This window comes from Gossypium arboreum, chromosome 1 (genome assembly GCF_025698485.1).
Source record: "Gossypium arboreum isolate Shixiya-1 chromosome 1, ASM2569848v2, whole genome shotgun sequence".
Lineage (NCBI taxonomy): Eukaryota > Viridiplantae > Streptophyta > Magnoliopsida > Malvales > Malvaceae > Gossypium > Gossypium arboreum.
Window position 1 is genome coordinate 4573291 of NC_069070.1, and position 55994 is coordinate 4629284.

General features: G+C 30.3%; 4 protein-coding genes and 2 long non-coding RNA genes across 6 annotated transcripts; 2 read left to right on the plus strand and 4 right to left on the minus strand.

The window, feature by feature from the left end:
* Positions 1–2295: 2295 nt before the first annotated feature.
* On the plus strand, positions 2296–3215 carry LOC128290277 (uncharacterized). Its single transcript, XR_008279971.1, has 3 exons — positions 2296–2401; positions 2506–2661; positions 3054–3215. It is a non-coding gene; the product is annotated as an uncharacterized LOC128290277 (long non-coding RNA).
* Positions 3216–8494: 5279 nt separating this feature from the next.
* LOC108482868 (exocyst complex component EXO70B1-like) lies at positions 8495–10673 on the minus strand. Its single transcript, XM_017785956.2, has one exon. The coding sequence runs from the start codon at positions 10671–10673 to the stop codon at positions 8751–8753; it is 1923 nt and encodes a 640-aa protein (XP_017641445.1). The 3' UTR covers positions 8495–8750.
* Positions 10674–11740: 1067 nt separating this feature from the next.
* On the minus strand, positions 11741–15894 carry LOC108482869 (sorting nexin 2A-like). The gene is made up of 5 exons (XM_017785957.2): positions 14430–15894; positions 14117–14326; positions 13543–13803; positions 12288–12374; positions 11741–11951 (listed from the first exon to the last, which is right to left on the minus strand). The coding sequence occupies exons 1-5, from the start codon at positions 15507–15509 to the stop codon at positions 11871–11873; spliced, it is 1719 nt and encodes a 572-aa protein (XP_017641446.1). The 5' UTR covers positions 15510–15894; the 3' UTR covers positions 11741–11870.
* A 13815-nt stretch (positions 15895–29709) lies between these two features.
* Positions 29710–32074, plus strand: LOC108482275 (laccase-13). Its single transcript, XM_017785401.2, has 6 exons — positions 29710–29841; positions 29937–30088; positions 30164–30408; positions 30497–30625; positions 30691–31644; positions 31739–32074. The coding sequence occupies exons 1-6, from the start codon at positions 29722–29724 to the stop codon at positions 31867–31869; spliced, it is 1731 nt and encodes a 576-aa protein (XP_017640890.1). The 5' UTR covers positions 29710–29721; the 3' UTR covers positions 31870–32074.
* A 770-nt stretch (positions 32075–32844) lies between these two features.
* LOC108480608 (SWR1 complex subunit 6) lies at positions 32845–36506 on the minus strand. Its single transcript, XM_017783658.2, has 5 exons — positions 36353–36506; positions 36165–36271; positions 35942–36044; positions 33259–33365; positions 32845–33181 (listed from the first exon to the last, which is right to left on the minus strand). The coding sequence occupies exons 2-5, from the start codon at positions 36267–36269 to the stop codon at positions 32978–32980; spliced, it is 519 nt and encodes a 172-aa protein (XP_017639147.1). The 5' UTR covers positions 36270–36271; positions 36353–36506; the 3' UTR covers positions 32845–32977.
* A 3280-nt stretch (positions 36507–39786) lies between these two features.
* Positions 39787–41304, minus strand: LOC128290295 (uncharacterized). The gene is made up of 2 exons (XR_008280017.1): positions 40322–41304; positions 39787–40078 (listed from the first exon to the last, which is right to left on the minus strand). It is a non-coding gene; the product is annotated as an uncharacterized LOC128290295 (long non-coding RNA).
* Positions 41305–55994: the final 14690 nt, after the last annotated feature.

Sequence of the window (55994 nt, forward strand, 5' to 3'; positions counted from 1 at the left end):
ATTAATTGCTTAAAATTATTTAAAATTTATATTTCATATATTAAAATAGGAATAAATCTCAAAATTATACATCAACTTTGATTTAACATGCAATTGTATACATGAATTTTAATTTGGTGCAATTATACACATGAAACTCTAATTATGATTCAAATGTATACTTGAAACTTTAATTTTGGTTTAATCATGCACATTTAAAGAAATAAATACATCAATTTATTTTTATATTGGATAAATATAATTATTTATGGATGCAATATATAAACATAAATGATGTTATATCAATAATTGTGTTAATAATTTACAAGAATTGGATCAAATCAAAATTTTATGTATAAAATTACAAAAATCAAAATTCATGATACAATTGCACATTAAACCATAGTTCATGTATAGTTTTGGTATTTATCCTGTTAAAATATTAACAAAAATTATAATAAAATATTTTTATATTCTTACTAAAATATTATAATATGAACTAATTTGAACATTTTTTAAATGCATATTTGTTATTTTATAACATTGTGTCTTAAATAGATATTTTATTTTTCAAAAGCATTTTTAACAAGAAAACTTAACACTTAAATCTTAAACCAAAATTTTCAAAAATACTTTTCAAAATTAATTTTCACAACACTTCTCAAAAGCAATACTAAACTAACCTTAAGTATTGACACTTAGCTGATAAGTATAGATACCCGTTAAATAATGTCTAACGTTACTTTCTAGATGAGTATGGTATTGATACCCAACAAAAACATATTAATATTTAAAAACCAAGTATAGAGACCCAGTATTAATATCCAACCTATAAAGTACCGGTACATGGCAAATTAGTAATCACAACACTATCTAAAAGAGTGTGATATCGATACTTACCTTGAAGGTATCAATAACTATGGCATTTCTACGACTATTTTCCTTTTAAGTTATTGTAGTATAAAAATAAATTGAGTTTGAGAGTGCTCATATTTTCATTTTATTTTTTATTTTCTCGACACAAAACAAATTGACCCAAATTTTAATGGCAGTTTTGTTTTATAAAATTTTCATCCCACAATGATCCAAAATAAACAGCCCAACCCAAATTAATCAAATCCCTCTACCTTCTTTTTCTTTGATTTCAGTACTACATAAATTTCTGGAACCCAAAAAAAGCTTAAAATTCTTTCTCTTTCATCCTGAGGTTGCTTTTTTTATTTTTTATTTATCGAGATCATGGAAAGTGCTAAAAATATAAAATTAAAAGCTTTAATATTCAATATTTTTCTCCAGATGGTTTAATCTATCAATAACTTTGCAATTTTTGATAAGTCTCAAAGCAAGTAAACATTAGGAATGAGTACTAAAATAAAATTGATTTGCATGTATCTTCTTCTGCACTCTGATTTCATTAATCTCAATAAATCATAGATTGTTTTATTCCTTGTATGTGTTTGTGTCACGGAATTAAAACTTTTATCTCACAATTCATACAATTTTAGGTGATTCCTTCGCTTTAAATATACTTAAGTCAACCTAACTATTGTAAAAGTGAGTAAATATAGCGAAAGCAATCTCAGGATAAAAAAATGAAATTAGAAGAACAGCAAATGCCAGAAGAAAGCAAGAAAGCAATGCACACAAAGTGTTTGAATAAATATTACTCTCAATATATTATACAAATGAAGGGGGAGACCTCTATTTATAGTTAAGTTCTCTCAAAATCAATGGTACAGATTAAGTTATATCGACAGTCAAGATTAGAGCTTATCTACAATTGAGAGTCTTAATGGAATTAAACTCTATACAATCTTATCCCTTTAGGATTTGTCTTATTTATCCCGGTAACTTTAGTTTGACTCGAGTGTTTCACCAGGGCTTTAAGTAGATGAGTTTTTTCATGGGTTTCATGAATCGAACTAGTTCATATAAGTCAAATAAGCCCCATTTAATAAGTTAACTTTAATAGAACTTTTTGTGCACAATCTACTTGAAAAAATCCATCTATTTAAAACCTTGGTGACACTTGTCACTATAAAAAAACATTATCTCAAGTAAATGTGTTAGTGATGGTGTATATTATGTATTTTACTAGATTGAGGATCTAGTTTATTGCTCACCAATGTAATATCTTATAGGCTGGGATTTGAAATATCTGAGTTCATGATTTCTAATATAATATGACCTTAGCCAAGGAGGGAGCTCAAAATCTCTGCCTTCACATGATGCACAAGATAAGCAATCTGAAGGTCAAACCTTGGTAAATGCTTTCACGGGAAGATAAAGATCTGGTCCACATCCAACCAGCTCCTTGATCCAACAGTTTTGCCATATTACTTTTTTAACTCTACGTCATTTTTAATCACTTTCTGTTTTAGTTCATTAAGAACATAGCAGAAGTCAATAGTCATGCTTAGTGGTAGGTCTCATATAATTACATTCATGTTTAAGTATCCACCATTCTATTCAATAACTATATCTGTTTTGATAATCAAACTTATGCAATTACTTGCACATCTTTAGGACAGGAAGCACCAGACATGTCTGTGTTTATTCGAGCAAGGGCTGCCGCCTATCCCATATTTGAAAGAATTCATCATGGTGCTTCTCTTCCCTAAGGCTCAACGTCCAGCCCCCTATTATAAGGTTAAAATTTTTTGGAACGATCATGCAAAGGAGGTAACATCAATTCAATATCCATTCCAAGGCGTAAAATATAATATCTTAGGATCATATTGAATCATACTGAAACCACAAGAATCCCCACTGTCATTTCTTCTTTTTAATTATTTTGTCCAGTCAAATTATTGTGGCATGCATCAACCCAATACACTTAAAAATAGCATCATTTCTTAGGATATTTTCATTTCTTGGAAACATAATATCTTTCCTGCTTTCATGCTACAATGGTTGACTGGTTGCAGTATGATCCAAAATGGTCAATAAATGAGATATTTAGTTATTCAGACCTCTGTTTTATTAATGCTAAATTGGAATTACTGCCGCTTCTGTGATGGTTTTTTTTTTTTGTCATATATAATGGAGATTTTAACAATTAAATTTAGATGCAGGCTTCAGATGCATCAAATTCACATGGGATGGTTCGGACAAATAAGTAAAAAGACAAGATTTTCGTGAAGATTATATGCGCTTCAGAATGTTCAACACTGTGTTAGTTTAATGGTTAGAATGTTTATTACTCAATGTAATTTGGGTTGCATTAGTCTTATAAATGTGAATATTACGATATCCGGATATTATGGTATTTTTTTATAATTTAATATTTTTTTTGTTTTGGAAAAAAACAATTAATAATGAACATATAACTTCTGCTAGTAATTATAAATGCCTCCAAAATGTAAATTAACATTTAAATTTAAATCTATTACAACTTTTGTTGACACTTTAAAATGACTTGATAGTGGAAGATAAAAGTGTCCGGAACCATTTGTGCTAGCATGTGTTTGCACTTTACTGGTATTTGTGTTCAGCCCGTCGAGAACTTTTTATAGCCACCCGCTTAGCTGGTGGTTGAAGAACTGTCGGGAAAGTAATCGCTTGTATTTTTTTTTTTTACTTTTATCTGTTCTTATAAATGCTAGTAAAAGTGAATTATTTTGTAGTGATTGAAGGTTGATTTTTGAGAAATTTAACACCAAAAGAATGCCAAGTTATTTACTTGGTCTACTAAATCGAGATAGGAGCAACGATTTTCACAAATCCTGAGACAGTCCTGAGACATTTCACTTGTGGCATTTCTCTCAACTATCTAAGACGAAATTGCACAATTTAATTATCTTTAATATCAAAAGTAAGTAAATTAAATTTAATAAAATACATAGATATTATAAGAAAATTCAATAAATTAATAAAAATAAGTTCGATATGGTTTTTCAACCAAATTATATATATTCATAGCAAAAATATTTTAAAAACAGTTAAAAATCAAAATTCTTATATTCTAAAATTATAGATTTTATCAAATTCGATTACCAAAAGCATTAGTTTCAAAAGTCAAAATATAAGAATTTAGGGTTAAATATAAAATTGATACTTAAATTTGTCCACTTCTCCTAGATTAGTACTTATAATTTTTTTTCCTAGATTGGTACCTAAAATTTTTTCCTGTCAACAAAATTGGTACCTACCTAAGTCTAATGCCATTAAATGCAAGACAAGTGGAAAAATAAAACTGTGACACGTGGTGTAAATGAGGTCATGATCTAAACAAATTTTAAAAAAAAAACTTTTTTTTTCTTTTTTACTTCTCTCCCCCAATTTTTTTGTCAAGTTTCTTCTTCTCCTTCATCTTAATTTCTTCTTCTTCCTTCAACCCAAGCCACTATCTTTGTTGTCGCCACCTGTTGGCTTCCTTTTCCGCCTGAAATGGCACTGGAGTATAGCTCTCTGTTCACTCACCATCAATGATTTCGCTTTCGAGAAAACCAATCTTAGTTTAATGAATGCTTGTTTATAATTAGTTTAATGAATGCTTTTGATTCGCGTTTTGTGTCTACTACGTATCTATATAGTTTATGGTGATGGATCACATAATTGAGTATTTATTCATTTGAAATTGTCCCTAGGTTTGTTATTTCTTTAATTTAGTGAACTAGTTATATTTACTTTAGGAGTACTTAAGTTAGCTAAACATCAATCTTGAGTTGCATGCAAGAAATGTCTTGTAAAAATTTAATATTCGATTCCTATGCTTATTATTAGTTAACATATTCCAAGGCTCATCTTATTGCTATGCTTCTTATTGATCTACCGTAATTTGATACGTCAAATTAGGCTTTCTAATACACTCGAGGAGCTTATTCTCAAGCAATTTAAGTATCTTTAATATATTTTTGTCGATTTTTAGTGCAAGCTTTAATAAATGTTTTTGCTTAGTTTTTTTCCCATTAGAGACCCAAATTGGTCAAACGGTGTCATAGGGAACATAACAATGTGATTGAGTTGGTGTAGGGAGAAGATAATGTTCCAACTTCGAGAGAAACATCACTCAGAGTGGGTGTTGCTACACCGACGCCATAAAAGTTGCAACAATTAGACCTTTCACCTTGAGGATGCAAAACTTCAACATGAAATTATCTTGGAGAATATTGTTGTGGAAGTCGCGATATTGAAGGATGGATGTCGTGAAAACAAACCATCATTGCGATATCGAGCCCCCGAAGTTGTGATATCCCCAAAGGTGTTGATATGGAAAAATTGAATTCAACTCCAATAATGTTGCGACAACGAGGAGTGAGTGTCGCGATACCGAGACCCCCAAGATACACAAGTTAGCTACTGTTTTGGGTGTCGAGACACTAAAACTTGGGTTTCATGACACCGCTATCTAACGGGTGAAAAACTACAGGGGTAATTTTGTGTCCAAATAAGTCTCTCTTTTTTTTATTTAAGGGTACAATGGTCAATGCTAGGTTAAACGTTAGTGGATTATAAGTACTATTTTATAAGTTTTTGAAGATAGATTTTGTTGGTTGAGCATTTGTTTTTTACTTTTCATATTTCTTAGTTTAGGTTTTCATTTTTTCCTTTCTTTTTCTTTACTTTTGTTTTTGTTGTAGTGTCTTTGTTTCTTCATTTATGCTGGAAACATTATGGATAGAGATGTATTAAACGCTTGTGTTTTATTGGATGTTTATCTATTAAAGAGTATTTTCTCAACCCTTATCTTATACACATATTTTTATAAAAATATTTCACCGACATCGAAAATATGATATAATATAATATATTTTGCTTTCATAAATAAATTTAATTATATTTTTAATGAAGATTATTCAAAACATTACATTAATATTAATTAGGTAGTTAACGTTTTGGTCAAGGCATTTATAGTTGTTATTACTGCATACGAGTAAATTAGTTTAACATCGTTTTCTTCGGATGTTGGACGTGTGTTTTTCTTTCTTTTTGTACATTGTATGATATGGATGGATATCCAGGCGTGTAATTAGGTGCCAGCAGGACCACGACTCTCTTAAAATAATTTTTTTATTTTATATTTTTAAAAATTTTAAAAGTAAAATTGTATTTTGATTTCCTAAAAATAATAAAATTTGATTTAATTATTTAAAATTATAAAATATAAATTATTAAAATGATAAAATTATATTTCTATTATCGTAAAAATAATAATTTAATTTCAACCCTTAAGAAAATTTAAATGGCGTGAATTCAAATATTTATCGATGTTTATTTTTCTTTTCGCGACTTATAAATTGATAAATTTGTAAATATTATTCTTTGAATATATATTATACTATTATTAAATTCACTTTATTTTTGTAAAAATGGATTCCTCCTATTCAGATAATGTATATTCATGAGCAAAGAAATTTTGTTAAATGGTCAAAATAAAATTATAATATTTTATGGGGAAAAGCTAAAACTTTTGTGATAAAAATGTTTATATTAAATTATTTATTTCTAGAGGGACCAAAATATAATTTTTCATTAATTAAGAGTGATTTAACGAACAAGTAGTTGAAAGGTGTGAGAGTGGACTTCTTTCCAAGTATTTGAATTAAGAATGTTGAAAAGGTTTTTCTTAATATCATCCTAGTTAAAACAAGATTAATCTCAGATCATAAAACGGACGAAGACACTTGTGATTATACGAAGATAAAACTTAATTAAATATTTTAGTTTTTTGGAGGGCCTAAGCAAAGAATTTTACCATTTTGCCAAGGTGCCAAGGCTCGCACCCTGGCTACGACCTTGTAAAGGTGCTCGTGAGCCCGTCTGCTTTCGAAAATTTTAAATATATAAAAACAATTTTATATTAATATTTTTATATTTTTATAATTACACTTAATAAGAAATATTATTATTTTTAAATAGTGAAACAAATCATTTTGACGGTTAGATCAAACCCATATCTAGGAAGTTTTTCTGAACCGAGCTTAAGCTTTAACTAGGTTATGAACATCTCTACACCCTTTTTATATTTAAATCCATTTCCGTTTTGGATAAAAAATTTATTCCAATCTACATTACATTTCATATTTTTTTTATTAAAAATATTTTGAAATGTATATATTTAATAAATTCAGATATTCAACAAATAATTTAATTAATTTTAGATTTCATTTCTAAAATTACAGAAAATTATAAATATTTGACCATCTGCTAGTACTATAGCTTTAGAAGTGAGAAAAATGGTTATAGCAGGGCCGCCTCCGATGGAGATGCATTCCGGTTCTAATCGCGGCACTTAAGCCGCCCTTCGATGGAACATGTTTGGAGGACGAGAACAATAATGCTCGGTCTTACAATGAAAAGCTTGTGAATTTGTTACGTTGGCTGCAAAGGTCGCTTCGGGGACCAAAATCTCATATGCTGACGTATATACACCATTAATGGACATGATCACTAGTCCCAAAAAATACGGTAAAACAATATACGTACATATGTATGTGCCTAATTTGACGAACTTGAACTCCATCGATTTTACAGGAAAAGAAAGTTGAGGGAAGATTTATGTGCAGGTTTCAGCAACACCATTAGAGAATGCTGTGGTAGTGGATTACTTAAAGCTTCATTTTGGTGGAACACCTTCAGAGTAGTTGTTTTGGAACAGTATTCATCCAACTGAGGCTGCTTATAAATCCCTGTCTGATTTTTTGATAAACCCGATCCTTCAAACATTTAACCTTTTGAATTTTCGTCCACACGTTAATTAGATTGGACTAGGTCAGGTAATGTTGAGACCATTGATTCTCTAAGGTCATATGTGCTTTTATGCTTTTCTTTTTCTATATTTTAATAATAAAATTCAGATTCCCATACTCTTTTTTAATTTTTTCAATTAAAAGAGATATATTGGATTGGACCCACCATACACATTTTATCAATATTTTGACTCAAGGAAACCATCCCATTCCTTCCCCGAAGGTTTTTTCAGCTTTTTCTTTTTGCCACATGGACCTGGACCAAATTTTCCGCAACTGAAAAATATAAGAATAATTAAAGTCACCCCCTTTCCACCTAATTTGATTGGAGAAGAGAACGGTTCGATTTATTAATTAAAAAGATCCAAAGATATTTTCTTTTAAATGGCACAAGATCCTCTTTTGGATCCCTAAACAATACCCAAATTTTCAGATTCATCCTTAAAACTTCTTTTTATGACCATCAATTTTGTCTCAGAAAACAATATCAACCAATCCAAATGTGTCACATGACCCCTTATTATTCAATGCAGTATACTTTTTGGATGAAATGAGATAAAATTGACCACTTATAATAAGAACAGAGGTATCAATTTTATCTTAATTTACCAAAAAAATATGGAACAAAAAATTAAAATTGAGAAGCAGAAATGAGATTGAGGTATAGTTTAGTGTTGAATGCAAAAAAGCTGTCTAATGCCGTATAGAATGGCATCTTCATTTTATGGATTAGCTTGAAGAGTATTATCCATCCAATTAACCAAGAAGTGAAACCAGGAGTTGATTAATACACACTACCATAAGAGAAAATGGCTAGACAAGGATTCTTCATGATATTAAATATCTCATGTATATGATTAGAATTTGCTATATATACAAAAAAACAAGAAAATAACGCCATTATATGATTAGAAAACAGGCAAGCTAACCATGGCTTTTTTTTTTCAATTCACAAATAGAAAGCAGGAAAAAGATTGTGCAACATGCATATAACAACACCTAATGTTGTACCATACTGCAAATCATTTTACATTTACCCATTCATATTCCAACACCAAAAAGAATACCTGAAATCTGCATCTACTTCCTGACACCAGATGATCCATTGTTCCCTTCAAACAACTCGTTAATCCTCGCCTCGATATCCTCCGGGTTGTACCGTATAAGCCTATCAGTGTTCCTCCCGATTTCAGGCATACATTGGAGCCTCCCTATGAAGTTTCTATAAGCTGGTAACAAAAGCCTAGACACTGATATCCTCATCTCTTCTCTAAGCTGCTCATCGAATACAATCCATGATGACTGAGTTTTACATACGTCCTCGAATTGGGTATTGAATGATTTGATCTTTTCTTTCATGGACTTGGCAATCGCATTCGATGCTAACGAGGAATTGTCGAGCTTTAATGTTCCAATAATCTTGTTCCATGAACTTCTTTGATAGTTGGTGCAGTATTGCCGGACTTTGGCATTGTGTTTTCGGATCCAGTCATCACCAAGAAGTGACTCTAACTCGCTATCCTTCACTTTTTGTACAATATATCTTCCATTGTTCATCATGAAAACAGAGCACAATGCAGAGTCTCTGTAAATCTTGGATTTCATCTCCAAATTACTCTCCAAAAGCTCCATAATCCATGCCATCTGAACCGACATCGAAGACGAAGATGCCCGTCGATCATCTAGCTTATTAGATGGAACAACCGCATTACTTTCATCGAAAACTTGTTCCAATGTCTGTCGTGATCGACACGCCGCGCGGAGATAGTTCATTACGTAACGTGTGATCGGATGAAGTCCGCCACCGGGAACAGCTGCTTTAGCTGGGTCACGCCGAATTAGATTCTCTAACTCCATGAATATCCCTCTAATCGCTTCTCCTAATCTCCTCCAAATGGTAACCGCTTCGTTTCGAAGAACCAAACAGTATTGATCAGAGAAAACGGAATCGAATTCAGGCATCAAGTCTCTCAAAGTCTCGAACACATCAAGAACTTTGAAAAGCCTCTCTGGCGATCGGCTACCGATAGCAACGGCGTCAGCGAAATTAAGTAACTGAATGGTGGAGCCACGGCAGACTTCCATGAAGGAGAGATCAGCGGCGGAAGAGAATCCAAAAAAGACGCGATCGCATAACCTGCGTTCGCTCGGGAAGAGGATACGAAGGGCGACGTTAGCGGCTTTGATCCAGCGTTCAATCTCGTCTTCGAGCTCTTGCCACGGCATTTTCTGGACTTCATCGATGCTCAGCTTCTGCAATCCGAGCCTCGAGATGCTCTCTTCGAGGAACTCTCTTCGGCAGGTGCTGTAAACGTGAGAGCACTCTTTAACGAACCCTGCGGCCACCATACGCTTGGCGATCTCGTGAAGGTCGCTTACGGTTCCGGAGGGAAGCGCGTCGATCACGATGTCGTAGTCCGTTACCGGTTGAGCTACCGGGATCTGATGATCGAGATCCGCACCGTTGTGAAGAAGTCCATCTTCGTTTTCTTCATTGTCATCGTCAGAATCAAACGATAAGTTCCCGGTTGACTCGTGGTTGCTTCGATTCAGTTCAAAGGACTCAGCACCTCGGTCCATAAGAGACCTGAACTCATCCCCGACTCGGAACATGGCCTGGTGCATCAGGTCATCAGCGCGTACAAGACAAGCGCTGACGGATTTCTCGGCGGCCATGGGTTCCCAATCCCTCATGGTACGAATCAAGTCGTCAATAGCGTCAAGGAAAGCAGAAGAATCAGCGGTGTGAGCCCAGATGGGATGATCAAGCGCCACGTACTGGGAGATCTGACGGTCCAAGGAATTAACGGCTCGCTCGAGGACGGCACAGCCACGAGGGTTGTTGTCGTCAACCATTTTCTCGGACAACTTCTCGCGAGAAAACCTCCCGTCGAAGTTGGAAAAGATCTGCAAAATATCGTCGGCCATGGTGTCGTTTTGACCCAGCGTCTTGGCTATATGCCTGGCCACCGCAAGCAGCTTCTCTTCACCGTTCTCGGCCATAGCTAAAAAAACAGCAAGTAAAATAGAAATATCCCTTGATTCTCTTCTTATCTCAAACTAAGCTTCTACTGCCTTAGAACCCACCAAAAGAAGAAGAAGCAGCGACTACCGGGTATTTGGTTTTAGGGTTAGAGAGGGAATAAAGGGGAGAGTGAAAGTGATATATGAAGGAAACGGCCAGACCTGGGGAAACGCGGTTTGAGAGAAAAAGCAAAGCAGATATGAAAAAGCTAAGGTTGAATGGGAAATAAATAAATAGTGAAAAAAGGAGATTGGTAGTTACGGATACCTGCAAATTTCGTTTCATTTGGTTTAACCTTAAGTAAACCTACAATATATGTGTGACAAGTGAAGATGTGTTTGTGTTTTTGGAGTTTAGTTGAGATTTGGGCAATCAATACCACTCTTCTTCTCCTCCTCCTCCTCTTCACACAGTAACTCTTGTTTTACTCTCATTTCGGGTTTCCTTTAATTACACTACACATTTCCCCAAGGTTAATACACCTTTTTGTATTTATACTTTATCTTCAGTAATTACCACTTGCATTAATAATTAATCTTTGAATTTAATCATTGTTAAACATAATTTTCGATATAATTTTAAATTATATAATGATATTTTATGAGATTTAACAGTAGACTTTGACTGATAAACATAATTAATTAACCCTTCAATATTCTATATAGTTTATAAATTTGTCATTATGTATATAAAGCTACCTGTTCCTTTCTATCTAGACGGATCTAGGTAATTAGAAGATATGCATGTATTGTCTTACACTTGATAGTTGGATTTTATTTTAGAAAAGCTTGACCTTGCATCATACCTTACATTAAAACACAGATAGAAACAAACAAGGTGATCCTTCCATTCTTTTCACCTGCAACGCAGGCAATTTTATATATATATGTATATTTAAAGATTACTTGGAAAGACAATATGTATCAAACACTTTATAACATCCAATCAAGTGCAGGTTTGGCACTCGTTCAACAAAGCCTTTCTCACACATACACTAAAAAAGGTATACTCTAATCTAAAACAGTCAAAATAACAATATAATAAATTAACCCAAGTTCTTCCTCCGTTTTCTTCATTTTTATTATTCTTATTAAAACTGTCACCTAACAAGGACAATAATCATTAAAAAGTATAAAGGACCAAAAAAACAAGGAAGTGAATATACATTCAAACATTTAACAGCTATCTTTTGCATATCCACTCGTCTCCTCTGCCACCTTTGCCCACACATCTGAAATTTTCTCGGCATATCCCACCTGTTTACATTTTCACTATTACATGTCAGCTGCCATTCAACTAAAATTGTTCACATTGCGGTTTCACTATGAAATCAAACACAAAGCATTAAGAGATATCTAAAAGCAAATCAACTACACGGGATTAACAATGCTCCAACTTGAATGAGTGATAAAGCTTTCAACATGGATGACACAAGTTTTACCAAATAAACTTTAGGTAAAAAATAAGGCAATTTCAATTAAATAAGCTCAATGGATGAACTCTGACATGGTATCCTCGAACAAAGTTCATTACAGTTTCTTTCAAACAATAAGATCATCAACACGGACTGGAAACTGAGAAACCAAAATTACCTGATTTACAACAAACCCCTTCAACATGTTCAAGAAGTCAACGCGTCTTTCCTTGTCAAGCCTTTCAAGTTCACACTTGTTATTTTCCTGCAATTACATCATCATGAAACAAACTTAGAAAATGAAGGTAACCATGGAAATTCAGACCATGTACTAGCAAATGCGAACATAAACCATATAAGTACCCAAAAAATCCACAACAGAAGGACCCAATATTGTACATTTGAGTGATAGAACAGAGATCAACATGAGAATCTTCGTAAAGCACAGGAATGAGGCTCATTGATGCACCCATCTTTTCTTTCAATTTATCACATGAAGGAAAGTGAAAGAGAACTGGGAGTGAGGGATGATGCATAGCTAGACAACAAGGCCTCAAACCCTTTAGGGCAAGGTACATATGACCAGGTGCAAACCTGGTGTACCTAGACTAGAAATCCGGCCTCATTGACCAACAAAAAAAGAACTGCATATTTTGTGGATAAATCAGATCACTGTTTAGAGTAATTATACATATCAAGCTTATTTTATATATAGAAAATCACAAACATATACATACTGCACTTCACTACACTCGGATGAGCACTTTTCTACTGCCTAGAGTATGCATTGCGCCCTTGACAACATTTTCTATCACATCTTCAGTTGCTCTTTCACATCCTGCTTTAGTAGCTTCACTTAAGATTTAATAAAGGCAGCAACCTAAGAGCTGTAATATTACTAATATTAACATTATAATTATAGAAATATTTATATATATCTCTTATTTATCTAGATATTAAATATCATCCCCCATTTGGCTCCTAAAGAGTGCAAGGATGATAACTTTGCTAAGTTCATTTAAAAAGTAGACATGCTTATTGCCATAGCATCGTACTAGTACAACCAGAAGGAAATATCAATGAGTCAACTTACCAAAATAGTTCAAACAGTGGAAAAACCCCATACGGTATGAACAAACAAGAGCTATGGTCTAATAATAGCTAAAGGCTAGAATAGATATTCCTCATTCTATCTGGTTATAAGACTGTTCATATAGGCAAAACTCAACAAATTAGGAATGAACCATCTTTACCACAGGCAACTTCATGGATATCTAGCATTAAGCCAATCATTTATGTAATTCAAACATGCAATATATTAAGGATATATTAATGATCATAGCATGACCCAAGAAAATAATTAACACATCAACAACAAAGGGGAAAAAGTTATCCTCAGATCAAGATTAAAAGAATATTATAAAAAATTTTACCTTGATCCTCTCATATTCTCTTATGGCAACATTTTTTGCGTCTTCAGTAACCCTTATAGTTTCTTTCAGTTCCTCTATCTTGTGAATCCTAGATTTGTCGCCGCCAAATATTTTCGATGATGCAGCTTCAAGTTTTTCAGCTCTTGCATGAAGTGTAGATAGTTCTGATAGGAGAGTTTGAACTGTCAATAAAGCACTTGATCGATCCGAAAATGCACCATGCACAGCTAACATAAGCCCAAGATATTCGTGAAGTGTATCCTGAAATGTAAAAAAAAAAACAAAAAAAAAAAAAGTATATATAAATGACTGAAACTCAGTTCAATTTCAACGGATATTGAAATTAAAAGTAACAACAGTAATTATCTTCTCAGGCAACCAACAAGCCTTCCATTCAATATAGCTTTTTAAAGTTGACAAAATGCCAAACTTACTGATTACTAGAGATTTAGCATAATGCAAACTCAATTTCTTGTTCAAATTAAATTATTCCAGAAAATGAATACTTGCAGATATCTCAATCCCATGTTTTAAGTTCAAACCATAAAATGGGGAATAGTTTTTAGCACATCACCAAATGCTTGACAGTCTGCGCATTCAATTCTCGATAAAATCTGCTAGCTTTAACTGCTGCAGTTGCCAAACATTTCATGTCAGCAGCCCGCACTCTCTGAGAATTGTACATAGCCTCCTCATTCTCAAACTTAGTCAGCTTAATAAACGCCAATCCTAGTTCTCCCATTGTCTCTCCCATATCTTGCTGTGCTTTAACAAGAGACTCAGCCTAAAAGAAAATTTAACAAGATCCACGAAAAAACCATCATCAAAAATTCATCCCACAAGATTCAAACGTACATCTCGAAATCCCAAAAGAACAATAACATTACCTGCTGAGAAGCATTGCTTATTTGCTGCTCAAGATCATGAATCCACTCTTTCTTCTCCAAAAATACCTTATCCTCCTCCACTACAGGTGGTTTAGAACCACCCCAATCGTTTGCAACAGACTGTCTCAATTCCTTAAACAAACGCAACAAATCCCTCCCACCTTTCGCGGGCTGCACCACCTCGTGTGGCGCCATCACTGCAGTACTTTCCCCAAATAACTGCTTGGGCAATTTCACGGCTCCATCGAGCATCCGAGAAGCCACATCAGTGCTCATCGATAAAGTAAGTCTCCCTTCCACCTGCAAAAACACCTTCAATTCGTCACTTTGTCTAATGACAGGATGCTCCACCAGCCTCCTCAAATATTTCTCCAATGCAACCCTTCTTTGCTCCACAAATTCTTGCTTCTGCATCACCTGAGATTCAACCACATTTTTGTCCGGCCTTGGCGGAATAAAATATCCACGGTAAGATTCCGCTAACCGATCCGACAAGGTGACTACATCCCTAAACCTTCTCCTGACACTAAATTCGGATGACCCAAAATCCACAATATTGGTTCTCGTGGTAATTAGGTAAGTGTAGTAAGTGTTACCTCCGGGCACAAGTGAATTGGTGGTCTCTTGCTCCTTCTTAGGGTTGGAAACCGTGATCTTGATGTAATCAGAGGTGGACGACGAGGATCTGGAGAGCGTCAAAGACGAATCCAGATCGTGAGAAGTGGAATCGACGCGGTTGATCTCGTTGGCGGAGTTGTCATCGAAAGGGCTGAAGATAACGTCAGCGTAAGAAGGGGGCTCGATGTAGGAGTTGTTATCAGATGCATTAGGGTTTCGAAATACGGGAGGGGAGAGCAATGGATCGGATTCGGCCGGAGTGGAGAGTACCGGCGGGGAAAGCGGGTGGCGCGTGGCGGCGTCGGAGATCGATGAGTTGGCGCTCCGGAAACTAGAGTAGGAGTTGTTGTTGGTGGTGGCGGTGGTGGTGGTGAGCGGGTCGTCGAGAACGAGGTTTTCCATTTCTTCACGGGAAGCGGAAAGGTGAGATTCTTCGAAGCCAGGGTTCTCAGAGCCCATCATCGTGTGTAATATAATTCGTTTTTTCTTAGAAGCGGGATTATCAAAAAAAGGAGCTTGAGTGAGCTAGGGTTATGTTCATGCGGGTGAGTCAACTCCAACAGGGTGGAGCTATGTAGGACACGAAGAAGCCGTAGATGGGAGGGATATGGAGCAGCGCGTGGGGCACCTGCAACGGAGCATGGAAATTTGTGAACAAAAAAGCTGTGGATTAACTTTAAACTGAAACAGAAACCGATCTTTTGTTTTTTGTAATTTTCTCGTGTTCAATTGAATTGGAATCAAGATGATGTGTTCTTGCTGGGCCTCTCTTGGGCTTATGCTTTCATGGATTTGGGTTAACCAAGCTGTACTTCACCTACTGTCATTATACTACAAGCACCAGCTTACCTTGAATTCAAAGCCAAGTTCAATGGCGGAACACACTTTTTCTATTTTTCACCTATAGAAATTCAGGTTTAATTGTTAATTTTATTAATTTTTTATGAAATTTATTGGTATAATATTTTGAAATTTATGAATAAAAAAGATAATAATTATTATTAGATATCATTATTATATACTATTATTTTATAATTATCAATTTATTTAAAAAAGTATTTTTATTTTAATTTCAATGCTAACGCAACTTATAATAATCCTTTATTCTATCTGGTGACGATAAAGTTTGAGATATCCTAGAGATTTGATATCAAATATCCTTTCTACAAATGGAAAAAAGAGGATAATAATCATTATTAGATATCATTATTATATATTATTGCTGTATAATTATCAATTTATTTTAAATTTTTTTTATTCTTCAAGTCTGTTTTACTATTAATGTTCGGGATTTGTGGTTACCCTTCTCAACAACGTCGTCTCCAAAGTTTGAACCTATGCCTCCCTTTGAGAATACAATATGCCTTACCATTACCCCCAACACTTATTTGTAAAAAATATTTTTTTTTTAATTTCAACATTAGTACAACTTACAGTAACCCTTTATCGTATCTAGTTATGGTAAAATTTAAAATATCCTAAAGATTTTATGTCAAATATCCTTGCTACAGATGAAAAAAAGGATAATAATCTTCATTAGATATTATTATCATATATTATTTTATATAATTAGCAATTTATTTAAAAAAAGTTATCTTCTTATGTAATCTCTCCTCAAAGAAGTTAATAGATGGTAATAAGTTGGATTTTTTTTATTTTAGAAAATGGAGAATTTTTTATTATTTTCTTGAAAAATGAAAAATTAGTTTGATTGAACTTTTTAAAATATTTTTAGAAAATAATAATGAAAATATGTGAACATTATAAAACAATATAAATTTATTTTCATTGTTTTCACTAAAAATATTTTGTAAAATTAAAAGTTGAAAACAATAGTTGTTAAGATTAAGGCAAAAATATTTTTCAACATTTTTAAAATATAAACATCTTTTTACCCTTATTTGAACCTAATATTCATTCTCTTTTTAATGAGTTTAAGATTATCAACTTCCTTTAACGAGTTCTATTGAAATGGATAGTTGCTAATTGCTGAAAAATAGAGCACTTAAATGAAAGTGATGGATGTAGTGGCCACTAAAGGTGGCACTGAAATAAGAACGGAAAAAACAAGAACACAACGAATTTTTTTCACAATTCGGTTTCCTAATGTTTATGAAGTCTAGCTTAGTGAATAAATTCACAATCTTTAATCGCAATACAATTGATTCAAATCCGATCATACATCGGTATAGCAACCTTACTTTTGTATCTAAAGATTTATATTACTCTCCTCTAAGTCCTCCTCTTGAGAACTTAGGCAATAAACACAACTTGTTTGTGCTCTAAAACGCAATCTCAAAATACGTTCCACTGTGAACAAATAAGTACTCTTAATACTCAGTACAAAATCCATACAAATCTCTCAAATATATAAGAGTTTTGATATTTGCTAACATATTAAAAATCAATTACAAACCAATCTCCTATAAAACAACTTGAATAGCAAGTTACAATATAAAGTTAAGGACCAAAGTAAAGTGGATCCAATTGCATTATCCAATATGATTCAATCTTCAAGATAAGTTGCTTCAAATGGATGGATCTTCATAGATGGGCTTGCATACATCCACAATACCAACATCAGTCAAAGCTCAAATATTTTGTTTAAAAAATTGTTAACTTCAAATATAAAAAGTAACAGAATCTATCACAGTGTTAGTTGAAGTGGCCACTACCATTGGCCACTACCATTGGCACTTCGACAACCACTTCAAAACACTTGCCTTAACAATCTCCCTATTTGGTAATTTTTTTAACAAAACCAAACAAGTTAAGAAGTTTATTGATAGGGAATAGCGAACCAAGTTTATATTCAAGTTGTTAAACTTGAAAAATATTTGAATCTAACTTGAAAAGAAGAAACCAAACAGATTTAGAAAATAAAGGAAACAAAAACAACTAAAAGAATAAATTCAAGAACAATAATAAAGATTCAAAACAATAAATAGATAAAAAAATGTAAATTAAAATGTCTGATTGAACCCTTCAATGAAGGAAAATTAAAAGGCCAGAATGAACCGTTGGATATGGATTGAAGGATAAATATTTGATTGAACCCTTCAAGGGAGATTTCTTGACAATCTCAACTAATGGCTCTATCCAAACCCCCTAAGGTCAAACCCTAGTAAATTGGAGGATGAAGAGTTCTCCCATGGCTTCAAAGAGAAAACCAATAAGAAAATATACTTCTAAAATAAACAAAAGAGATCTCACAAAGAGAAATAACACAAAGAGTTGAAATTTATTAATCAACGTGTTGTTTAATGAATAATGAAGAGCCTTTATATAGTCTAGTAGAGCTAAACTTATCTCATCCAAAAAGTTGTTGCAAGTCTACTGATTTTTCAAACTTGAAAATTGCCAGTTTCGATGAGTTGAATTTAATAAATTTCACACAATCCGTGCATATATCAATCCCCTTTCCTCGAAAAGTTTTGTCCTTGAATCTTGTCTTTGGTCAAAAAAGAAAGAATTTTTATCATAAGTGGAATAGTTTAATTGAGCTCCTCTCAGAGGATCAACAAATTCCTAAAAAAATGAAACAAGTCTACTAGACAAATTAAAGTTAGGGTTAGTGAAAACATAACCATTCCTGTCATTTGTGTAGGTTCTTTCTATCTTCTCTTTTTCAATTTGAATTGAACTCTCAAATTTTACTGTATATAGATTTTCACTCACTAAAGTTAGACCATCAAATTGATTTTTATCGCTCAAGGTCTTTTTTCTTTTAATCTTTTTACATGAATCATTCTTACTTCCCTTTGACCTCTCACAAAAAATTTGAACATTGTTCATCATCATAATTTTCTTTAAATCTCAACAATAAGCATAGGATTACATAGAATTTCTTCACAAACAAAGTCGACAGAACTTTTTGTTGACACATATCATCATCTTCAATGGTAGCAATAGAAGAAGATACCTCAATAGGCTCCATGTCATACTTATGTTCCTCAACGTGCAAGGATCGTATGACTACTAGCATTGAATCAATTTGAGAGAGCATGGGTGAGAATTTCAAGGATGTTTCTTTAAATGAATATATTTGACATTTAGAGTGTTAGATCTGATGCCCTAAGCGTAATATATTCGTTTTGTATACTTATTTTTTTTAACAAATTGATTTAATAATAATATTTATTAATTACATTAATATCCTTTATATATAGTCCTAAAGATTTTTGCACGCAAAGCAAAATGGAAGCAATCAATAGATAAATTTAAACATGCCATTATTTTATTTTTTGTCACAAGTCAAAATCTCACCATGCTATTGGTCATTAACGCTACGTCAAAATATTTTAATAGCGTTAATCAATAACCTAAAAAAAGTATCAAGTTGACTTACAAATGTCAAATTTAAATATCAATTAAATTTAAAAAAATTACATATTATGTAAGTATAAATTACCAAATTCAGATAAATTTATTTATATTATCCCTTTAACAAATACGTAAGGGGTTGAATCAGCTTAAATGTAGGCGAGAGGAGGGGTTGGGAATAAACGACTTCTTCCGTCAATGCCATGACGTCAGCCCGTTACAAACAAATACAAAGGTTTTTGTACGGAACAAATTAGTCTATGGCACTGGAACCGCAGGTTTTGCATATTCATAATCATTAACTTTATTATTATAAAATTTTAGATATAAATATTAAAATTATATATAAATTTTAATTTAATGTGTAATAATATAAATAAATTTTAATTTGGTATAATTATATACGTGAAATTATAATTTTGGTTTGAATGTATATTTAAAATTTTTATTTTAATTTAATCATACACATTTAAATAAACAAATATATCAATTTATTTTTATATTAAATAAATATAATTATTTATATATGCAATATTTAAATATAAAATGATGTTATATTAATATTTGTATCAATAATTTACAAGAATTAAATCAAATCAAAATTTTATGTATAATATTATGCAAAATCAAAATTTATGTATATAATTGTATATTAAAATTTTATTATTGACGAAGAAAATAATATTTAAGAGTTTTATCCTTTGTTAAGAAAGTTTTATTCGATTCCAGAAATTAATATATTTTAAATATAATTGAAATTTAATATAATTATCAAATATTAAAATAATTAAAATAAAAAAAAGAATTATTGTAGTACTTTGTATATTAATCTGAAGTCAGTTGGCAGGCTACCTAATTCATCGAGTCCCAAGCTTTAGGTAACTAGATTTGATGTTCACATGCCCTTTCAAAACCTGCTTCATTTCAATATTCTTTTGTTTGTTGCGTCAGTTTCTTGATTGATGTTTACATGGCCCTAAATTTTATGCTAAAATACTAACCCAATTAAAATGTCTTCAGCTTTAATTATTGGATAAACTATCAAAATAGTCACTATTATGTTTCTCATGTTATATTTTAGTCATTTATCTTATCGTGTTATAATATTTTAGTTACTAAGCATTATCGTTTACGGTGTAACGGTAAACTGATGTGGCATATTAAATCATCATATCAAATGAAAATTTTAGGGTAAATTATATAATTGGTCTATTTTTTTTGAGCAAATTAATTTTTTCTTATACGTTAAAAGAGATGGAAGAGGGATGTAAATAGAGGGAGAAGCAAAAACGAATGGAAAAACAAAAAAATAAAGTTAAAATAACATAAAAGAAAAAAATTACTCAAAACGAAAAAATATGGGGACCAATTGTATAATTTAACCTAAATTTTTTGTTTGAAATGATGATTTAATGTGTAACGTTAGCTAACCGTTATACCGTTAACTGTAATTAATGGCACAATGACTAAAACATAATATTTCAAATATAAATGACTTAAATATAATATAAGAAAAATAAAAGTGACTTTTTTGATAGTTTACTCTTAATTATTTCTTCATCATATTTAGAGTTGCATTTTGTCTAATTCAAAGTGCCTGCCGCTAATCATGGGTAGATTTTTCCATTAAAAGACTCTAAAGAAAAGAAATTAATTTATAATTTTAATTATTTTTGAAATAATTAAATCGAATTTTTTATTTTTAAGATAAAATATAATCCGATCATTTATAAGAGAATTGGATTGCAATTTTTTTTACTGCAAGTGTAATCGATTTCATGGAATCTTTATTAAATATAAGGTCAAATCGGATCATACTCTTAATCTTGTTTTCTCCATCTACAAAACTTGAATTTCATGCTTGTTCAAAATACCCAAACTTTTTACCATTACCCAATGATGATAAACTGAAGTTATCCCTAAAAACCTTAGAATTAAGACTTTCATGTGTTTGGTTTTGTTTAAGCACAAAAAAATGTCAAAGGTGAATGAAAAAGTGAGATATGATCTTAAATGATTATAAGAAACTGTTGCTTCAATCGAAGCAAAATTGTCAATTTTTTCAGGTGCTCCTTTGATAATAATAAAGAATTTCACATTGGGAACTTTCTTTGCTATTAATTTATTAGGGGATTTTATCAGTTGGACCTTTCTGAGCATGTACTAACTTTAAGTCCATGACTTTGTACTAAGAAGCTTTTAGGCATTCTTTGATGAAAAATAGTCAACTAAACCCCCAAGATTCTGAATTTTAGGTGGAGTTTAGATGGGCGATTGGGTGCAGTGTAGTGCGTTTAATTTACATTTTATCTCATGCTACAGTATTGCAAGTATCTAATCTCACCGCTACCGTTGTTTTTACACTAACAGCCTATCCAAACTAAGCCTTAGTCCTTATACTATGCTCAAATTTGAGATTTTGTTCATATACTTTAATTTGATATAATTTGATTTCTGTAATTTTGTATTGTTATTAATTAGCCCAAATAGTTAATATGTTATCTCTTCTAACTCTGTTCAAGAATCAAATTACCAACAAAAATATTAGGCTTGAAAAATGTGTTTGGACAAAAAAAATTAAGTTCGATTATAATATGGTCCAAGCTCAAGATCCAATATTCAAAGCCCGAACTTGACTGAACCTATGTTATTTTATATAAAGTTATGTCATATGAAAATTAAACATACAATTCTATAATATGGAAGGGTCTAAGCAAATTTAATTTAACCATTTACAAATATGAGCAAATTAGATAAAATTAGAGGTTCATATTTCAAGTTGAAGTGAGCTTAAGCAATTATGTGTATTGATATAATACATATATCCGATTTAGCTCATGAACAACTCTAAACATAATGCTAACATGATTTCTTTCCGTGCCTTGGAAGAAGTGCTATTTTTTTAAAACTAATTAATAATATTATAATATATATATATCAAACTAAAAGTAGTGATTAAAATTTTAATTTAACCAAAGTAGAGGGATTAAAACCATAATTTGAGCATCCTCTACCAAATCCAAACAAAAATTCAACCTCATTCTAGCTGTCCTATGCCACCCTACTAATCAAAACCTATATTTAAAAAGGAGGAATAATAAAGAAAAAAGAAAAAAAAAACACAAAGAGATACATAGCTGATGAAAGTAAGTGAAATAGATAGTGATTGGAGAGTTGGAAAATTTTGGTAGGTCCAAACCACATGGCAGAATCACAAATTGTTGAGCTAACAACCAATCTTTTACTTTATTAACTAACCAATTCAGTATTAAAATATGGAATGCAGTTTCTATTTGCATCCCAAAACTTAAAGTTGGAAACTTAAATTGGCTTTGGATGAATAGTACGATTATTTATGTTTAGCGTAAAACAGTGATAAAAATAAGATTAGATATTATAATAATACTATAATATGTGATAAAAAGTAACTAAACGCACTGTAGCGCAACCCATCACCCATCCAAACCTATTATTAGTCTCATCCTTTAAAATTTTATTAATCATTGAATTTGCATCTATAACTGAAAAGGGTTAATTTCATCAAAACTCCTTCTATTACAAATTAAAGTTTAAATTAGTTACAAACTTTTAAATCATTTTAATTAAGTTATCAAATTATCAATATTACATGAATAGTGTCCTTTCATTATTTTTACTATTAGTTTGCGTTAAATGTCAACTCAAATCTGTAAAATTTTCTTTCTTAAATATGTCTGACATCAATAACGGTGCTTGCTTCATTTGAATGGTAGGCATTATGAAGCTATTAGTTTTGGTAATCCTTCTTTTGAGTTTGGTTTTTAATTAAAAACCATTGGTAAATATTAACTCATGTGTTGGCCTAATGGTTAAGGTGTTTATCGTCGTAGTTGTGACTTGGGTTTAAGTCACGCTAGTCTTATTGCTATTAGGGTTTTGCTCTCCTCTTGTAATTCACCAAAAAAGAAAAAAGAAAACAGAAAAATTTCAAAAATCATTTTATATAAAATATCAAAAATTAAATAATAAATGCTAAACAGAGTAATAATTTTTAAAAGAATTACGAAACTTAAAGAATAGATATTATATAAAAATTTCATAAATATGGAGCACCACATCAATGTCTTTAATGGCCATGTTAACGTTGTAACGGTCAATGTTAATCAAAGGGCCTATTTGGTAAATTTTGCTAGTTCAGGGGTTCAATTAGGTGTAAAAAAATCTCAAGGCTGAATTAATTTTTCTAAAAATTAGAGGGCCTTTTAAACCATTAAACCTTTCATAATTGGTACATATATTTTCATATAATAATAAAAACATGAGAATAAAATAATAATTTATTACTATTATATTGATTTGAACTAAAGTACCTGATTTAATATTTAGAACCCGTTAAAAAGAAAAAATATTTTTACGTTTATATAGGTTTGAACTAAGGCTAATTAATTTATTGTTAAAAACTATTATTTTCAACTTTTTCGAAGTATTTTTAGTAAAAATGATGAAAACTTTTTTTCATTCTCATCTTCAAAAACCCAATTTTAGATTTTGTTTTTCAAGAAACAAGGATTTCATTTTCATTTTATTGGAAAGGGAAAATGCTAAAGTGTGTATTTGGACACTACAAAATAATTAGATAAGAGTGTAATTATTATTGTAATAATTATATCCTCTTATAATTTCAAAAATTTAATGTTCTATACATATTTGATTGATAGCGTGTAACTATATTGTAATTTTTACGTCATGTTTGATAATATAAATTATAAATACATAACTACATAATTTTAAATTCTTAAAATATGAATTATTATAAATTATCAATAATATTAAAGCAAAATTCTAAACAAGTAACAAAACTTAAAAATCAAACCATCTTGTATAATACGTAAGTCCAAGAAGTATTCATCAACATGATTACTAATAAATTAGCAACAAAATCCTATGCAATTTTACGTAATTACTCGACATTTCATATTCGTTGAGTTATTCTCTCTCCAGCATCCAACATATACTATTTGTTATCATGGATTGGTCTTTGACCAAGTATAATAATAATAAATATTATGTAACTTAGCTAATTATTTAGTAGGTGAAAGTGTATATGAACTTATATAAATTTTTAAATCAATAAAATCACGTATAATTATATTTAATATGTATACTAAATTTAAAATACTATTATTTTTGTATAAAATAACTTTTAAAACTTAAATAATATATGGGCATATTTTGAAAGTCGAAGGATAATTAGATTTAAGTATAATTGTTTGTAACTACTCAAGTAATTACTCCAATTCACTCTCCCTCTAAAGGACTGGAGAGTGTCAGGGTGGTCTAATTACACTCAATCTAGTTAGACTTACTAATTACAATGGTTGCACAAACATGCCAACGATATGTAATTACAAACAAGTATACCAAAATTCAATTACTAAGTGATTTCCCACACACATCTTAAGGAAAACGTGTTTTATTGAGAATTTTGAAAACGATTTTTGAAAAAAAAAGAAAATGAAAATATGAAAAGAAAAACAGAGAGAAAGTTATGCAAAATTAGAAAATAATAAAATGTTATTTTCGTTGTTTTCATTAAAATTATTTTGTAAAATGAAAATGTTAAAATTTAATTAATTAATTAATTGGTCCTCATTCAAAGGTAACAATTTTATTTTTTAACAATTTTTTAAAAATAATTATTTTCCCTTATTCAAATCTATGTAAATGTAATAATTGTTTATTTTAAAAATAAAATTGTATCTTTCATATTTTTATTATAAAATAATTTTTTATTTTATTTACCAAATATATATTTTAATATTTAAAGAACAGAAAATATTTCAGAAATCAAATTGAGTCTTTCTTTCTTAACTAAGGTTCACATATACCACTCAAAAGTATTTAATTTATATCTTTAATTAGAAGACATCAGTCATGATTCTTGAAAAAGATATGATTTGTAGAATTGAATTGATGATTGAATTGATTAAATCATCGGTTTGTTAATTGGATCGATTCGATTAAAAATTTATTAAAATTTTATAAAAATAATATATATTAAAAAATCGGTTTAACTATTAGTTTAACCGATTTTTTTGTTGATTCAATTGGTCTATATCAATTTGCGATTCAATCGATCGGATACTATTTTTCGGATCGATACCCCAATCAATTTTTATCTAATTGACTTGATCAATTGATCCAATCTGATTTAAACATCATTAATGAAAGACTTTACGGTGTTATTAATTTTATTAATGTTTCTTTGAGTTTGATCTTCATTTATGAATGCAAGATGAATTTATTTGTCATAAAGAAGTATTAATGTTATAAGCTTTTTGATGAAAAATCGTCGTGGTTGTGGATAAAAAACGTCATGGAAGTTCTTGTACTAGGAGTTAGATTGTATTTCGTCTCATTTACTCAAAAAAATGAGTAAATTATTCTATATATGTTAGATCAAAGAGAAAACTGATCCATTTTATTAAAAATTTTGTCCATTTCTACTATTATAAACTCGCGCGACTAATAGAATAACTAGACAATTACATGTGATATGCCATGTGTATCTCATGCTAACATACATGTATCAATTTTTAATAGTAGAAATGGATGAATTTTGTAACAAAATGACCAATTTTCTCTTTAATCTAATGTATAAAGACTAATTTGCCTATTTTATGAGTAGAAGGGGCAAAATGCAATCCAACTCCTAATACAAGGACCTTTATGGTATTTTTACTTATGATTGTGCTATAGACAAGCTCTATATTAGGTCCTTATGCTCAATAATTATTAAAATATAAACCATTTAAAATGAGTTGTTAAGAATATAAAAGTACAAATACACATAAAAAATAATTTTATTGATGATTTGGTCCTTGAATTATATCACTTTCTCATTTTGATATCTAAAACTTTAGTACTTAAAGTAAATTTGGTCTATCAATTTAGTCATTGGAATTAACAATGTTAGGGAGGAAAATCTTTCAACTTTCAACTTTTAATTTTCAATTATATGTTAAATAAAAATAAAAATTTTATCTAATGATCGTATCTCTCCTCTTCATCTTCTTAATCAACACAAAAATTATGGGTTAATATACTATTTGATACTTATATTTGAGTTCGATATTCAATTTGGTATTTGAGATTATTTTATCCAAATTTGGTACTTGAGTTTTTCTTTGTCTCATAGAAATACCAAAGTTTGATTTTAATGTTCAATTCGATACCTAAGTTAAGTTTTTATTTTGTCCCAATTAAGTACATATCTTTTTTTACTAGAGCATACATGTCAAATATTTATTGGGCCACATAATGTTGTTTTAGTTTGAGTACCACATTGAACATTGAAACCCAATTTAGATACCAAATTGGAACAAAAAAGCCTCAAATATCAATTTAACATTGAAGCCAAATATAAGTATCAAATGGTATATTAATCCAATCTATATCATACTCGCCATCACAATACACCAAATGATATCAATTTACGCCATATCAATTTATGCCAAAACATTATTTAAAATGTTGTAGGTATTGTTCAGTTCATCCTCATAATGAAAGAGAATCCTATAAAGAAGGTAAGAACATATTGAAATTTGAAAGTGACCCAAAGGTGGGAAGTACTTAGATTTGATGTTGAAATTTTGAAATTGATTTGTAGATCTAGGAAAATCTAGTCTTCTTTTGAGAAAATGAAAAGAGAAAATCGAAAATAAGGAGATAATGAAATTTGGACTCAAACAATCGTGGATAAGTGACAGTTGATGGTAGAGTGTGACACAATGATTGACGTTGAAATCTATTTTTTATAGCTTTGGTTTAAAGCATTAAATGGAGAAGTGATATAGTTTAGGGGTCAAATCGTTAAGATTAAAATTATATTAAGCTTTTAGTTAAATTTACATGTTATTTTATTTATAATGTTTGTTTCACGTAAAAATAATTTAAGGGTATTTAATATCGTTTAATTATTTTTAACAAAATCCAAGATGTTGAGGCAAGTTTTGGAAAGTGGCTGATAGAAGAGTTCACTTCAGTCAATCACTGTGTTAGATATGAAACTTGTCTTATTTTTTGACATGTTTGATTAAAATATTCTGATGATTTGCTTGTCTCCTTTTAAGAATTTTGTATAGCCAATTTCATGTTTATCATCAGAGAAGAGATTGAATCTAGCAAGATTACTTTTCAAGGATTCTTAGGTGATCTAATTACTTTGCATGCTGAGATATACTATCCAGGAAGATATGTGTTGATTTTATGATTTTTAGTGGCCTTATATTAAGGATAATCAATTTGATGCGAGTTGGGCAAATCAAGATGAATTGAAGTTTAACTTGTGAAAATGGATGCGTGCTCTTAATATGGAAACCTAGACCAACCTTAATAGAGGTTTGACTGTTGAAGTAGGTTGTGATAAATGAGCTGAGTGGCACTCGATAGTGTCCACTACAAACGACCACTGAGGCAATGATATTACTTGTCATAATTGAGTTGGCAATTTAATGAAGCAGAATCTTTGAACTAGTTAATGTGTTGATATGTTGAAGATACTATGGTCCATCTATAGAAAACAATTCGTGGCTATTGAAAATTGGATTGGATTCGAGTGAATCAATTCAACCCATGTTATGTGAAGATTTGATAGAGATTGTGCTGCTATTTTTAAGAGACCATATCTTCATCAAATTATGCTTTTATTAGTATATTATAGAATTGCTTTCTAAGGGGTTGTTTTGTATTCATTTAATTTCTATGTTAGCAAGTCAAAACCTATATTTGGTTTGAGGCTTGTCTAAGTTTAAAAGAGAGCTTCATTGAGAGCACTTTGTTTTGTTCATTGTGAAACTGTGTTGAGAGTGTGCAATGGAATTGAAAACCATTAGAGTTTAAGCCTAAGTTTTCAGTGGAAGAATTTAGGGGTGAGTGTTCTAGTTTTTATGTTGAAAAGTGAGATTTCTATACTTGGAGAGTGATAGAGTACGATTCACTTGTTGTATTGTGGATTAAAGATAACGGAATTACTCACTGAGTTAGACTTAGTAGACATAGAAAAGTTGAACTTCGTAAACAAACCTTTCTGTTCTTTGTTATTGTATTTACATGGACTTCGTAGTGCCAAGCTGTAGTGGCCACTACAGTTAGGCACTTCCATTCAACTTTGACAATTCAAGAAATTAACGACTTAGGTGGAAACACAAAAGTAAAGCATATTTAAAATAGGTAGATCAAATTGTAAATACGTGTGTATTTATTGTATGAATTGTTTAGATATAACCGGTCCAAAGCGAACAACTATCCTAAATTTTAATGACACTTTATGTTTTTTAACATGTCAAATCCAAACTATTTGTACAATAAGTACATACATATTTACGTTTGATCCACATGTTTTAAAAAGTTCCACGTTAGATCTGAACAAATATTTAACTCCTAAACAATTGAAAGGATCTTATAGATACAATATTGATACTTTGAAGACTAAATAAGAACATTTGGAAGTTTAGAGACTAGGGATGGCAAAAAAAAAAGAACACTCGGATTCATGTGTTCCGACTCGATTTGATCAGATCGGATTTTGGGTCAGGTCTAATTCTTCAATAAGTTGAGTCAAGTCGGGATTGAGTTTAGGAAAACCCGCTCGTCCCAAGATAATTATCAAAATACCCTTTTATATATATAATATTAATTTAAAATATATGACAATAAATTTTATATTAATATTTGCTCCAAGATAATTATACCTAGAAAACAATTAATAGTGTCATTAAAAAACAATAAAAAGGAACATTATTATGCTATTTTGATAAATAATTTTTTTTTTTACAAATGTGGCATATTAGATCAGGTCGGAATTAAGTATAATTTATTTTTTTAGCCAAGTTTGGAGTAGATAAATTAATATTTAATTTTGGGTTAGGTCGGATTATGTTAGGAGCGACGCTCTTCCCCTTTCCGTTGCCATCTCTAATAGAGACCAATTTAAAATGTACACAATGGTTTAGGGACCTTAGATAAATAAAATCACAGATTCCATTGTTCTCCATGTAAGATTGAAAGATTTAAGTCAATAAGGATCATGAAAAGGTAAAGATTAGAAGTATTACATTTGAGGATTGAGAGTGCTTTTGTTCATTGAGTTTTAGTCCAACAGTGGGTGCACCAAATCCTCTTTATGGTTTAGACTATATTTTATACTAAAACTTTTTCAAGTTCTCTAGTTGACTTGAAACCTAATTTTGCCAATACAATTTTTTTTCTTAAAAAACAAATAAACACTTAAATTATTCTTACTTTTCCCAAATTTTCCACACCATAAATAGCTGCTCCCTATGAACACCAAGCTCACATATCAGTCCCTCAAATGGAGTATCACAAACTCGGTGATAAGCCATGCAGCTCTCACTTATTCTTTGCCATTCTTTTAGTCTTTGTTTTCATAGCATCATTTGCAGATGCTGCAATTCATTTCCATCAATTTGTTGTATGCCTTCATCTTAACATAAATTTCAATCAAGTACTATAACACTATTACACTACTTTTTTGTTGAAATTTTTCCTCTTTTTTTGTTGAAACAGATTGAAGCAAAACCAGTGAAGAGGCTGTGCAGAACTCATAGTACAATTACAGTGAACGGCCAATTCCCAGGGCCGACATTGGAAGTTCGAGATGGTGATACTCTGGTGATCACTGCTATAAATAGAGCCAGATACAATGTCACTCTCCACTGGTAATCTTTATGCAAACTATATATGATACACACTATATTTACTTTTGTATCATTGTATTGACTTCTATTGATCAGGCATGGAGTGCGACAGTTGCGAAATCCGTGGGCCGATGGACCCGAGTACGTGACACAGTGTCCTATCCAACCGGGGAGGTCTTACACATACCGGTTCACCATCCAAAACCAGGAGGGGACTTTGTGGTGGCATGCTCATAGCAGATGGCTTAGAGCCACAGTTTATGGAGCTCTCATCATATATCCTAGGATGGGTCGTCCGTACCCTTTCCTTATGCCTAAGAAAGAAATTCCTATTCTTCTTGGTAACCCCATGTCATCAATCTTTGTATGTATGTATGTACGTATGTATGTAGCATAACTGATATGGACTATGATGATGATGATAAACAGGAGAATGGTGGGATAGGAATCCAATGGATGTGCTAAGGCTAGCACTTTTCACTGGAGCTGCTCCAAATGTATCAGATGCATTTACAATTAATGGTCAACCTGGGGATCTATATAGATGCTCTAGCAAAGGTATGCTCTCACCATTTAACTCGAAAGTCAAGATGATGTAGTAACTGATCAAATTGCAAATGCAGAAACTGCTGTGTTTCCGGTGGAAGCGGGCGAGACGATTCTTCTGAGGATCATCAATTCTGCATTGAATCAAGAACTTTTCTTTGGACTGGCCAACCACAAACTAACTGTTGTTGCTGTTGATGCTTCCTACACTAAGCCTTTCACAACAAATGTCATAATGATAGCTCCTGGCCAAACAACTGATGTCCTGATTACCGCTGATCAGCAACCGGCTCGTTACTACATGGCCGCGCATGCCTACAACACCGCGAATGCGCCCTTTGACAATACCACCACAACAGCAATCCTCGAATATAAATCTGCTCCTTGCAGCGCCAAGAAAGGGCAGCCTTTGAAACCAATCTTCCCTCAGCTACCAGGGTTCAACGACACTGCCACTGCAACTGCATTCACTGCCCAGCTAAGGAGTCCTTACAAGGCTGAAGTTCCCATGAAGATCGATGAGAGCTTGCTTTTCACTGTGGGATTAGGACTAATCAACTGCACAAACCCGAACAGCCCACGATGCCAAGGCCCCAACGGAACTCGCTTTGCAGCCAGCATTAACAATGTCTCCTTTGTATTTCCAAGAAGAAACTCCTTAATGCAGGCATACTACCAAGGTCAACCCGGTATCTTCACCACGGACTTTCCTCCTGTTCCTCCCATTCAATTCGATTATACAGGTAACGTGAGCCGAGGTCTCTGGCAACCGGTAAAAGCAACAAAGCTCTTTAAACTAAGGTATCGTTCCCAGGTACAAATAGTGTTCCAGGATACAAGTATTGTCACAGTTGAAGATCATCCTATGCATCTTCACGGCTACGAGTTCTACGTTATCGGAAGTGGTTTTGGTAACTTCAATCCCAGAACTGATCCGGCCAAATTCAACCTAATCGATCCGCCCAGGAGAAACACCATCGGAACACCTCCTGGTGGATGGGTAGCCATCCGGTTTGAGGCCGATAATCCAGGTAACATGCCATACTTAAAACATTCCTCTAATTCAAAATTAAACAGCTTCAATATGTTGACTCTCGTCATTTACTCAAACTGGTCCAAAAACAGGAATCTGGCTGCTCCATTGTCACATAGACACTCATCTCCCTTGGGGCTTGGCCATGGCTTTCCTAGTTGAGAATGGGGTTGGGGAATTGCAGACAGTGCAGCCTCCACCACTCGATCTGCCTCAGTGCTAAACAACGGATATTACACGCTCCGTCATAGCCGTTTACTCGAGTCCGTAGAACTGTATTACCCGGATTTGGATTCAAGGATTTAATAGCTTTGTTTGCATAAATGTTATGTCTTGAGTTGAAGTATTGCTAGGGAACTTATTTGGCATTATCAATATAGTGTTACAGAATTTACTATTTATTAAAATAAAAGATGATAAATTCTCAAGATTTCCCTTCTTTTAACTATGAATCCCAAACTAAATTAATCTATTTATAAAACAACATGACTCAAAATTATCCAAACTAGAGGTATACATAAGAAGTTGTTCTTGTTGACTACTCACTCGAATTCAATTTAGTAATTATCGAGTTTGTTTGAGCTTTCAATTGAATTGAATTTGAATTTAGTAATACTCAACTCGATAAAGCTCACGACTCGAACGGCTTGCAAACTTTATCAAGTTTTTCATTTTTAATGTATCTTTTCATGATTTTTCTATTATTAAATTATATTATTTATCTTAATATATTATCAAATCTAAGCTTAATTATCAAGTCAAGATCAAGCTTAAGTTTCAATAAGTATGAACTTAATTAAACGAAACAAAATTAATAAACGAAGTTAATCAAGTTCGAGCTCAAACTTAAAAATAAAAATTTAATCGAGCTCCAAATTTTAAGCTGAGCTTTAAGCTTTTTAGTATTTAAACTCAACTCGATTATACTCTTTAACCCAAGTGACCAAAAGCCTAAAATGAGATCTGAAATAATAAATAATAATGACCCAACCCAAAATGGCCGAAACCGAAATGACATAGAAAATTTTAAAACCCGATTTGATCTAATCTAAAACCAATCCAACCTGCTGAGGCATCTTCATGAAAGTCTTGTGACCAAACAATCATCTATTTGTTTTGGCCATAAATCAGAATGATGCACTGAGCTAGCTAAGCCTTAAAAGAAAGCTTGATTTACAATTTCTACCAAGAAACAATATCACAGAAAGTCTTAGTTTTACTAACACTACATTTGAAAGTTTTGTTTACAACAACATCCACAGAATATTTTTGGCATTTGATGAATGTCTGCTAATGTCAACAAAATCCTTTTGGGTTCCTAATATTACCACTCATGCAACAAATTTCATGCACCGAGTATCGTTATGTATATTTTGGCATCGGCACGAACAAAAGCGCATCCCACATGTCACACATGTATACTTTGCACTAAAGCCGCAAACGCTGCAAAAATGCCGGCGGGAGGTAGAACTTGGAGGTCCCACTGCTGCCCTCAAATAAGATGGAACATGAGGAGGCAAGGACTCTAAGTTTGCCTTGAAAAAATAGGAATTAGTTAGTTCAGGAAATCGAGATAAAACCAGGATGATTAGAAACAACACTATCCTTTTACCTCATGTAAGAGCTCAAGAAATGATCTGGGAGCCTTCCTAGCATTTTCAAGTGCTTTTGCCTGTCGGGTTTTACGTTTTGTGCCCTTCGATCTCTTTTGCATGTATGCTGAAAATAAAGTTAAAAAAAAAAAGAAAAAAAGAAGAAGGAAAAGTTCAAAACAAGAAAAGCAAGATAACCCTGATGATTTGAAAATAATAAAACAGCTTCCCGAAACTAACATTAGAAGATAAATTTCAAAGATAGTTACATTTCCTTATCAACTTCAAATAATCGGGTAGTTGAATAAAGCAGGTCTTGAAGGTAGGAAACATATTAGTACCCAACTACTTTGAAGCAACAAATGTTTAATAGCAAGCTTTTTAATAGTCCAAACGCACTGGAAAGAATCATGAAATGAGTAGAAAAAGGAATATGTATACAGAAAAAGTCCATCAACAAAACCAAGACAGGAAAAAATAGAAGACAGGATGATACTGATGTTACCAAGCCAGGTTGGCATCAAGTATTAAAAGGCCGAGTGCAGATTGGATTGCTGAACTCAACCGGTTCAACAAGAACACTCCACTTGCAGTGATTCTTCCATTAACATAGAGTGCCTAAATTTTGTAAAAATAAATCTGATTTATCATAAAAAAGATTGAAGTCAAGAAGATTAGTACGGTGAAACACCCTTTAAGATAAAGACTAGTCATGGTATAACTTCTAGTGAAATAACCACTTAACCAGAGTTAGTATATCTACGAGTATGAGCTTCAACTATAAGGCTCTGAAGAAAACTAATCTCTGAAAACAGATGCATAGGCTAGGAATGTTAACACCAACAACATTAATCATACTCTTAAGCAGTACTAAGACAAAAAGAGTTTATATTTTCATTTTCATCACTTCTGGTAGGTATTCTGATGGTTGAAACTAAGTTCTTCCTAATTATTACTACTTACTCTCACCAATCAAAATTTCAACTACCAAAAGACAGGGTTTTTGTTACCTATTTCACTGGGTGAGACAATATCAAAGTAGAAATAACATCTTAATTCAAATGATTGGTACCCTTTTGTCCTGCTAAAGAAACATCTCATTTCTTTACTTGCTATTTCACTGTGAAAGGAAATATCAAAATAGAATCAACATCTTAATCCAAATGGTCAAATACCCTTCTATGAGGAGTTCTAGGGCTAACTTTCTAAATTAAGTTTTTCCTCAAGTAACAAACATTATCCAATAACATAAATTATCACAACTTTTAAATAATTACACAAGATATTACCCAATTACAAAAACATTACTAAATTATACAAAATATTACCCAATAATGAAAAATTATTACAATATTTGTAATGTTTACAAAACATTAACCAATTATACAAATTATTACAACTCTCGTAATGTTGTGCAACAAGAATTACACAAAACATTATTCAATTACACAAACAATTACAACTTTTGTGATATTTTATGTATCATTGGAGCTTATGAGAAGATCATATTAAGGAGATCTTTTTAGAATTGTTCCCTTTTTTCCTACTAAAGAAATATCCTCCAATTAATATCTATTGCTGAACTCAATAGGTTCATCAAGAAGGCTCTACTTGCAGTAATTCTTCCACTAGCCTAGAGTCCCTAACTTTACTTTATCTAGATTAAGAGATATAGTGGACTTCACGGCAACAGATATTAATATGGTCAAGGAACACGGTAGATGTAAGACTTTTTGGAGTTGGAAAGATTGCGGGGGACACAGATTAAATGGGAAGATTGCATAGAATTGGGGATTAGAAGATAACATGTCCATTTAGCAAGTCGGTTTATTTTTGCTGACACTGTCATTATGAGTTATTAAACTTGTAAAACTGCTATGCAGTTCACTTTGTACTAGGCTAGCCTACTTTTTATAAATACAGATCTTATTCGTCATTAAAAAAAATGGATGAAACATCCTTTTAAGATGAAGAGTAGTCATGGTAGAACTTAACACCCACTTAACCAGTGCTAGTATATCTATGAGTATGAGCTTCAATATCCATAAGGCTCTGAATAAAACCAATCTCTGAAACAGATGCACAGGGTAGGAATGTTAACAGTAACAACATAAATCATACTCTAAAACAGTACTAAGATGAAAAAAGTTCACATTTTCACTTTCTCGGGTAGGTATTTTGATGGACGAAACAAATTTCTTCCAAATTATTATTGCTTGCTCTCACCAATAAAAATTTCAACTAACAAAAGAGTAAAGACAGGTTTTTAATTTGCTATTTCACTGGGTGAGACCATACCCAAACAGAAATAGCATCTTAATTCAACTGATTAATACCCTTCTTTTTCCCCTACTAAAGAAATAACCCATTTCAAAGGATGACTACCCTTTTGTCATAATAAAGAAAATTCAGTCTAATTAGGAAGCTCATCGCTCTACTTTATGAAAACCGAGAAGTTAATCTCTCTCTAAGTTAGTCCTGCTGATTGTTGTTAATTTTGTTGCATATAAATTGTTGAACGGTTGATTTTCATGCATTGTTCCCTTCATGTCAGCAATTTAACAGCAAAGCATAACAATGATACCAAATTCGACTAACTTCTTCTGAGGGACCAACTTCTCAATGTTAGCGAAGTAGAGACACAAAATTTATGATTAGAACAGAAAATTTCCATGAAATTCTGCATAAAGAAAAGAATAAAACCTTGATCATCTTCATCAAGAGAAGCTTCATCATCATCGTTCATTTCAACTGCTTCAATCCCAGCGTTATCATTCTCCAATGCTTCAAGACGGGCCAAAGCTGCCTTTTTTTCCCCCATAACATTAAAACCCCGCCAATTAATTTCCAAATTTCACAGCAAAAATGTTAACACCAGTAGATATCTAAATTTAGTAGGCAAAAAAAAAAAGAGAAGAAAGGAAACCTGGGATCGATTATCAGAACTGCCGAGTGCTGCAGCCATTTTAGGAGCAACTTTCCGAGTACGGGTCGACATTCTCCGCAACGCGTTCGAATTGTCGTCATCCATAGCTGCAAAAAGAAGTAATCAAAAGGCAAGCAATTTCATTTAAGAATTCAAATTTGTATAGTAAGGGAGAGTGACAAATATACCGGAGGGGAAGTGGTGGCCGACGAGGGAACGAGAAGAGGACAGACGAAATCGGCGGCCGTAAAAGGGAGATTGGCGGGTGGTGGCAAATTCTGTAAAATAATAATTCTAGCTCTAGCGTTACCAAAGTGTAGTGGAGAATAATGGGCTCAACTCCCTTTTTTCTATTTTACTGGGCTCAACTAAAGTCCATATGTTTCCTCTATTTTTCTTCGTTGTATTTAAAAGTTGAAAAATAAGGGTAGGTCTAGAGGGGTTAGTATAAAAGAGCTGGGACATAAGATTAGATATTGTAGTGATATTGTAGTATGAGGCAAAAAGTAAGTTAAACGCACTACATCTTACCATTCATCCAAATTCACCCTAAGTCGATTGAGTTTTATCTTAATTGACATAAGCATTATTGTCAATACAGGATAACGTGAGTTCGAGCGCACTGAAACGCATTATCCTCCTATTTATTGGTTGAGAAGGAACTATGAATAATTTTAATTATTGTGTCAAAAAGAACAAATGTAATCAGAATCAAATTGCATCCATTCTTCAATCCCAAGTCCCTAAGCCAGGCCTTAGTTGCCAACCTATTTAAGATAGCCAACCATGTTATTACAGAGGCTTATGTATGTAAAATGGAAACCAAATGACTATGGACCATGCCACTTTCCTTGCCCAAATACTTCTATCTTGGCAAAGGCCAATCTCCATATCAAAAAAATTGCTCTACAATGTCTCTTAACTTCATTATTTTCTTTTAGCTCCAGCTATGTCGGTAGGATGCTGGCAGATCCTTGAAGGACCTCTCTTTTTAAGTACATAGGCATTTACCCAAGCAAGAACCTACTGGCATCATTAATTGGCTACAATACATAAGCCTGATTCTAACTATTTAAGTCTTTCAAGCCAACTCCACCATCTGCTTTGGGTTTACAAACTATATCCTAGTTTACCCCTACTCCTTTTACCATATCATTCTAACCTTTCCAAAAGAATCTCATACAATGTTGATTCACCTTCTTGATGACCACTTTTGGAAGTATAAAGATGTTTCCCAATTGATACATGCATGGATGGGATGAAATTCATTCAATTAAGTTCGTCAAAGCTATCAATTTTCAAGTTTTGAATATCAATCGACTTGAGATGTATTTTTGGATACGATTCAAATGTTTTTAGGTTGAGATCTCTTCATACGGTTCAAAAAGTTGTCTCTTAAGTCTTAACTTCAAAACTCACTTTAAGTTAACATTATTTTGCATTCAGAGCTCAAGATATAATCGTTTTATTGAAGATTACGTGAATAAAATTTTTTGTACGAGATTAAAATATAAATGACTTTTGACTTTGAATAAGCTTTTAAATCATATTAAGTTTAATTCGAAGACTTAATTTTGATCATATATATATATATATATATAAATCCAACAGTGTATTTGTTAGGTCTTATATTTTAGTTATTTATTTTGAATTTTAGAATATTTTTAACTTCTTGTTCATCGAAAAGTTGATTTCATCAAGAAAACTTCTTTATCAATGATCTTTTAAGAGTTTTCAAGTCATTACGAGTTTCATTCAATAAAGCACTCTTTGGAGTTTCTTTGTTTAGCAAGTTCCGTTTCTCGTTATTTTTCAAAAATTCTTTTAACTCAATTGATTCAAGATTATTGATAGCAATTCTTCAAGCTTCAATTTACCAAAAAAAATGCTAAAGATTTCTCCTTCGAGGGATTCAATCAATCCATCTTCCATTCAGTATTCTCATCCCATAATCTATCTTATTTTGTTTTTCTTGATTATAAATTTTCTTGAATTGATATTAATTTATTTATATTTGAATTTTCAGAATTATGTTAGAGTTGCTCAAGTTCAAAATCAGCAGCTTACTTGGTGTTCAAGTATCAGCTCTAAGTCCAACGTCAATTCAATTCCATCCTTGTCCAACTGGATTCAATTAACATGAGCATTCCATATAAATTTTGATATGAAATAACACCGTTTGGATTAGTTAAAAGCTTTACTACCCATCCATTAACCTTCTTTGTAACCTCAATCCTTCTCTGTTAACCACTTTACTACTATAATGGGAACCCCAAATATCTGCCTACCAGCTTTCCTATAGCAAACCCAGTTTTCTCCCATACTTCCTGCAACTCAAATCCCTTACATACCAAATAGCCTAATCTTCTTTGTCTTCGGATGATAACAGAGCAATTTATTTGCAGCAGCTTCATCCAACAATGACAAATAGGTAAGGGGATAATGGATCCTCTTGCCTAATTCCTTTTGCTCTTTTAAAATTGCCTACCAATCCACCATTTTACAGTGATGAATTGGTGATGCAACCTTCCATCTGGGAAATAAAAAATCTTAGGTAAGCTCCTTGCTTAAACAACAACTCAATGCTAATCAATTTCCAATTCAGGAGATAGTGGTTGTACCTTTATTAGTTTCGATCAATTTAATCATTAAATGGTAGGTGGTATTTGGTGAATTAAAAAAATTAAGTACTTAATTTATAAAATTAAATGTAAAATATAATCAGACTGATAAATGTTTATTTGTTTGAAAGTTGTAGGATTTGATTTTTAAAAATTAAATCACTGAAGATATTAATTTTCAGTTGATATAATTTTTTCAATAGATTATCAAATAAAACCTTAGTTTAGAAACAACTTGAATCTTATTTGTTAATAGATAGTATCTTTAAAAGTTAAAAAATTTCTAAAACGTGATATCCAAAATTCGTAATTTACAAAATGGCTTGATTGATACTAATATTTTAAAATTTGCCAATGGGACTTCAACATTGTTGGTAACATACTAAGTTTAAGTCTTATCATACACGGTATCAACGGAAGTGGAGAAGGCAGGGGATAGTGAAGAAGAAGATAATCTAATGATATGTCTGGAGTCCCTCAAGTAGAGTGGAGAAGGCAGGGGATAGTGAAGAAGAAGATAATCTAATGATATGTCTGGAGTCCCTCAAGTAGAGTATCTGAGGTTACTTGAATCATACTCATTACTCAAGTAACCCTTCAAGTAATCTCAGACACTCCACTAAGGAGATTCCAGACAAGTCATTAGATTTTCTTCTTCTTCTTCCTTACTTTTTTTCATCTCTCTCTTTCTCTATTTTCGTTAATATCGTATATCAACATTATTCAAATTTATCTTTGTAATTATAAAAGCTCAAAAAGATATCAAATTAATTTAAAAATATCAACAAACATTTAAAGACATGTGGAATTAAACCTTCAAAATATCCCAACCGAATCGAATTTTGTAGATTTTCAAAGAAAATAGTGGAGGAGGAACATAGAATTATAAGTATTGTAATGATGATTGGGTATAATATATATATACACACAAAATGATGAAAGGAAACGAGTGATTAAACCCCATAAACTGTAGAAGAGGTGGGGGTTTCTGTTGAAGCACATTCTCCACGAAGATGATCATTATTTATTTATATATAATAAGATAGGTCAATAATATATACATAGTTGAGGATCATAACATATGATTTGCTCCCTTTGGTTTCTCATATCTTGTACCCTAAAGTTGGATCAATTTTCTTTTAACACACCCACTCAACCCCAAATTTAATCCATCCCAACCCTACACTTGCTCATTAATGGCCAACCACATGATTTTTATAGCTTCTCAACAGGGAACCCAAAGAGAGAGCTACATTTACATTTTTTTTAGTCAACCTCAGCATCATCATCTACCTGAATTGCCAAAAAAAAAGATTAATTGCTTAATTAATTATGTTTCATTTGCATGGAAAACAATTAGAATTTGGTTTAATTATTTGAATCACATTTTTTTGCTTTTGTTAGACAGATAATGATTATGATGAAGAAATAATTGAAAAGGAGGTAACGATGTGACTTGAAACGACGTCGTAAAGGAGTCAAAAAAGCCTGCAAACTATTTGTTTTTCAAGTCAAAATATAAAAACCCTAGCTTACCTCACAGTACTGGTTTAAGCTTTGAAGGAGGATGAAGATGAATTGCAGCAGCAGTAATTGTAAAACCATATGGATCACAGGTGAAATTACATCAGTTTCTTATTCCATCATTCAACAATCTCTACCCCATTCTCTTCATTAAAAGAGATTAACTCTAGTAATTACCTAATCTGGGTTTGTCTGTTTTCTTGTCAAGAACCCTTTAAACATTATCAAGTACTTGGATCATATAATGCATTAATTACACTAAAATATTGACAAATAAGGCAACCGGACCATTGGGAAAAATACTTGATTTTTGTCTTTAAAAAGACTCCATAGACATGGCTGTAACCTAGAAAGACAACACATATAGCTATATGATAGAAGAATTTGCAGAAAAATATGCCAAATTAAACCCCATCTGAGATTTTTTTTTAAGTGAGATGAGAAAATATATATTACAATAAGAAAATCCAAGATCAACCCTTTCTTTTTTCTCTTTCTTTTTGGTGTATAATCATCATCATCAGCTTCCAGAAGATTCCAAGCAAAAACCTGCAGCTTACATTAAAAAAAAAAAAAAAAAAGAACCAAAATCAACTTAAAAGGGAAAAGCTTAATTAAAGAAACTCACCAAAATTAGCAGATGGGGTGAACCAAAGTTGCCTCATTCTTGAAGTATATAGCAGGAAGAACCCATGAAACTCAGGATAGATAGCGCCATATATAGGGTTTTTTTTTTTTTTTTTGAGATGGCGCTATCCCTCCTGAGCTTTACAGGTTATCCCATACTTGAGGTTTTATTACAAAGGAAAAGGAAAATCCCCTGCAACCTCCATGAAAAAAACCTGCAAACATGTCTCACAGCTCGCATGGTGTGAAGAAGAAAAGAAGTGGGTTTGGCAGTATTTATAAGAGGGTGAGGGACGTGGGGCATCACTCACATTCTATTGGAGCATGAAATTTAATAATCTTTAATTAAGACTAAGTAAAAATGAAGGGGGGTCGTGTGTGTGGTGGTGGAGGGACGGTTTTTACACATATTTTCTTTAAACACTTAATAATTAGCTGCCATTTGATAAGTGCATGAATATAATTTAATTAATATTTTTACTTAGCTTATACGCTTGCCGACTACGTTATGCGTATGCATTACAGCATTATCCATCAGGTTGTCGACTAGATGGACCAATGACTAATTAAATTAAATTAAACACGATTTTCTACCACTATTGCACCTTCACTAGGGGGCAAACCCTAATTTCTCTATTTTTTTATGGAGGAAAGTTACCATAGGGAAACCCTCACGCCATTACCCCTACGGACTCTTCTAACTTTTTATTGGAATTTGAATTTATCAAAATATCAAAACCATATTATATGATGAAGCGTTCAAACTTTGAAAATTTAGAAATTTTATATTTTATTTTTAGTAAATTACAAGAGGAAGGTAAAGTCTTAATAGCAACGTTAGCAAGACTCGAACCCAGACCACACTTAAGGTGATAAATATCTTGATCATCAAATCAACACGAAATAATTTATGTTTATGTGTAAGTAAATTATAGAGTTTATTTAGATGGATGTTAAGATTAAAAGGAAAAAAATTAATTAATATAAAAGTAAAATTAAAATTTATAATAAAATATATGTTTTTGAATGCAAACGTAGTAATAGTAAAAATATGAATACATTAGTTGATTTTTCAATAATAAAAAGATTAAATGGGGTAAAAGATACCTTCATCAGAGGATCCCGAGCATTAATGTTTATAGTTCCTCCCAACTTATAAATAAAAAAATAATGCATTTTAACGTATTTGAACTCGCATCCTCCTGCATTAATAACAATATTCAAGTCAATCGAGTTAAGACTCAATCAACATGTTTAAAGGGTGTTTTAGTTGAATTGAATTAGTTGTTCAATTTTATACTTGTAATGATTTATTTCGATGGTAAAGATTGATATATAATTATAAGATGTAAATTTTAAAAGAAAAATAGAAATTTTCTTAAATTAGTACATTTTATTTAAGTATTAAGTTTTGATTTATTTTTACAGAGTGAAAATGATAAGAAAATAATAGTTATTTATTACTTAATGGAGGTATTTTCAATTAATTCAGATTTATTTTAACATTATATTTTCCTACAAAACCTTTATGTTTAAAACAAGATCTTATTTAGAATAATGTGAAATATTTAAAATTAAGAATAAAATATAGAATTTTTATAATTTAAAATTTGTATTTATCAGACAATTTAATTAAATTTTGTACTTAATTTTAAATAACATATATCAAATAATTTTTATAACTTAAATTCAATACTTAAATTTTAGGGTAAACTATACCGTTAGTCACTAAAATATGGGTAAGTTTTTATTTTAGTCACTGAATTATTCAAAAGTTTTCATTTAAGACATTGGACTGTTAAAATCAATGATACATTGCTTTCTCTATTCGACTATATAGACCAATCGAAAGCTTTCTTTCCCTTCTCTTTTATAATTCAATTTTTTTTTTCATGAAACGGCTTTAAACATCAAGCATTGTGAGCCAAAATTCAAACAACTTTTATTATTTAATCTCTGACATTGACCGTCAAATCAACTTAGATCTAAGAAATGTTCTTATACTCGACAATGGGTATTGCTTCACCATATCAATCCTCGAATCGTAGCTTGGATCTTAACAGAACTTTTTTATTAAAAAAAAAAACTTAACTACCTAATGACTTGATTAAATAAAAACTTTTAAATAGTTCAATGACTAAACTGTAACATTTTTAGTTAACTGACCAACATGAAAACTTACCATAATTTAGTGACTAATAATGTAGTTTACCCAAAATTTTAATATTTAAATTTTAACACATTTTTCGATTTTTCAATTTATCAACCAGTAACTATGTTATTTGTTAATTTAGTACAAAATATCAATTAGTCTAAAAATGAAAGTATAGTTACTTTTATTTAAAATAAGAATTTATTTAAACAAGATGTACTAATTATTGGAATTCTTTAATATATTAGCCTATCTAGAAAATTGCAGCAGAATCAAGCAACGTCCACTGTAACTCTTTTTTTTTAAATTCAGATCAGGTAAAACAGTTGATTAAAAATTTATTTGAATGGATTGAAATTTCAATTTTATTGTTATAGTTTATAGAAAAAAATTATATTTTATTACTACTTATTTGTATTTATTGATTTCTTGTGTTTTCTTTTATAATCCTATTTTTTATTTTTATAATTTTATAATTTTAATAAAATTTTATTTTGCAACGATTTAACCATCAATTTCATTAATTTAACGGAAAATCGATTACTTGACCAATATAATTACTTGTCCGATATTTATAACATTACTTCACTTCTTGACTAAGGGCCCTTTTAGAGGGTGTTTACTTTCAGTGCGGTATATTTAACTTTATTTTTGTCTAACGCTACAGTATCCTTACAATAAATAATCTCACCGCCATCACTATTTTTACACTAACTGTAGATAAACGCTGAATGTACCGCCCATCCGAAAGAGACCCTAAATGAGTCAATTTCAATTTTACCCATTTAAATAATAAAATATTTAATATAAACCTTTTTAACCATTTGATTAATGATGAATTATATGTTCCTTTTTGTCCTTCCGACAAAAATAATCCCAATAGCAGTCGGCAAATGTGAACCACCGTCCCATCCTTCATTTTCAAAAGACCATTAATTTTAACATCTTAAATTCAAATTTTATGTTGAAATTCTTTTAATTATATGTTGACTATGTGATTAATTTATATTTTAATTTAATCCAATAATTATAATTATTTATATTATTATTTAATTATTGACTGAGTTGATGTGACGAATTAATTGAATATCAACTCGATTAAAATAATTATTTCAATGTCTTTTCGCATTTAAAATAAAATATATTATTCGATAATTCTTCAAATATTTTTCTTTAAAAAACCTAAAAAGTAACACACATGATGTCCTAATGAGATTTGAACCAATGCTAATTACATTAATAAAAATCTTAAATTTACCACCTCCATCAATCGTATTTACACTATTAGTTAAACCCTTGATTAAATTTGTGGAATAAGTCAATCGGACATCAAATCGGTTAAAAAATTACTATCATATATTTTTATATTAATGTCTTTTCATATTTAAAATAATTTAATTTAATTTATATTATTTTTAAATATATTTAAATTTTAAATATATAATTTCTACACGTAATTTATAAAATTTATTAAAAACATATGTTTTTAATTAATATTTAAACCAGTTGTCAAGAATGTCCCCAAATATGTAACATTTTTTTTTTATGGTCATGATAATGTGCATTTGAATTTAAGGTAATCAATCTAGAGAGTGCACAAAGTAAGGATCTGGTATGAACCACATGATGCACTAAAAAAAGCAGCAAACAGCATTGATAATTTTATTCCATATTCATTTTCCTTACCCTTTAAGTCGTATATTTTAATCCTAAACAAGTTTTTACTTTAATAATTGTTGACTTAAAAAGAGCAAAATCAAATTTGCATGTTTCTTCTTTGTTTACAGCATTACAAGCATACTTAAGTGTAAATAAAGCATCGGTTTAATGATAAAGTTGAAATTTTAAATTTTTATATGTAAATATGTGGATTCTTTTTAAATTTGTTTAATTATAATTAGTTAAATTAAATTAAATTAGTTGTTAAGTTAGTTATTCAGTTCTGTGCTTAAAATGGTTGATTCTAATTGATTTTTTATATATAAAAGATTGTCGATGCGACTTTTGTTCAAGGCAATAAGTTTTTTGAAAAATTTAAAATTTTAAGTTCAAATTTTACTATATGTAAGTTAAATTTATTTTTATATTTATATTGATAAATTTATTGAATTAATTATTCAATTTAATATTTGTAGTGATTTCTTTTAATTGTAATTATTGACACATTTGTAAATGGTTACTTAGTAAAAAGAATAGCATGCTCAATTGACAATAAATTATGGCAAAATTATAGTTTGGTTATTGTAAAAGAGATAAATTTTACAATTATACATGAATTTTGATTCAACGTGTAATTTGATACATGAATTTTGATTTGTTGTAATTATACATATGAAACTTTGATTACGGTTTAAATGTACACATGAAACTTTAATTTTGATTTAATCATATACGTTTAAAGAAATAAATACATCAATTTATTTTTATACTGAATAAATATAATTATTTATGTATGCAATATATAAACATAAAATGAGACTGTATCAATAATTGTGTTAATAATTTGTGAGAATGAAATTAACTCAAAATTTCATGTATAAAATTACACAAAATCAAAATTTATATATAATTTTGAGATTTATCTGATATAATAATTATAATGTCATATACTAATAAAATATTTCTTACAATTTTTGAGAGTGATTAAATTAGAAACGAACCCTATTTAGAGTGGTTGATGGTAGTTTACCCTAATTTTAAAGTGATTAATGTAAAAATACACTGATAATATTCCGTTTCCGTATAACTGTGAAGTGGCCAATTTGATAATTTTTATTTTGAGGTGACTAAATTAAACCAAAAAAATTTGGATGACTAAAATCAGAATGATCTATATTTAGAATGACTAATAAGAAAATTTATCCAAAAAAGAAAGTGGTAAAGGAACGGAAATTGAGGCCATGGGGCCATGGGGGAGTCTGACCCTGACTGAGAGGAAGGGGATACCTCGGCACTTGCACCCTCTTGAAATAATCAGTCCTCCTACAGCACTCTCTTCTTTCGTTCTTTGAACACTAGATTTGCTTATAGCTCAGAGTTTCAGTATTTGTAGACCCCCTACTCATTTAATGCCCCCTCTGTTATTTTCCTCTTTTTCTTTTGTGTGCAGATGTAGTGACAGAGTCTCCGGTCCCTCAGGTTCAGCTCCCACCCCTCTGCAATTTCGAGGTAAGGAAAGGGGGGAGGGTTCCATTGGACTTTGCCCCCATTGCCTTTGTGGACAACTCCATTAATACCTCATTAATTCCACTTCTCTCCATCCCTATCTACTGTATATTATTGTTTTTTTGTTTTAGAAAAAATGAAAAAAAATCAGGGTAATTTTTCAAATTTCAGGCCATTTTCTGGTCAAAGCTTCTTCTCCTTTTAATTTATTCCTTTGCTTAGACTTGTGTTCTCCTTCTTCCTTCCTCCCTCAGTCTGAATCTGACGAAAAGGATAAATCGACCTTTCAGATGGGTCCCTTTTATTTAAAAAAAAAACATCTCGAATCACATATTACAGTAATTTTCGGTTAAATTCAAAATCAAATTAAATAATCTTTTTAGATCAATCTAAAATTTTAGCTTAAATTATTTTTATTCTACAAAATTTTAAAATTATTATCTTATACATCAGTGAAATAAATAAATAAAAAACCCTTTGCAAGAGGATTTAAGATGGTGCTACTTATTTTTAGAGTGTAACAAAATAAAAATAATTATTTAATATATTGAGAGTCAAAATTTTGAACTTCACGAGTAAGTTAAGATTTTGCTTTGTGTATTTAAAAGAAATTTAGGGTAAACTATATTATTAGTTGCTAAATTATGGGTAAATTTTTGTTTTAGTTGTTTAACTAAAAAATTATAAATTGGTCATTGAAATATTTGAAAGTTTTCATTTAAGTCACAAAATTATTTAAAAGTTTTTTATTTAACTCATTGGGTTGTTAAGTTCTTTTGTTTTTAAATTTCACTTGCGAGCTCCAAACGACAATTCAACGACCAATATAGTAGATTAGTACCCAACGACGAGTAGAAGAACATATCTTAGATCTAAGTCGATCTGACGGCCAGTGTTGGAGATTGAAAAAAAAACTGTTTGAATTTTGATTTTCAGATTCACAACATCCAAAACTATTTCATAAAAAAAATGAGCTATAGAAGGAAAGAGGAAAGAGAACGTTCGATTGATACAGGAAGTGCGTATAGAGAAAATCATATAGTATCAATTTTAATATTCCAATGACTTAAATGAAAACTTTTGAATAACTCAATAACTAAATTATAATTTTTTAATTAAGTGACTAAATAAAATAAAAATTTATCTATAATTTAGTGATTAACGATATAGTTTACACAAAATTTTAAAATAAATGAATAACACATGCATTATGAAAAAAATTATTTCACTTGAATATCAAATAATTACCCATAAAATAATTAAAATACTTAAAATCTTTATTTTAACTCCACTAATAATACTCAAAATTCAAACCTATAATTTCAATTAGAAATTGCTAAAACTTTTACCCATTTGATCATTTCTTAATAAAAAATATTATTTGACATAGCTGTCATTACTTGATGCTTACTTTTATACTTTATTAATATAATTCCTATTCACGTTTGGTGTTTGGTTAATTATTTATGTTGTAAAATACGTGAATAATAACAGTAGGAATGATTGTAAAGTAATAAAAATAAAAATAAAAACATATAGACTTTATGCAAAAAAATTTTATTCGGGAAAAATCACGAGCAGATGAAGAAAAATTCACTAATATTGAAACCAACAATATAATAGTTTTTCAGCTACACACATTTAAAGGGTTAAATAATCTTATTATAATTAATGTCTAATAGAAAAAGTATAGTTTTATATGGCCTCAATCCTTCGCCCCCACGGATCCCCTATTCTGCCTCCTTATTTTATTTCTTTAACAAATGAGTTACGTCTCAAACTTTTGAGCCGGATCAAACAACTCTAACAATTTATTTTTAATTAAAATATAATGTAAAAATTTTAAAGTTACAATTTTTTAAAGTTTTTGTACTATTCAGATATTTGAAATTTAATATCCAAATTTTTATTTTCAGAATTTTTATTTCTCCATTTTTCGAATCTAAAAATTAAGGTCAGTTTGTTAACACTATTAGAATTCTTTTATGTTGGTATGGTATTTTGAAAAAAAAATTGTATTTATGTAACAAAAAACATTGTAACGGATCTAAATTTAACAAAAATTTTTAACGATGCTAACAATTTTAAAAATTCACGTCATCATTTTAACTACAATAAAATATTTAGACTAATCAATGACATTATAAAAGTTAAAGAATTAAATTATGTCAAAATTAGAACATATAAATTAAATATTAAATTTGAGCAAAATATAGAGGTAAATTTAAAATTTAACCATTCTTATAATCTAAAAAGTAGAGAAAATAAAATTAAAATTTTCCTATAATATTCTCATATCAAAAAATAAACAAGTGTATATAAAAGTATAAATTTGAACTTTTTCAAAGATGACATGTCATTTTGTCGTGGATTTTGACAAATACTAATATATTATATAATTTATGATATAGTCTCTTATTCTTAATTTTATTTTATAAAAAATACATAATATTTAATTTAGTCTTCCAACTTTAAAAAAATTATTTTAGTTTTCATTTATTTTCGTCTTTTTAGTTCTTAAACTTATATTGTTTAACAAATCTCCCAAAATAGATGGAAAAGTTAACATTTGTTAACTTTGTTAACGTGACATACATGTGGACTGCAATGTGGATATCACATCAGCAACGTTAACATATGTTAACTTTTCTATATTTTTTTTAGGCGAGTTAACAAACAATAAAATTTAAGGGCTAAAATAAGTGAAATTTTAAATGAATAGCTAAAATGATTTTTTTATAAAGTTTGAGGCCAAATAAATCATTATACCAAAACGAATCAACTTTAATATATTTTTTAAATTTATTTAAATATACATTTCAGGTTAATATTGATTACACTAGCAATCTATTTTTTACTTCATAGCAGTAGCAAAAAATTGCTATGTATCGTTTTTTTCAATATTTATTTTTATAATATTTTAGTATAGGGTAAACTATATTCATTGTCACTTTTGTTTATCTCAGGTTACATTTTAGTTATTTACGTTTAAAATGTTAAGTTTTAGCCACTTAAATTATCATGTTGTAATATTTTAGTCACTAAGTCGTTAATTGTCATTAACGGGTATCGGTAAACTGACATGGCACGTTAAATCATTATTTCAAATAAAAAATTTAGCTTAAATTATACAATAGGTCCCTATATTTTTTCGTTTAAGCAATTTAATTTTTTTTCTTTTATGATATTTTAACTTCTTTTTTTTTTTGTATTTTCCATTCTCTTCTGCTTCTCCCTCTGTTTTCCTATATTCTCCATTTTTTTTAATGTACCAAGAAGTCGAATTGACAGTGAAAAAAGAAGCAGTAAGTTGAAACCATCAAAACCCATAAACTCATACTATCTGCTAACTATGAAAATCCTTCACCACCACCCATCATCTTCGTTTCATCCGCTAACACCCTCACCACTACCATGACCTCATTCATAAGAAACCCAACAGTATCATCCTCTCACCAAATGAACCCATGTTCAAATCAATTAAAAGTTAATCCCCCAAAAATCACAAAGAGCCAAAGATTAGATAATGACCGGTGAATGAGGAGCACGTATAAAAAAATCGAGTTGACCTAGTGGCCCGTGACGGAGATTCCATCTTAGGTAGTCCAAAAGTTGAGGATTTTTTTAGATATTTTCGAAAGGGGGTCACGATAGTGGTAAATGTGTTAGTGGATGAACTGAAGATGATGGGTAGGGGTGGAGGGTTTTGATAGTTAGCAAATGGTATGGGTTTATGGGTTTTGGTTATAGGCAATGATGGTTTTCTACTTCTTGCTTCTTTCTTCTTTGTCAATTCGACTTTCTGATATGTTAAATGAAATGGAGAATGCAGGAAAACAAAGGGGGAAGTAGAAGAGAATGAAAAAAAAGAGTTTAAAGAACATAAAAGAAAAAATTAAATTGCTCAAAATGAAAAAAATATAGGGACTAATTGTATAATTTAAACTAATTTTTTTTGTTTGAAATGATGATTTAACATGCCAAATCAGCTTATCGTTACACCGTTAACGGTAATTAACGACTCAGTGACTAAAATGTTATGACACGATAACGTAAGTGGCTAAAACGTAATATTTCAAACATAAATGACTAAAAGGTAATCTGAGACAAATAAAAGTGACTATAAGTATAATTTATCCTTTAGTTTACTCTGATAAAATATTTTTCAACCCCTAATTAAACCTGTGGAATAAAAAATACGCTGAAAATGTATAAAATATTATTCCATATATTTTTGGTACAATATTTAAATATATTATAATATAATAATTATTTTATATTTTATAATGGAGTGGTAACTACTAACTAGGAAGCTAGGTACGGGTGCAGGGTAGGAGAAGAGCAAAGCCCAATGGGCAAGTTAGAAGTGGGCCCAGTGATAAGCCATCAAGGTTTGGTGCATTTGGAATACTGATATTTACTATTTATTCATGTTTAATTTAAAATAAACTCGAATTTGACTCGATAATAATACTCGATTTAAATAATTTATAAAATTAATTAATTTTTTAAATAATGTACAAATATATTTAATAAATTTAATCGAATCCGAATTCAAACTTAAAAATTGATATTCGATCGAGTATAAATTTAATAATATCAAACCTCAGTTTGTGTAGTTGTTTTTGAGGACACGAGGGGATACTCACCGCCACTTAACCCAACCGTTGAGTCTTCCGGCAACGGAGTGGAATGAAGGTTACTGGAGGAGCCATTTAATTGTGTCACAATCATCAGGTTAAACTCATGGTCAACCACATTTACACGTGGAGGCCAGGTTTCACTTCCTCCTCAATGTGGCCCTACCCCCTCCTTACATTACCATTTAATTTTAATTATTTTTTATATACGAAATGTTATATTATATTTTAGGTGAATAAAATTTGATTCAATTTAAAAACTCAACAATTTTTTTTTTAATTTTGAATTAAGTAATTCGAGTTATTTTAGTCAATCAAGTTGTTCAGGTAAACTCGAATAAAAAATTAAGTTTTTAACTCGAATATGAATTACAACATTCGAGTTATCTGAAAATCTGAATAAGAAAAGATAAAACTGAATCGTTTTGATAAATGCTAACTTTTTTAAAAGTTAAAAGTTAAAACCATTAAGTAAATAGTAAAACTATGTCGGTTTGATAAATGTTTATCTATTAAGTTAAAAGCAAAACTATTATATTGTTTATGTAGTTAAATAATCTTGTACTTTGTTTACTAGTTAAATAATCAGTCAATGTAAAGGCAACATTGAGTATAAATAATAGGATTCGTTAACTCAACTCGACTTTACTAGACTTGAAATTTTTTGACTCGATTTGAAAAAAATTCAAATTGAGTTTTGTTGCTAAAATAGGATTCATCCACTCGGCTAACTCAAATTTTTTTAATTCGATTTGATTCAACTCAATCAAATACTCATCTTTAATTATATTATATTATATTATTGTAAACCCACCATCCATAACTATAATTAAATTGTTTTGTATGTGCAATGATAAAAGATTACATCTCATTAATATTAAAAAATTCCTTTGACAAAAAAAATAGTTTAATGACAAGTTTGGTCTCTAACGTTTGCATATTTTGTTAAGATGGCTTTACTTGTATTTTTGTGGTGACCATCATTTTTTTTTGTCAAACTTTTTTATTAATGATTCAATAAAAGTATCGTTGAAAAAATTAATTGGGATGATGTGGAATTTCATATGTGGAATATTTTAATGAGATATAATTTATTACTTAAATAACCATAAGATAATTACATTTGAAAATTAATAAAATAAATAATATATGGAATTTTAAAAATAACTCTTAATTTAAAAAAATAAATGTAATTATCTAAAAAATTTAACTCAATAGAAAAACCTAAACATTGAATTTATTCTGTTAGAAAGAGCCATTTGAAACAAAAAAATCAAAAGTTAATGGCAAAAAAGACTTAAAAACACTTTAAGGGCCATTTTGATAAAATATGAAAAGTTAATAACCAAATTTATCATTAAGCCGAAAAATATCTCTAATGTTATTTTTCAATGCAACAAATCCCTTAATTTCTAATCACTAGTTGGAGTATTTTTTTTCTCAAATATTTTAGTTGTAACTAAACCGATCACAAGATTGGTAATTTTAGTTACTTACACGAGATTTGTTTGTAGCAAAGAGAAGAAATTTTTTCGCTTATTTTAAAAAGAATTTATTTTTTATAAGAATTTATATTCATATTTCTAACTGCATTTTAAATTTGTACTAATTATTCTTTATTTTATGTCTACTCATTTTAGAACATATGTGTTAAATATTTTTTCTCATGTTATTAACGTAACGTAACATAAGAGTATTTTATCAATAAATCACATATATGTTAGGTCTAGATTTATAAATGTATATGGTAAGAAACCCATTATACTCTTTCAAGAGAATATCCCCAAATACTTCAACGATAAAATTCATGTTTCACTACAAATACTTAGCTAGTAACACCATAATAACAGCATCACATCACGAATAAATGATTTTAACTTTTCAAACTCATCAACTTTCATATCAATCATATTTAATTTAGAGTGAGTTTAGATGGGCGGTACATTTACTTGCGATTAGTGTAAAAACAACGATGATGATAAAATTAAATACTATAATGATACTATAATATGAGATAAACAATAAACTAAATATATTTCACCACAACCAAACCTACCTCTAGTCTTTAAATTTACTACTAATGACATCTTAAGTCAATCCTATGATTACACTTTGGAAAAAACCAGTAAGAGAAGAGGGTTAGTACTTCAGTTCAAGCTCTCTATTTTTGTGTTATAACAAAAACAAATGTAGGTGTAATGTGTTTTAGGGTAGGGTTAACAAATGTAAAAAAAGATAATACAAAAGCTGGTAGGGGACTCAGATTGAATGTCAAGCTCTTGCCTTTCAAACGTACAAAAAGAAATAAAATTTGATGGAGTAAAAAAAGTTATTTTCTACTTTTTTTTTTTACTTAATTAAGTACTTAAACTTTTAATATATATTAAAAAAGTCCTCAAACATTAAAAAAAACAATTAAACCTCTGTCTTTTTTTTTCACTCAATTAGTAATTAAATTGTCAAATTGTATCAAAAGGTAATTTAATCGTTAACTTCAACAGTTGATCGTTAAAGTTAATCGCCCTAATTTTTTCATTAAAGCCACCTCGTGACACAACCATTACGCGACATGTAGCAAAAAATATAAATAAATAAAAATAAATAAAATTTATAAAATGATTAAATTTTTAAAAATTAAAAATATAAAAATTGTAAAATTTTATAAAATTATAAAATTTATAAAATGCATCAAAAGACCCTTTAACTATTAACTTTAATCTTTAAAGTTAATGAGTCCCTTTTTTCTAGTTAAAGTCATTATGTGTCATAATACAGATTGTGACATACGCTGAAAAATGATAAAAATACAAATTAATAAAAGTTATATAAAATTATAAAATATTTTTTTGTTATGATAATTTTATAATCTTTTTACTTAATTTTATATTTCTTTATATTTTCTTACTACTTTATAAAAATTTATAATTTTTCTCCTATATTTCTATATATATTTATAATTTTAACATAAAATTTTACAATTTCTTATATTTTAATAAAATTTAACGTTTTTTATTTTTTATTTTTACCACATATCAGTCAGAAGTTATGATAAATGGTGATTTTAACAGAAAAATTAAGAGTGATTAACTTTAATAATTAACTGTTAAAGATAACAATTAAAATATTTTTTATACATTTTAACAATTTAAATACCTAATTAAGTAAAAAATAACAACTTAATTAATTTTTAAAAAATATATGAAAATCTTTTATACCCTTAAAATAAAAATATAATATATTGAAGACTTGCAGTACATCTCTTTCTGGGCCTTGACATGATAGCAGCCTCTGTTAAGCGCTTTCAGTACAATTACTCTACCCTATTTTCAACACTTTCGCTTCAACTTTAAGTCATTGTTAATTGAGCCTATACCTATGCCTTTCTTTTTCTAAATAAAAATTATTCTACATATAAATACAAGATAGATCTTGTCGTGGTTAGTGTCAGCCTCACCTTTTATGGAATGTTGAGGAACTTTACATCCACATGTGACATATTTTCGAAAATTTTTAGATGAACGTGTATTTATTTATAATTAATATAAAATTAATAATAATAAATTATTATAATATTGTAATGTAAAATAAAAACAGTTAAACGTACCATATTGAAGATAACGTCCATACAAAAGGACTTAATTTTTGGTAACTTTCAAGAAAAAACACACACTAACTTTTCAACTTTTCTAAGTTAAAGTTGGATTTTTAAATATATTATTATTTAAATTAGACCGAACCGGTTATTATATTAAATTGAACATAAAAATTGAATCAATCTCTTTCAAAATTAATAAAAATAAAGATAAAATTGACGGTTGAATTGATTTTTATAATATTTTTAAATTTTATAATTTATTTAATTATAATTAAATTAATAGTTGATTGAATTGAAAATTGTTGATTTAATTAATTCAATAATTAATTTCGCTCAAATTAACATATAAACACTCAATAAGCTTATAAAAAGTAAAAATAAAATTCATGTTATAAAATAAAAAAATAAAGTAAAAGAAACAATAAATAAGAAAATAAAGTCAATAGGATATTTACAATACGTCCCTAAAGTCCATATTTATAAGTCTAAAATATAGTGTTAAAAGTATATCAAACTTCTTATTTTAACGAACATCTAATTTATAATAAATATCCGTATTACTCTTTATTAGATGTCTGTTGATAAATAATTTGTCTTGTTATACTCCTACACCTTGAAAAGACTCCTCAAACCTCCATTCCTTGTGACCAAACCCAAGAACCACTCTTCAATGTCAACCTTTTAGCACAACTTCTTGAGGAAACTCTTCCCAAGAGAAATCATTTAATCTCAAATTGTACAAGGGTCCTATGTAACCGCTATTTATGACGCCAATTGTCACATCCCATTTGAAATGGTTAACGGTATGTCTAATTGTCACCTTGGTTACTCTACTTTAAGTTTGCAATGGAGAAATTGATCGACTTATCCACTTTTAGTCACCTATAGCATGGCGACACATGATATCTCGGAATCCTAACTCGGGATATATAAACCATTGCCCTTGCATGGTTTATAACTAGAAAAAAAACATTATTATTATTTTGTTCATCTTATAATATAACTAATTTATTTAATCAGTTCTGCAGAGATCAAAACAATAACTATCGAAAAGTGAAATTTATTCAACGAAAACAATATTATTTTAAGATTCACACAACAAATTTAACAATATTAACAATTAAACCTAAATTTTAAAATTTGAATAGTTAAAAATTAAATTCCTAAAAATACAATTATAAGAATTATAAGCATATTTTAACTTTTGTTTAAATAATATTATTTTATATGTTTTTTTAAATTTTCGTATTGGATACAGCAACAAAAGGTTGGTGGTTAGTCACAAATTACTGACCCAATTATGAAATTGATTTGGGTGGGAGGCACAGGCATGTGGTTTCTATCTAAATGGAAAGAAAAACCAAAATGATTTTTTTCTCTGTCTCTTCAACTTTCATGGTGGAAAATGGATTTTGATGAATGGTGATGAAGTGATGGGCAAGTTGAACAGCCATGGGCGCAATCTTGGAAGGGCTTCTCAAAAAGCTTGCCCAATGGGTGCAATTT

Bases quoted from the DNA above. Each gene is read 5' to 3' on its own strand.
- LOC108482869 (XM_017785957.2), bottom strand. From the start codon at position 15,509: ATGATGGGCTCTGAGAACCCTGGCTTCGAAGAATCTCACCTTTCCGCT. The intron at 13,804-14,116 runs GTGATGTGCTAA...TTTACATTTCAG, and splicing joins CGCAGACTGTCAAGCATTTG to GATACACTTCACGAATATCT. The intron at 11,952-12,287 runs GTAATTTTGGTT...AAATGTAAACAG, and splicing joins AGGGGTTTGTTGTAAATCAG to GTGGGATATGCCGAGAAAAT.
- LOC108480608 (XM_017783658.2), bottom strand. From the start codon at position 36,269: ATGGATGACGACAATTCGAACGCGTTGCGGAGAATGTCGACCCGTACT. The intron at 33,366-35,941 runs GTTTTATTCTTT...CTTTATTTTCAG, and splicing joins TCTTGATGAAGATGATCAAG to CATACATGCAAAAGAGATCG. The intron at 33,182-33,258 runs GTAAAAGGATAG...TATTTTTTCAAG, and splicing joins TTCTTGAGCTCTTACATGAG to GCAAACTTAGAGTCCTTGCC.
- LOC108482868 (XM_017785956.2), bottom strand. From the start codon at position 10,673: ATGGCCGAGAACGGTGAAGAGAAGCTGCTTGCGGTGGCCAGGCATATA.
- LOC108482275 (XM_017785401.2), top strand. From the start codon at position 29,722: ATGGAGTATCACAAACTCGGTGATAAGCCATGCAGCTCTCACTTATTC. The intron at 30,409-30,496 runs GTAACCCCATGT...GATGATAAACAG, and splicing joins AGAAATTCCTATTCTTCTTG to GAGAATGGTGGGATAGGAAT. The intron at 31,645-31,738 runs GTAACATGCCAT...GTCCAAAAACAG, and splicing joins GTTTGAGGCCGATAATCCAG to GAATCTGGCTGCTCCATTGT.